General features: G+C 37.2%; 2 protein-coding genes across 4 annotated transcripts; one reads left to right on the forward strand and one right to left on the reverse strand.

Moving 5' to 3' along the window:
• The first annotated feature begins 7,777 nt into the window (after positions 1 to 7,777).
• LOC140800655 (transcription factor bHLH14-like) lies at positions 7,778 to 9,414 on the forward strand. Its single transcript, XM_073155417.1, has one exon. The coding sequence runs from the start codon at positions 7,947 to 7,949 to the stop codon at positions 9,159 to 9,161; it is 1,215 nt and encodes a 404-aa protein (XP_073011518.1). The 5' UTR covers positions 7,778 to 7,946; the 3' UTR covers positions 9,162 to 9,414.
• Positions 9,415 to 22,972: 13,558 nt separating this feature from the next.
• Positions 22,973 to 42,453, reverse strand: LOC140800640 (uncharacterized). 3 transcript variants are annotated; one of them, XM_073155403.1, is made up of 10 exons: positions 42,177 to 42,453; positions 41,888 to 42,032; positions 39,342 to 39,510; positions 38,994 to 39,258; positions 37,580 to 37,668; positions 24,151 to 24,333; positions 23,974 to 24,059; positions 23,814 to 23,898; positions 23,532 to 23,700; positions 22,973 to 23,321 (listed from the first exon to the last, which is right to left on the reverse strand). In XM_073155403.1, exons 1-9 carry the CDS (start codon positions 42,391 to 42,393, stop codon positions 23,566 to 23,568), a joined length of 1,374 nt encoding a protein of 457 aa, XP_073011504.1. In that variant the 5' UTR covers positions 42,394 to 42,453; the 3' UTR covers positions 22,973 to 23,321; positions 23,532 to 23,565. The 3 variants fall into 3 exon arrangements, with proteins under 3 accessions (XP_073011504.1, XP_073011503.1, XP_073011505.1); XM_073155404.1 differs by having other exon boundaries at positions 23,056 to 23,411; XM_073155402.1 differs by having other exon boundaries at positions 22,973 to 23,700.
• Positions 42,454 to 72,089: the final 29,636 nt, after the last annotated feature.

A 72,089-nucleotide genomic window follows, 5' to 3' on the forward strand; every position in this document is an offset into this window, starting at 1 on the left:
AGGTGCGGGCTTATAATCTCGCATTATCCTACATTAGCTCTTTATTTTTTTCTAGTGCATGATTATTTTATATAGAATATGGGCTTATAACCTTGTATACCCCGTAATGTCTATTTATATCATCTAGTGTATGATTATTTTACATAGAGTGCGGGCTTATAACCTATCATTATCCAGCAGTGCTTCCCTATATCAATTAGTGTATGGTTATTTTATATAAAGAGTGTGAGGTTATTTCTGCACAATACAGACTTATAAGTCTACGTTACCCTGTAATGCATGGTTATTTTTTTATAGTGTAGGTATATAGAATATTCTAACTCCACAATTTTAATAAAAAAGTAATATTACTTCAGAAAAATAATATTTACTAGCACTACTTTTAACACATACTCAATAGTATTTTTATCATTTGGTTTAAAACTTCACATATTCCTAATACAATTTCATTATTATTTAATCCTCTAATATCAACTTTACGTCACATTAAATATAATTGTTACTTATTATATTAGTATTGAATTAAATATTAGAATAGCTTATAGTAGTATTAGCTATCTTCTTCTGGCATTAAAAATTAGAATAGTTATGCTTATTCCACAAGTGAATGGGGGCTTATTATTTTTAAATTATTATGAATACTCCCTTGTAGCTTAAAGTTGTTACAAACCAAATCTGGATTAATCCGAATGTAAGAAAATTATAAAAATTTAGGTGATGGTAGCCGCACGATGTAAAATTCTAATAGCTCTAGTTTCATGTCAATTGAATTTCTAGATGAAAAGACATAATTAAAATAATAGAGCAATGTCAAAATATGCAGAACGATAAATATCCGACATTGTGACGGTCATCGGAGGGTGGCGGACGGCCAAGGGTGGTGGTGGACGGCTATATAGTAGGCAGCTACTAAAGGAAGGTAGTGACTAAGGTTTGGGTGCTTGGAAAGATTCTACGATTACGATCTACTCCTATGAAAATAAAGACGATCTAATGACTACAATAAAAATGGTAAATGTGATATTAAGAAAATAACTAAACTCAATTAATTCTCAATACTTGGATACTTGGATGAATATACAAAGAAGTCAGTCACTCTATATATAAAGGTCGAGTACAATGAGTCCTACTCGACTTAGCTCTAAAAACTTATACGACTCAAATTAAAACTTATCTTAGAGACTTACATAACTTAATTGAATTTGCCTTAAAGACTTATATGACTTAGTGGCTTACATAACTTAATTAGACTTGCCTTAAGGGCTTATATAAAATATAAAACATAAATCAATTAAAAGATAAATAGGCTTAATCCATTGAGCCCAATATCCTTATAATTCGATCCGATTAGACCCGAATTGTATAAGAAGTATGCATATTTGAAATTATTTATTTATTTATTTATTTTGTTGTGCCTTGTCCCAGTCCGCATCCTACTTTTTCAAGATTTGTTATATCATGTATTTGTCTATGCTTACAATATTGTGCAAATGTCTTATCCATCAAACATATATAAAATCTAGATATGTTACATGCAGAAAAGTCTATTTGAAATATAATCTGTCAATTAATTACAAGAGTATAAATAACACCTTATACTTTTCTTTAGATGTATCATCAATAAACTATATATTGTATTTATTTCTCATGTCTTGTCCTATTTTTATGATTTAATGTTTTTAAAATTTATCATATCACGGTATCCTTGTCTGTGATCATGTAACGAAAGTAACGTATATGAGAAAGAGTCAAATATGGTAGATCACGAATTATGTGAACCACCATATACATATATGTATATGGTCTTATTCTTTGAAATAGTAAGCAAGACAAGCAAGAATTAAAAGATATATATAGAAGTTTTAATAATCCATTTTGTCTTATCCCAGGTGAACAGTAGCTTGAGTTTTCTACCATCTGCTACCTAAGAACATCTAGAGAATGCGAATATTGCGTGTGCTGCCAATCGACGACAGGGAGGGAGAGATCCATCTCATCGAGATGACGAGGCATGACTACGTAATGAGAATACTAAGGCTCTGGGCGGTGAAAGCATCCAGCGTCACATTTGATGTTTATTTTCACGTGAAATAATAGACCGGTTGGGAATAGGAAGCGATGGCAGTGATTTATGTCCACATGTTTCAAAATCTGCGACTTAATTGTTTTTTATTTTAATTCTTTCTGGATACCAAACATTTCGTCTATTTTAGGCCATTAGCTCTAGCATTTGTCATGATATTTAATTGTTTTTAATATTTTCTTGTCAATCTAATTCTACATGTTTATATTGATGTTCATTTTGAATTTATCTATTCTTACATATTCTTACATCTATAAATATATAATGTGATTTAACCAAGTTATTATTTATAGATCCTAAAGTTATATATGCGGATTACTAAATATTTTTATGAATTCTGGGATATTATTTATGGATTTTGAAATAGATTTTGTAGATTCCGCGATAATATACGTAGATTTCTCAACAATATCTACAAATTCTATGATAATATCTGTCTATTTTATAAATATATAGATTATGAGAATATTATTTTAAGGTGATTAAAGCAAGTCATATTTATATAGATTCTAAAACTATACATACGCATTACTGAAATATTATTTCTGAATTCTGAGATATTATCTTTAGATTCCAGGGTACTATTTGCTGATTTTGTATATACATCTATAGATTATGAAAATGTTATTTATAAATAAAACAATATTATTATGGATTCCATAAATACATCCATGAATTACTATTATATATATTGTAAACTTGCATGTCAAACTATAATTTGAACATACTAGTGTACTTTAATACATAAACTGCAAACTTTTTTTGTTGTCAAATACAACTTGAGTTACACTATTATATATCAAAATATAGATTGTGAACAAACAATAAATAAACTTGGCATTTAAATTATAAAGTTGTATATGAAAATACATATTATACTATAAGCAAATTGGGCAGTGAAAATTTAAATTAAGTTACACTGATGTATCTCAAAATACAGGTAGAATTACACTAATATGTATCAAGTTTTATTGTTCTAAATTATTAAACATTAAATAATGAACTTTTACTGTTCCAAGCTACAGTAAATTACAATATGAATTCTTGAAAAACTTCAATCTTATCATCTTGTCCTTATAATTGTTATTGCTATTCTTCTTCTCTAATTAAGTACTTAAGTCATTAAATAGAGAAACTAATATACTCTATTGATAAGCTAGTAAAATAAGAAAAATAAAAACAAAAACAAAAAAAAATGAGTTCTATCTATTATATCACTTCTATTGGGCTTTAAAGATTAATTTATGATGGAAAAAAATCATAGAGGTTAATAAGGTTAATAATTCGGTCTAAGATTAGATATAGTTTTTAAGCAATGCGAGTTCACCAAATGGGAGAAAGAGCGGGAGATGTTTAGGGTATGAACACACATCTCGTTAGACAAATATACATTATTAGTGTAGAATCTAACATCTTAAATGTTCCAATCAACTAATTTCTATCATCATATATAAAACCCAGATTTTCTGGTGGTCGTAAGTTCAGAACCTGTCAAATTCTGAAATGTCACAATTCTTAGCCTAATGTCAGGTCAATTTCACGACAAAAATGCACATTCAATTAATGAGTCTGACTCGGACTCAGGTCTCATTGGGATAGTTGATCTGATAAAATATAATATAGGCACATATGACTATGTCTGTTAGTAGTTAGTAAATAAATATCATAAGAGTCAAATCAATGCCTTATGCTCAAATTGCAGAGCTTTTAATTATTTTAAATCTGTTCAAAATTTAAATATAAAATTAAAAAATTAAAAAAAATTCTGAATATAAGTCTATGTGACTTTCATAAAAGTCGTCTTTCAGTTCAGCGACTTATATAAAAAAATTTTAAGAAAGTCGTCTTTCAGTTCAGCGACTTATATAAAAAAATTTTAAGAAGTTAAAATAATTTCCGAATCTAAATACGTCTACGTGATTTTTATAAAAGTCGTTGTTCAGTTTAGCGACTTATGTAAAATATTTTACTTTTTAATAAGTTATTTATTTTTGACTTATTTTTAAAATTTTAAGTTAGTCCCTAAATTGGCCCTCAAGTTTTAAAATTCAATTTAGTAATTTTAAACTCATTATATTTAATTTTAAAACATGGTAAGTGTGTTGAAAAGTACTAGAACTCCAAAATGCTGCTGGACAAACTGATTTTGTATTAAAAAGTCAACTCTATCATTCCATCTTAGATGGATCAAACGCTGAAAGCCAACTAGGCATTTAAATTTGTCACACAAACTTTATGTCATGTCAATTTGATGCAATGTGGAACCCCAGATTTAAAAGGAGCAAAGGATAAATTAGCAGGGAAATAAATAACTAGCATTAATAACTCCTAATACTAAATATATCATACAACTGAATATTTAATGAATTATAAGACAAATAAATATATTCGTAGGGTGAGCAGCCAATTGATCATAATCTTTTGTTTTTTGTTTGTATTCTAAATAGTTTCTAACATGTGGTAGCAGAGATCTAGGATATGTATAGATTTAAAATTATTTATATTGCTCATATTTTATCTTTGATTAACTCTCCTAAAAAATTTCTTTGATCATAAAGTATAGATCTAAATTTGTTTAATTGTTTGGCATTAGTTATCAAGCCCTCGTTCAAATCTATTATTTTAGGATGCATATCTTGTTAGAAGCAAAATAATATAATTGGATCCTAATTTAAGAAATTCAATGAACCAGGACAAATGGTTACCAATAAAGTGGTCCAATCATTAAACTTATATATAATTTCTTATGCTTTTATTAGTGGATACTTTGATTTATCACATATAATTATTTACCTAAAGGAAGTGATTGTGAGTTGTAGTTTTGAAGTGGTTATAAGAGTCTAATCATTCAAAAGGGATAAAGTTTTCAAAAAATTTCAAAATTTTAATTGCATTCTTATAAAATAATTCTACGACGATAGGAACTACTTATATTGTATTCTCTACTTGAAAGTTTGATTTTCTAAATAAAAAGTGAAACTTATTTTGTTTAAAGCATATTTTTCACCTAAATATGCGGATATGATGAATTTTTATTGAGTTTATGATTGATTTTAGTTAAAGAAAAAGAAGAGGAAGATGGAAATAATATAGATTTATGTGAATAAAATCCTCCTAAATCTAAGTAATAGTGACTTTGCGCTGAATGAAAACCATGTGAAATGTGAGAAATAGATCAGGCATAATGGTTATCACATATAATTATTTACCCAAAGAAAGCGATTGCAAGTTGTAATTTTGGAGTGGTCCCAAAGTTATGTACTAGTTTATAAGAGTCTAATTTCTCAAAAGTGAGTTTGGAGTGATATAGTGGACTTTCTAAATAAAAATTGAAACTTATTTTATTTAAAGCATATTTTTACCCAAATACATCAGTATGATGAATTTTTCATCTTTTTGCATATTCTCTTTTGTTGTGAATAGCAACACTATCATTGTTGAGTTTCTGATTAGTTTTAGATAAAAAAAAATGAAAATAATACATTGAATTTGCCTTAAGAATTGTTAATATGATATAGATTTAGCTTTGTGTGAATGAAATCTCCATAAATCTAAGTGATAGTGCCCTTGCATCGAATAAAAACTGTGTGACAAATTAAATGGATCAAGCATGATTGCCCTAAGAAGATCTATTTCTAAATACTTTATAGTGAGTAATTTGCTTGTGACCAATAAAGCTAAGGAATTCTTTATTGCTATATGAATTAAATACTGTGTATCTAGTAAGGTTGAAGCTCAAAAACTATTGTATGGTGTAACTAGTATGAAGTATACAAACTGTATTTGGTCGATGAACATATTCTTAAGATTATTTATATCTAACCAAATTTAAGGATTTTGATTGGAGGTGCCAATTTGGTCTGGTTAGCCGAATTTGGGTTGGGTCAAGATAATAACAATATGAAAATAATTTATTTATTAAATAAGTTACACGAGTTATTGGGTAACACAAGATATTATAATTTATATAAGTTATTCTTGTTATAAACATATTTACTTATGTAATAAATATATTTTGTGTGTATTATAAATAGGTTATTCATATCGTAATCAAATTATCATGTCATAAATAGGTTAATGTATCGTAAATATGTTATCATGCCATAAATATATTAAATAGGTTGAGATAATAAACGTGAACACAATCGTTTAATAATTGAGTTAAGCGGGTCAACTTATTTATGACCCAAACTTGATTATAATAAATTCAAACACGTTAAAAGCCTTTTGCTTCGTGTCAGATTATTAAGTCGGGTAAAAGATCGCCATGCCTAATTTTGACGTTGTCAACCGGTGGACTTTGTAGTGTAACATACTCTTAATTAAAATTAGCCAAATTAATACAACATACAAAACCGAAAATGAATTTTGGAGAATTAATGAACTTACATCCAAATACATTTTTTCAATGAAGTACCTATCAACATTACATGATCCTTTCAAGATAGGAATTAAATTTATTGTTGAACCATGTTGTTAAGCAGACACCTTGGAGGGCAGATAATGGAAAATACACATAGTGATGCATCAACTCTTTCATTTCTCACTAGAATTTTCAACCTTTGTTTACATCACTACTCACCGACAAAAGCTATTAAGACACAGAAGTAAGATGTTACTCAAAAGTTAGGTATTTACTCATATTTGTGAGATGTAGGCAGTACTATTTATGGAGTCCTAAAACACCTTCAAATTTGAATATGATATAAAGGGTACTATATAACTAGGTTAAAGGTTGCCACATATTATTCCTCTTATCCCTCTTTTGTGAGAAAAAAAAGAACGTCCTTATCTAAAACCCTACATAAATTCCAACTCTATTAAGGCCCATAAACTTTGTTGTTTAGCATCTATCAACGTCTAACTTTTCTAATAAACTTATTTAATTTGTATTGCTCCTATAAAAAGTGAAAGTGTTTCAAACACAGTTTAAAGATTACAATGGTTGAACAATATAGAAATTGATCGTCATTATCTAACAGCTTAATATGTTAAAATAGTCGGTGAGTTAAAACAGTTAAAAACAGTAACTTTTATATATATATATATATTATATTATATACTATCAAATCCGATAGGTATCTCTTTTACGACCAAGAAAATAGCAGAGAATGGTATAGTAATTACTGCTACCTGGCTCTCCAAATCAAAAGAAAATAAGGTAGAGAAATAGATTCTCCCAACAACCACAAGCGTACTGGACTCCAACCACCTTCCATGAGACTTCTTCCCCCATTGCCGGACTCCGTACTCCGGAAAAGGGAATCCCTCCTCACCCTATGCCCAAACTTAATACCTCGAAACCCACCCCACCCTAACGAGAGAGAGATAGGGGGAGGGAAAATACCAACAAAGCCCAGCACGGCCCAATAGGAAGCCCGCACGAAGTATCGCTACAACTATAATATATATATTTTTTCTTTTAAGTTTAGCTAATTGATGGGGAAAAAAAAGAAGTAATTTGAAGTATAGGTAGTTAGATTTTTAGTGACGATTTTGAAGGTACGAGGACCCAATGCCCAATGGTAGTAGCTAGCTATTGAGCAGGTAATGTTGGAGCTGCAACAATCATTGTACGGGATTTTATAACCCCATGTGCTCCACTCTATTTCTTCTGTCACACTCAATAAAAGCCCTCCCTTCCTTATAAACTTGCACTATTTTTTTAGTATTAACCCCTCCCTCTCTTGGATCTCTTCCATCAGCACGCACGGCACCACACTTGTGCTTTGCCACCTGAAACCCCACGAGGGGCAAAACCCAAATCCGGAAATTAGTATTAATAAAAGATTGTTATCGGATAATAACACCCACTCCTTCTCCCTATATTTATCTACCCATCGTTTCCTCTCACCTTTCCTGTATGGAAGAAATCATCTCCCCTTCCTCTTCCTCTACTGCCATGTCTACTCTCCAGCATAAGATGCAGTATCTCATCCATTCCCGCACCGAGTGGTGGGTCTACGTTATCTTCTGGCGCGGCCCCGCCGCGGCGGATGACGACCCCTGCCTCATCCTCTCATTCGGCGACGGCCACTTCCGGGGTAGCAACAAGGATGCTGATCAGAAGCGCGATGCCAGGGGCTTCGGCGGCGTCGACTTCGTCGACGCCGATGAAGCCGAGTGGTTCTACGTTGTTTCTCTGACCAGGTCCTTCAGCGCCGGAGGGTCCGCCGCGCCGGCTCGCGCCTGCGCGGTGGGGTCGCCGGTCTGGCTGACGGGGTCCGATAGCTGCGAGCGCTCCCGCGAGGCGCGGATGTACGGGATCGAGACGCTGGTGTGCATCCCGGTCGACGGCGGCGTGCTCGAGCTCGGCTCATCGGAGCTGATAACGGAGAATTGGGCGCTCATCCAGCAAGCGAAGACGATTTTTACCATGGACCTCTCCTCTCCCTCAGTCATCTCCCTCCTCCCTCTCCACCCTCCGTTACTGAAAAAGGAAGGCCTCTCCTCGTCCCTCGACTCCGAGCACTCCGACTCCGACGACGGCCTCCACGTAGAGAAGCAAAGGCCGCGGAAGCGCGGGAGGAAACCCGGGACTGCCCGGGAGATGCCGGTGAACCACGTCGAGGCCGAGCGTCAGCGCCGCGAGAGGCTCAACCACCGCTTCTACGCCCTCCGTTCCGTCGTCCCCAACGTCTCCCGCATGGACAAGGCGTCCCTTCTCGCCGACGCCGTCTCCTACATCAAGGAGCTACGAGCCAAGGTCGACAATCTCGAAGCCGACGCGAAGCGAGCCAACAACAAAGCCTACGTCGACGGCTGCCTCCACACCGCAACCAGTACTATCACCACCACCGTCTCATCGTCGTCAGAGAGCCCCCGTGGGGGAATAGAGCTGGACATCCGGATCCTCGGCTCGGACGCCTTGATCCGCGCGCAGTCGGAGAACGCCAATCACCCGCCCGCCCGGCTTATGGCGGCATTCAGAGACTTAGAGCTGGATGTCCATCACGCCACCGTGAGCAGTGTGAAAGAGTTGATGCTCCAAGATGCGGTTGTAAAGGTTCCTTACGGCCTCCAAGAAGAGGATGCCCTTCGCACTGCATTACTTGGAAAGCTTGATAAGAGATGCTGATCCCAGTCTTATCCTTTTGTACATCAATAGTTGTGAAGCATATATATATATAAAACTATATGCTTGAATAAGTGTACTAGCATCGTCAGCAGTGATCACTACTGTGCATGTAAAATGTAAAGGAGGAGAAGATGGTTAGACTACTACTACAGCTGATAGCTTATATTAGTTTCTTCCCCCCAGTTATTTGTTTCTCTTTAATTTTCATTGATTGATTTCAGCTGGAGGAATGAGAAACCTTTATCTAGTTCTATTTCCCTTTGTTCCAAGTTCTTTTTTTCTTGATGAACAGTGTGACTTGCCAAGTAAAGATAGTACTATGAAGTGGAATTATGAAGGGGGGGAGGGGACCAATATTTAAGAACACATATCCTTTTCCCATCCCACCCGATTTGGACATTGTATTGGAGGAACGCAGTACGATTTGAGCCGTTGGGATACTTGCAGTTAAAGTTTTTTTATTCTTACCGTTTTTTACTTAGGATGGAGAATTGTCAACTAACCAATTGAACTAACTGTACGATCCATCAATCCACCAATTCTGAATTCACATCATTAAATATGAAAGCCCAAATACTTCCAAATTTTATTAGAAAATAGATAATATCATACCATCAAAACTTACGTCACCAATTTACACTGTGATAATGAATCGGTTATAGAAAAGGCACAGAGATAAATGTACAATGACAAGTAACAATAATATGTTATATTGTAGCACTGTCAGAACTAATCTCTAATAGAATAATATCTATTTATTATTTCCTATACATTCTTCCTCTATGGCGTCCACTGCTAGATATATTATACTTGATAAAAGACTGCTGCTTCTACTAGCATTTCCTTCTAATTAATCATTAACCGTAATAATTTCAGAAATCATTGAACAGTTTAATTCAATCTGACTTATTGGGAGTTTTACAATTTAATTGCACACAAATTTTTATTTTGGCTGCATATATTTTATATAAACAATGCATATTTTGTTATAATAGAGTGCACATAATTTATATATATAATAAACACTAATATTTATTATTATAATAAAAAATATAATATAACTAAATTATAAAAGTCCCTTTATTTATGCTTAGAATTTGTAAACCTTATTTGCCAGTGTGTCTAAACTCTTAACATAATGCAACTATGAAACTTGGAGCTGTCTCCTTCATTGGTAGGATAATTACTCAGACATCTCAATTTGTACCTATAAAGATTTACTGTTGATGACTTCGATTTGCGAATATTTCAGGTGTAAGATTGTCTCACTGGAAGCTTGTTGGTATTAGCCATGAGGATAAATTTATACTTTAGTCAAACAGTATGTGAATTTCCAATAGAGCTTTGGGTACATGTTAAAAGTCCACCAAACACTGTTCTAGTTATAAGAATAGGCAGGCATGAATGTTTCATCAGTTTAATGGGTTATTTACACCAAAAGCTAAAATAATTTTTTAGCTTAATTTGCACAAAAAAACTAAAATTGCCCAAACCATTCTATCATTAATGGAATCCGTAAATATTAAAATAAAAAGGTTGCGCAAATGGCCCAACTCTCGATATCATTTATGTGTTACGTAAGTTATGAATTAATTGGTGGCATACAAGTCCTTGAGATATGATCATTTCCTCCTAAATTAAAATTTTGATAACTCATTAAGTTTTGATACTATTTTAGGTAATTCTGTTAACGTAAAAATAAAAATAAACTATTAGATAGTAGACTAATAATATAAATTACCGTAGTCGTACTAGATATTTTTGAAACGTTTTGGTGAACAGTTGAGTTTTATTTCAAGTTTAAATTTGTTTGAGGGAATCTAGAAACTTCTTTTAAGAGCTGGAATTGTACGCAGTTACTGTGCATAGCTATTGTTTGTTTAGTGCTCTACGTATTCATATAGTAATCTCTCTCTCTCTCTATATATATATATCTTTCTCGTTTAGACTGCAGGCCAATTTTGACCACACTTCTATTAGTTTATCACCAAAGAAACAAAACCACGAGTTTCACTTTTGTGCCGCTAAAAGACGATAATAGCAAAGAAGTGCCAAATTTTGACGCAGACTTAGTTTGGTCCATTTATCCACACGTAGCTAAACTACATATATGTGTGTGTCTAACTCTAAGATAAGAATCTTATCAAAGAATTAATCAAATAAAAATTGATATCTGAATAGAAATTAGGACATTATATAATTGGAATTTGAAGAGAAAATTAAACATGATTATGTTTGAAACTCATCACAACAAATAAGGCCGTTTAATAGGAATTTTTGCCAAATTCCACTACTTTAACCCTCTCAAAACTAATGATTTTAGGAAATTTTATAAATCATTTTTTATATTTTAAATATTTTGTGATTCACGCATCGTCTTTCAGAATTTATAACTCGACCATTTTTTTTCTCTATAATATAACTCTTATTTAACAACCTGATGTTATTTTGACTAATTGATGTAAACTAAATTACTAACTTATGCCTCCACCACCTCCTTTCATCCTCGTTGTCGCCACCATCTTCCCTTATCTTCCCTCTCCTCCTCCTTCTCATCTTCCTTTTCTTCTTCTTCCTACTCCTCTACCTATCCCTGCTTTGACTAATGGTTTATCAGAGAATATGGAGCTTTTAGTCTTCCTCCTCTACCTCTCTTTAATAATCATCTAATTAGTTCCTGATTGATTCATTGGATGATTATTAAAGCAACGAAGATATAAGAGAAAGAGAGAATAAAGAAGGCAAGAGTAATTTATATTGTTATAAATTATAACAAAATATTTTTTTTTGCTGGTACTATCCAAGTTAACACAATGTGTTAAATGAGAATTATAAAAAAAAGAAATAGAGTTACAAAATTATTAAACAAAGAGATATGAATAATAAAATAGATAAAATATAAGGTGTGATTTATAAATTTTTTATTATATTATAAGTTTTAGAAAGTTAAATTTTGGTCAATATTTTCGGAACGTTTGTTATTCTCGTTTAGGGCTTAAATTCTACTTTCGCCTGTAAATAATTCAGTAAACCTATGGGCGATTTTCTTTTATGATAAATACAACTCAAGATTCTATGCAAATTGTACTGCGTTTTGTCCTTTAAAGGAGTTTGATGCTTTTAAATGTTCGATTCTTTCTCTACCTTTCCCATCAACAGTTAATATTAGTGCGTGATTCTCGAGTTTACAAATTATATTCTATATTTTATCTATTATATAATTCACACGCTGTCCATAAGATTTTTATAATTAGACGCTTATTTTATTCTTATAATTCTTATTTAATATTCTCTATTAATTTAAATGATACCGGTAAGAAAATATTTTATCATAGTATATAAAATAATTTTAAATACTTAAATTATCTATGCCTTCTTTATAAAGGTGCATAGAGATAAAAAAAAATAGTGGTGAATGTATTATTTTAATAATTTGGTTAATATCAATTAGTTGAAATAACGTCAGGGTGTTAAACGAGAATTATAGAAAAAAAAAGAACGGACCGAGTTATAAAATCATCAAAAATATGGTGTGAATTACAAAATAAGTAAAATATATGTATAATTTATAAAATATCTTTTATTTTATCTAATAAAAAACCAATAATATGTATAACGTAAATATTTCATATGTAGCAAATAATAATAATAATAATAATAATAATAATAATAAACATTTATTTTAGCTTTTTGTTTTATTAACTTATATTAATAGCTACAGTAAATTTTTTAAAAAAATATTAAATTTAGGGTGTGGTTCAAAATTAGTCTCGTTTCTTGCGTTAAGAAGTTCTTAAAACCAATTTTTCTTTTAGAAGTCTAAGTCACTTATGGAGATGGAGATAGTGAACTTGACATACTATGATTTAATTTCAATTTTTTCCCATCTAGTCTAGGAAAGCAAAAGCTAAGTAGGTACTCCTAATCAAGGCTACCACCTCCAATGACAATAATAGCTTTTAAAGATGGAGTTAAAATTGAGAATATTGATGTGCCTATCCCAATCACCGATTCCTACCTGCCCAATTAGATTTTGAATTAGAAACGGATGTTTAAGAAAAGTTATGGTTTGAATATAAATTTTTGTGACCACAGTCCAAAATTAAATGGGATTAGCATATTATTTATGATGGATTAATGATGGAATAGAAAAATTTCGAGTAGTACCCTAATGTTGTTGTATATTCGCTTATTTAAATTCATAAAATAGATGTGAATAAAAATTAATAATCATATTACTTATGATGGATTAATGATGGAATAGAAAAATTTCGAGTAGTACTCTAATGTTGTTGTATATTCGCTTATTTAAATTCATAAAATAGATGTGAATAAAAATTAATAATAAGAAAAAAAAGAAATTTAGTAGAATATATAAGTATCAAATTTTACTACACTTTGAATTCTAAGGGATATCTATGTTTTGGGTAAAATAAAAGCTCTGCGACTAAACTCACAAGATGCGATAGGATATCAGTTTATAGTAATTAAGCTTTAGTTTTATCTAGATATATTCTTCGAACTGTTTATGAGAGCAAACCCAACCGAAATAACTAAAGCAACCCTTCTAAGGTTATTTGCTACTATAATTATAATAAGAGTCAGCATTAAAAACATAGAATAAATTTTTTACTCTGTATATTGAGAAAGAGTACGGCAATGTTTTGATTCTATAAGACACTTAAATTTAACATGTCATGAGAGTTATTATATCCCCGGAGACTAATATCCATTTTTATACATTGAGGATAAATTTGTAAGGAAACAATGTTAAACATTAAACTCGACTTATATAGTATTTAATAAATTTTAATATATTCTATTACTGTTATTGACTCGAATTTTATAGTATTGTTTGAATTAGACTATCAATGTTTGTATCTGGCTCAGAATAGCGAGACTACATTCACTCTGACTCCTAAAGAGTTATTTAATATCTCATTCAACAACGATATCACTTTCGTCCTCGTTTTACTTGCACCTCTAGGCTTTCTATATGAAACAGGAGATCGAGAGGAATTCTTGACGGAGATATATCGTAGTGTAGTCAATTAAATTGGAAAATTTTGAAAGATTAAGTTCAAAATTTGCACAAAGATATTACTTGTGGAAATCTTATTCTTCTTTCAATCTCTCTCCCAGTGACTCTTTGATGATGCACATCATCCTCAAGTAGTTGCTGCATTGTAGTCTTGTAGAGCACCTTGTTCTCTTAATGCTGAAGCTGGATCGATCAAGAAAAAAGTATTCAAGATGTTAAAATTAATTCAATTGGGTGCCCAACATTCCATTCAATGTACGAAAAAGAAAGAAAGAAAGAATACTGTAAACTGTGAAGATTGTGAAAGAAACAATGACATATTTCCTTGTCATGTGCATCACCTTCCAATGGCATCCCTTGTTGACTTTAGAGTATGGGAGAGAAATGTTAAACATCTCCTATAGTTGTGTTGAATTTGGAGTGCGGCTACGGTATCAACTAAAAAGAAAAATTGTGCATATACCAAAAATTTTGGGATATATAAGAATTTTTAGATCGACTAGGTTTGGAGATATGAAAAATATAAATCCAGGTCGAATAAGAAAAACTTAGAAATCAAAATAGAATTACTTTTGAAAACCCGAATTCATAGTGGGCTTAGAAAAATAATTTAAAGTTAGAACTTTTAATGTCGAAGCAGGAGATATAAATTTGAATACTACTTAAACTATAAAAAAAACTGAACTCAAGTCAATAAGCAAAAGACTAAGTAATAATAAGAAATAAAATGTGGAGATTGAATGGCAAAAATAAGCAGCCAACCACCGTGGCATTTTTTTTTAACAGAGAAAATATCTCTCATAGGTATAGAGAGGAAAACAAAACCTATAAACCTACCCAAAATTGATTAATCTATTTTACATATCAATAAAAATAAGGTTTACTTATAACCCCTCTCAATATTTTAATATTGTAGTGTTTAAGTATCTTATTGTAGAAAAATCGTTTAACTAACAATTCTTATGAAGTAGAAGATCTCTCTTCGGCATGCACTAGAGCTACAGATCAATCTCAAATACAAGTGTCGATGATGGTGCAAGATGAACAATTTTATCTTCTCCGATGCTTTAGAATCATTCTTTGTTGAACATCGTCACTTTGACATATATGATTGCTCTCCTCACAATAAATATAAATTTTTCTTTATAAATGAGTTAGAGAACCATTCTATGATGATAATAGAATTGCGTAGAGTTCTTTTTCTATTCATAATCCAACAACTTCATCGAAGACTCTAGATTCCTTTTATAAAGTTTCAGAGGAGATATAGAAATATGATCAATTAGAAGGATGAGATATAGAAAGCCAAAAAATAAATTCAAGCAAGGAAAAAAAAAAAGGAAATGCCCTCAAAACGCTGCATGCCTCCTATGTGATGTCATCCTCATGTGAGGTCGGATGGCTAGAAATATATGATCAATGCCGTTTAAGACTAAAATGGTAAAAATAAAAGAGGGGGCATGCAAACCACAATAAATACATCCTTAGTACAACAAAAATAGGTCGAATTTTTGAATATAAGAGTATATGGTGAAAGGAAGAAACAATAAGAAAAAAAATTCATAACATCTTACAAAATAGTATATCATAAACAAATGAAATATACCTAATGCTATCCTAAGTGAGCTGCTACTAATCTTCTATTATGATGGCAGTCAATTTGCAATATATGCCAAACATAGATGAGCTTAACAATCAGCAAATGACGCTAATACTAGTAGAACATAGATAAAAGTATACCCAATAAAAAAAATGCATGAATATATATATGGTTGAATATCATGATAGCAATATGGTATGCACACAAATATTTTAAGTAGCACATCCACTCTAATGCGTGCTAACTCTATTTATCCTCATCATGACTTACTCAAAATGTATGATAGTAGGCCTGCTAGCCATCACATGTACTCATATGACATAAAGACCTACAAGAGAGGGTTGACCCTAGCGGTAGAATATTTTGCCCATTACTCTATAAACAGTCGACTAATTTTTCGTCACCGTAGGCTAAATGCCTCAATTGTAGGCACTTACTATGAGTCAGCATCTGCGTTGATTCTATTCACTTGAGCCCTCGTCTCAATATCATTGCATCGCTTGTGAAAAAATAATGAGCTGCCCTTCAATTTTTGGACGCTACTAGGTCTACATTATATTCTTCAATCTTCAACTTAAATACCTTAAAAGATGATAGTATAATTGTGTCTCTAAGCTTGGTAAACAATATGCTTGATTATCTAGGATCCACAAACCACTAACCAGGGGCCTTGTACAACTTGACTAATTCTCATGAGCTCCCTCCACAATTCCTTCCTGGTCTAGGAAATAGTGTCTTAATTTCAACGATGCGAAGCTGAGCATCTTCTATTCATTGGGATCAAGCTTTTCCTCTGTAGGGGCCTTGTGTAGTAAACCCCCTACGGGCGGTCCTCCGTCATCGTAAAGTAGTTAATGTCCCCACAGCTTTCAAAAAGAGGGGTAGTCTTGTGCGTAAGCATAGCATTTCTTGTCGAACCACAAACTATGACCAAGCGTGGGCCCTATTGTATAATAATATCATATAGTTCTCCCCTTTCTATCCTAGCTAGAAGATGTTAGATACTATTAAGATGTAGAGATCACATCCCTCGTAATAGTGCACATATGCTAGTGGTATGATATATATATATATAGCACAATAAGCATAATGTAAAGTACTATCATCATTGAGTGACGTATTATCTTATATCAGCATGCTAATAAAGGTATGTGGAAATTATAGTAAAGACCATCATATCAACCATCATGCTAAGTCATTATATGCAACTAGATATGCTAACGCTACCATGCCAGATGTGAGATACTCTTGTGTATAACCTAGTACATCATGTCAATTAATAACAATAAGGGAAAATAGTCCACTTACTTAGATACACTAAATTTCTTATTGATAAGAAGGCCCTGATCTAAAGAAAACTTGAGAGTTGCCACCAACTTTCCAATCTATAACAAATAATAAAAATGCTTAAAACGACACATGATGGGCTTAGCTAAGGACACCTACAATTAGTTAGGCCTAGCTCAACTTGCATGGCTCGATCTAGCCCATCTCATAGCCCATCTCGTAGCCCATGTCAGGCTCATGCCACCTTGTAGCCCACATAGGCTTGGGCTAGCCCCCGAGCCCATGTTGGGCTTAGGCCAGCCTAGCACCCACCAATAGGGAAATGAGGGAGGGGAGGAAAATGATTCATCCATCCCCTTCCTCATTCTCACCCAAGCCCCATACAAGGGAAAGGACAATCATTGGCAATGACTCATCATCAATTGGCCACTAGGGCCAGGAGAGTAGGTTGGCTGACAAGGAAGGGAAATGTGGATTATAGAGATCTAGCAAGCACAAGGTTTTCGCTAGTGGGGTGAGAAAGAGTGAGGCCAAGGCCGAGATTGGTTTGCCATCAAGAGTGGAGGAGCAACAAAGAGAGTGGCAGGGCAAGAGCGTAGTTAATAGAGAATGATGAAGGAAGCCACAGTGCGTCATCTAGCAATAGGGCACCCATGACCGACCCTAGCCAAGTCTCACTGAAGATGGAGGAGAGTTCACATGGAACTCCAATCAAAAGGATTAACACATGAAAAGGGAAGAGGGCTTACTAACGACTCTAATGGTAGGGTTGTCACTGGACTACAACCACGATAGTGATGAACCTTGGAGAGAGAGAGAGAGAGAGCTCAATGATAGGGAGCTTAATAGGGAAAACTGATAAGCTATGATACCAATTTGATAGGTTCTCAAACTAAAGATAGGCTATGCAATAATTCCTTCAAGATTTGGATGTACAGGAATTAGTCTACGTGACTGTGGGAAAATATTCGTTAAATATTCTCCAGTAGTCAAAAAATTATGAAACCAATTGGGTTAGATCCGTACTTCCTGATCTACAACTTTCGTATTTACGCTCTTCGTAGATTTAAATTATAGCAGGGACGAAAACACAGAATAACGTGGGTAATGGTGGTGGTGATGGATGGAGTGGATGTTAGAGTTATGGATGGGTATGGAGATGAAGGTGGATGGTGGATGTGATTAAGAGATATAGACAAAGGAAACGAAGTGGTCAAGATCCCAAAAAAAAATGGGTGGCTCAATAGGTCAAAGAGGGCAGAACGGTAAATATTTGACGTTGTGGCGGTCGTCGGAGGGTGGCGGATGGCCAAGGGTGTTGGTGGATGGCTGTATTGTAAGGTGGCTACTGAAGGAAGGAGGTGGCTAAGGTTTAGAAGGTTGGGATGTTTCTAAAGCTATGATCTATTCCTAGGAAGATAAAAGATAACGACGAAAATAATAATAAGCTAAATTTAGATTTCTTCCAATGATAATTATCACATATATCCATCCCTATTTATAGGAATAAAATTCCCTCGCTAAATTTAGATTTCTTCCAATGAATGTTTCCTCTTATAATGCAAACTTAATTAAAATGTCAGAATTATCATTCTCTTATATTAATATATATATATATATATATATTTTTTTTTTAACAAAGTGACACAAATAAGATTTTAGTAAAAATATTCTACATTTAGGCATAATATTTCTCTTATTTATCATCTATTTATGTGCCTAACCAAAATAACATCAACCACCCTTCTAGTAGATTACAAATCTGGGTGTACCTCTTCAATCGAAAACTTGGGGTTTGAAAGCAAAGCAAAAAATATTCCAGTGTGGAGATGAATAAAGAGAGCAGTCAACATCAAAGGCAGACAGTACATTTGGCTAACATCATTATAACAGAGCGGTGGTCCTCTCCAAAGTCCCTGTTAAAAGATATAGACAAGAAGTAAATTAAAAACTAGATTAAAAACTATTCAATTTTGTAGAATGAGAGAAGTGGATGGTAAGACTAAATCCTATGACTTTGGATATTCTCCTTTCTTTTTTGATATGATCATAAGTATCAGGTATATTATACGATAGAATGTGAAGATCTAAATAAGACTATCTTTCAAATTTATTATCAAATAAGATCTAATTTACTGTAGCCCTAATGAAAATGCTAATCAATTCAGTGTTTTTATCGTTAGATAATTATTTTTCTTAACTGCTGAAAAATTAAATTAAAATAATTTATATACATAAAATATTGAATTGATCAGCATTTTAAGACCAGTTTTGCTCAGAGATAAAATACTGATTAGTTTAGTATTTTTATTAAATTTACTGTAAATTAAATTTTATTTAATAATAAATTCAAAGAGTATTTATTTCGATAAAAACAAATTAGAAGTGGTCACCCTGCTACAAAGGAGATTCTTTCTAGATGGGATGACGCCGGGCGACATGACGTAAGAGTCCCCCTCCCCTGCTATTATTATGTTTAACACACACGAGGAATGGATAGGATGCGGTTTGAGGAATTCTGGGTGAAATGGGAGATGCCAACAGCTACAATACGAGTCCTGATGTTCTCCATGGGGAGCCCACTCACCCTTTTAACTCCACACATAAATTGGACAACAGTTAGCAACGCTATCAGCTTGCCCAAATCAGTTATATATATATTTAAGAAGAAAAAAATAATTAGTTTAACTATGAGATTTGACTATTTTCAATTTATCCCTAATGCTTTTTATATGTTTATTTTAAAATTTAAGTATAATATTATATATGTTTAAATACTGAATAAGTCCTTAGGTCAAGGATTTATATAAAAAAATTTGTCTAAGTTTTAAGAAGAAAATGTCTTTGTTAACTAGCATTTAAATAAGCTTGAGTTATGCTTGAATCATGGTTTAGGAAGAAATGTCTGTATAAATAGGAGGATGTATGTGTTTGAATTATGCTTGAATTGAGCTCGAGCTCGGCTTGAGTTTACATTAGGCTTCGTTAGAATTAAGTGAGCCGAGACTGAATAAAATTTTACTATCGTTTTCTAAATATAAATTTTACTATCGTTTTCTAAATGTTAGTAGTTAGTTATTTCCGAGTATTCCAGCATTTGTAAATATTAGTAAACAATAGATGGTGCGACATTTCAGCTTGAAATAGTGGTATTTTTAAAAATATCACTTATTTTTATTTTTATCAACACTTATAAAAATACTGAAAATTATGAAGGGTATACATAGGTAATGCCGATACTACTTAGGTACCACAACACTTAAAGGAAACATCACTCAAACAATATACTTAGTCCTTCGCTCTTTAGGAAATGCCTTCCTGTGAAACAAAGTATTAGTGATATTTTCGTGACCGAACGGAATAGTAAATACCACTGTTGACCAAATTTCTTATTGCATGATATCTCATATTCAAACCACCTTATATTCTTCACACTATTGACTAACAGTGTAGCAGAAAATCCAAAAATAATAAATGTGAACTACATGAAAACAATCCAACTAAAAGAAGAGCTCATTCAAATGACTTGCTTTGCTGGTACTTGTCTTTATGATGTATATCTCTTGTCTCTTCAATTTTTCTTCCCATCCAAGTACAGTAAGTCATCCTAAAATCGTCCCCAAATAACAAACTACTAAATCCTATAAACGACTAAAATTGCACTTTCCTTCAAGCATACAAAATACCCACTCGTTTAAGCAGCAAGGTCATACCCACCTTTGCAGACTTTGCAGTACAAGTATTGCTGCAGTATAATACGATAAATATTATAATAATTATATATTATTCTAGAATATAAATATTATTTATTAAAATTATATCTTATACTCAATTATCAGTTTACTTGGATATTTATCTTATCAATCTATTTTATATTAAATCAAGGAGTATTTATTATATAACAGTTATATTATAGAAAACACAAATATAATTATTTCTAAAATAAAAGTCTTATTTTTGGAATAATAAATAGGAATACTTATTTTAGAATTGACTTTATTCCTGAAGTAAGCGAGAACTTCTGAGGTTAATGTATTGTATAAGTTTAAGAAGAAATCCAAAGAAGAAAGTAGGACAAGCTTAAAAGAATCGAAATAACACTCAAAACCGTCGTTAAACCAGATAATACAGGAATACAATTACGATCAATGGGTTAGGCACACATTCAACGAAGGCTGCCGAACTAAGCTTAAATTATCATCATCCTAAAACTCTCTTCTGAGGTTAATATATTGTATAAGTTTAAGAAGAAACCCAAAGAAGAAAGTAGGACGAGCTCAAAAGAATCATATGGAATCAAAACATCATGCAAAGCCGTCGTCAAACCGGATAATATATTAATACAATTACAATCAATGCATTAGCACATATTCAACGAAGAACTAATTAGTCACATTCTTTTTTCTTCTTTCCCACGTAGAATCACCCCGCGATGATGGAGGAGATTCTAGAGATGGGTGACGCCGGGCCACATGACGTAGAGAGTCCCCCATTTCTTCAAACTCATGAGGTGTGGAAGGAGATTGAGAGAAGAAAAGGGAGATGCCGATGACCACACCGCAAGTCTGGTCTTCCCTTTCCCTTTGGCTACCCCACCGCCCTTAACCTCATACCAAAACAAAAAAATCTCCATTTGAGTTTCTTTGCAAAGTAAGTAGCCCACTTGAAGTGAATCAGAAAAAGAAAAGATAATAATAAAAAAAACTCTCTTTTAGATATATTACTCTTATAATGACTTATCGGGTTCCTTGCCACAGCTTCCTTAATCGTATGTTTGATTGCAATGTCTAGTCTCCTTTATCCCGTACTATATATTCCTGAGCAGAGTAGAATAATATTTGCAAGTTTTCATAGCTGACTGAGTGTAAACTGCAAATGTATGTAACGTAGAAACGTGTCCTTATGATTGTACTTTTTCTTGAAGAAACATACAATATTTCTCCAAGGGGCTGATAGTGTTCTTGACTTGTAACCACTTGGTGATGTAAGTAAACATATGGATGAAAGTGTAATACTTGCACCACTATATATATTGTACCTTCCCTTTATTCCTTTTGTCATTTGAGCCAATGGCAAAAGCAAATGGGGTGGGTCACTCACAGGAGACATATGGAAATGCATGCTGCTCTATGTCAATGTCAAGGAAAACCTCTGTGTTGCTTGACAATATAGGCTATCCTGGGTTTAATATATTACATCAAATCCTCTTGGATCTAGACCTACTACTATCTCTTAGCTCTGATATCATACAGGATTACTAATTTTGCCAAAAGATTAAGTTGATTGGGAATGATGAGCTTAGTCTTTATTGGCCATCATTGCTTATGTAATCATAAAAGAAAAGAGATGGCTTTCAGAGAATTTTTCTGTATAAAAAGTCTACCAGACATTTCTATCACGTGTTTAATTTACCTCGAAATTTAAATACGAGATAACGTTGTAATACACGCATAGTTTTGTATTTAAGTTTTGAAGTGTAATTACTTCTTGCAGTGTTATATGCTCAAGTATTTATCACTTATCCCTCAGATTATTAGTAACCAACAAAATATCAATTCCAAATCCAAACTATTCCATCAACAATAGTTATTTTCCGCTTCTCTCTCCGCATTTAACTCTTCATCTGGGGACCCTTATTCCCCACTCTCTCTTTATATCCATTTTGTACATTCAAACATAATATAATTAGGTTTACCTACTCACACTTAAAAGGAAAATATCATCAAGAAACTTTTTTACTGATTTCTTCTATTCCAATATATTTATTTCTAGTTGTTTGACGATTTGAATCGTTTTGTGACTAATAGAATAGAAATTTCAATGATTTTTGCTCAAGAGTTTCAAACTCAATTGTCTTTTGCTCTGTCCAAAATAATATCCGTGTAGCAAAACTGGATGACATGCTTATTAAATGAACGTAGCTGGAAAATTGAAATGCCACAAAATAATTCAGTAGACAAGAAGGGAAAAAAAAAACTAACACTTTGAACATTTCAACCCAGAGAAAACATTGCCGCCAAATAAGTTAAGAAGATCTACAAAGACTTTTGTGTTTCTATTTGGTACAAGTAATGCTCAACCCTTCAATCGGAGGCCACAATGACAGCAATCCCAATCAATGATCACTTTTGCTGTTGGCACGCCGGAGGACAGCTGAGTTTTCTGTCACTACCTTCCTCTATCAACTATAGCAGCCACAGAATTTTCTAACTGCAGTTTCCTTCTCTGACCCCTACTCAAAACATGGTATCAGGATTATATGGAGATCATTTCACAGCATATAAGATCCCGAAGCAGCTCGAATAATGTCTGATCCAACATACTGTAAGGATTAAGCATATACCTCCTTAAAGTCTTAACCTAAGATGTGTGTTTTCCCTTCTTTTCCAAAATTCTAATATCACATATTAAACGTACATGTAACCTGAGGTCAAAAACTCACCCAGACTCCTCGTGGGTCCAATGTGGGCATAATCCTACAAGTCGTGCCAATTTTGGCGAGGGTGCTTTCTCCACCATCTCAGCATGTGAATACAACCACCAGCAGAAAACAGACCAAAAGCAGCAAGTGCCATGATTGTAGAATTCTCAATCTTTCGATGATAGCCACCCTACAGAGAATAAAATAGTTCAGCGGGTCCGTACTTTAATCATGTCAACATGAGATACCAATAGAAATGAGGAAAACTAACGGAATCATGTAAGTTATAGCAGAGAGCCATACTTCTATTAAAACAAGCAAAATGGCAGAATTTGCTGGTGCTAGAGATAAGCTTATCATTCCACCACGCAGCTCATTCGGCAAGTACCTATAGTGAAAGCAGTAAGTGAAATTAAACTACTTGGAATACTAATAGAATATAAATGATTAATTTTTAACTCACATTGTCCTCAGTCTTGCAAGTGAAGGTAAAATAAAGCCAACACAGGCATGGAAGATGCAGAACACGATCACTAAAACTCCAATCTCCTGCAGAAATCAAATTCCTTGAAATTAGAAAATTCAAAATTGTGAAGCAGAAGTCTAATATAAAATCTGTTTTGGTCATGCAGTTCAGTACCTGATAGTCATAAGCTACAATAGACAAAGCCATGCCAGCAACAATATATGCAATTGTCAAGGTATCCTCATTGTGTACAGGGGACGTCATTCCATAAGACCATGGAAAGCCAGTGCTCCCGAGCATTCTTGAACCAATAAAACAAGGGTATATCTGTGATAGCTGCACTTCCCTCCCATCTGCCTGTGAAAAGGAATGACCTTAGTGCATCAAATTCTGTCAAGATTACCTTTCAGTTGATTCTGCAATATTTTTTATTGTATGACGCAGTCAAATAAAAAGTCGAGAAGGTTTGCTAGAGTTTTACCATGTCGCAGAGACTAACAGATTCAAGACACAAATTGTGAAGTAGCAACATTGATATGATTTAATCATCTTCAGATAGCATAGATTTGACTGTATAGCATGTTTAGAATAATACAGGCAACCGACCATTTTTCTGCTGTGGCACATTACAAGTGCAAATCAAGTTTGTAAAAGCATTTTCCGTTTAATAGCATAGCCGCATAGTAAGATCTGTGCCTCTTTTAATTGTCCATTTATTGATTTTCAGAGTCCATGGAGAGATTTTCGTTGCCAATTTAGTTTGTCAACATTCTTCTGCAAGCTTTTTTGTGTGTGTTGCTTCAAAATGAGATGGAGGATAGTTCGCATAGTGGTAGGATACCTCTAATAATTCATACACTTAGCTTGGGGTTTAACAGCTTTAGATGACCAATTTCATGGGGTATCAATTCCACATATACAAAACAAGTTATCAGATCTACGGTTTTTGTAGACCCCTTGATGGAAAATCTGCACAGATATGATTCAGGACAGCTAATCCAATATATGGGATTCGATAAATAAAACAAAACCTGCAAGTTTACAAATGAATCTGAAAACCTCAAGAAAATTTCAAACTGCAATTAAACCACTAATCTCCAAAGAAGCCCCAAATAGAATTGCATTAAGTATTTGAGGAATCAGCTTTGACACAAGGTTTAGTTGGAACTTGGAACCAATTTAATGATCGACACATAAACAGTCGTGGCAGGTTCATACTGAATCAATATGGATGTTTATATAAACATAGTAAATACGTATTGTAAGTTAAATAGAACTGTTTTTGAACAGGATCTGCCACAAGACTTAATCTTTTCAATCGGTTTACTAGTCCGCATGGTACTACACCTTCTTCGTAAGATAAGGTAAGCTTCAAAATAAAGATAGTATAGATGCCAGAAAAGAAAAAAAAAACTTAATCTTTTCGATCGTTTACTAGTCCTCACGGTACTACACCTTCTTCATAAGATGAGGTAAGCTTCAAAATAAAGGTAGTGTAGATGCCAGAAAAGAAAAAAAAAAGGCTTTAATAAGTTAGAGAAGGCAACCATTGTTTATGAAGTTTTCACTTCCATTTCAATTCACTATCTTTAGATCTCTTTACAACTAGAGTGTTCAAGCTATTTATATAGAGGCAAAAAGAAACTTAGCTATTAAAGCTCCTAAATATCTTCTCTAGGCTAGAGATATAACCAAGTCATCTAAATGTCTCATCTAACTAAATAAGGCCATAAGTGAGGCTTTAATTTCCTCCAAAGTAAACAAAAGTGGCTACCACCAATCTTACTTATTTACTATAGTGTCTCTCGAATCTAGCTTTACTGTGACATCACTTAGGCTTTTGAACATCTCGAGCACTTCGATTTAGACCGAAATTTTGATGGGGCGTCATTTTCTCTGATAAAACTTGTCATGGACTTTACATTTTTTATTAGTTTCTAGTCCGCGCGGCACTCTATCTTCTTCGCAAGATGAGATAAGCCTCAAAGTAAAAGTAATGTAAATGCAAGAAAAGAGAAAGAAGCTTCAATAAATTAGAGAAGACAACTTTTCTTTGCAAAGTTTCCACTACTATTTCAATTCATTATTTTTAGATCCCTTTATAAGTAGAGTGTTTGATCCTTTTATGTAGAGGCAAAAGAAAACTTAGCTTGGTTCCTAACAAATATCAAGAGGCTAGAGATAAGACTAAGACTCTTAAATATCTCCTCTAACTAGATAACGCCACAAATGAGGCTTTAATTTTCCCCAAATTCAATAAAAGTGGCTACCACCTATCCATTTAACAACACAGCAGTGAATAAGTATTAGTCTTGCCTATTTACCGTAACTTTGCTACGACATCGCTTAGGCCTTTGGACATTCGTGATATTTCAGTTTTAATCAAAATTTTAATAGGGTGTCATAAGATGCTTCTTCCAAACTTGGATCAAAGATGTTTATAAGAGTTAATCTCATTCTATGATCTTCAATAAGATCACTGAAGAAGAGCCCGATTGCTCCAAAGAAAAAGATATATGGCTTCACAGTCTAAAATCTAAACAAGTGGAGGTCAAATCCAATCTTATTCCCAAAGCTATCAAATCATTTAGAATTCAGATATTCAGTAAATCTATTAACTTCTGCAAGGAGAAACCCAAAAGAAGGAAACACCAATGAGTTCATAGTCACGAAGAAATTATAACCATCAAATAAAGGTAATACCTATGTACTATTTTTTGCACTTCAAAATTCTGAATACCAGAATGACCTGACAAGTAAGAATTAAATGATAATAAGAGATCTCACTAGTTATAATAGGCTGATTGGCATTTTAATTTGATTCCTAACAAAAACATTGGATCCATATTAACTATCAAGAAGCTGAAAGTAAAAAAATTGGTACCTCATATTCAAACCATCTGATGTTCTTCTTGCAACAAATCATGAATTACTGTATTTTTCATCCCCATAATGTTACAGTAGCATTTTGACTAATTGTAGCAGAAAATCCAGAAACTAAATGTGAACTACATGAGCAATCCAACTAAAAAAGCTCATTCAAATGACTTGCTTGCTAGTAGTTGTCTTTCTGATATATAGTTCCTTTTGTCTCCACAGATCTCTGCCCATCCAAGTACTATAAGTCATCCTAAATCATCACCAAATAACAAAGAATCTTTAAATGATCTCCATGTCTCTTCTTGATCTTCTAAAAATCCACAACATGTCCAACTCATCAAACATCTAATTAGAACCAATTGAGATTGTCGAACAGCTAAAAGAAGATAAAAAGTCTGATGTTTTGAACTCTATGGTGCAACTCTTTAAGATAGTGTAACATTCCTCAAACTCAATTTATTGTTGGTGCCAACTAAATTGCAATTTCCTTAAGTATACAAAGCACTCACTCGCATAAGCACACTTGACTGCCCTTAGTGTAAGCATCAAGGTCATATGCATCTTTGCAAATTTTGCAATACAAGGTATTGCTGTAAGTCTATCATATGTGCCATTGACTACCGTAGAATATCTCAAAAAGATGACTTAGTGATAGATCCTAGAAAGAACTGCAGGAAAAATGACCAGGGCATAGAGTTACATCTTGTTGAGATGGTCAATCACCTAATAGACATAAGTCTCTATGACATCTTAAATTCATTCATTCATTTGAGATATCATGCCAGCAATCTTGCTTAGTGCTTTAATAACAACAGTCATGCAGGAAGAAGGGAAACCTCAGCAATCCTCTGGCAGGGGTTCCACCATTGGAACTAACTAATAGACAATAGCAATTAAGCTTGAAGCCTTGAGTGATCATCCCAAAACTCTCTTTCAAGTTCAATATCTTGTATAGGTTTTATTTGGCCGTGAAAGAAGAAATTCAAAGAAAGAAGTAGGACAGACTCAAGGCTCATAAACTAACCAGAACACTCAAACAGTGTTCAAATGATAGATGGACAATATGCAAATATATCTCTGGTCAGTGTCGAGTCAACTTAAGTTAGACAGTAAGCTTTATCTTATTGTTTTAAATTTTAAATAAATCGGATAAACCGTATATGAATCCAATCCGCCAGAAATTTTACTCCAATAAAAAGGAGTAGATATGTATTGATAATAATCATTGAATGAATATGAGTTTAGCTATATTATTTTTTTCGTTTTTATCTTTTACCGTAGTTGTTAGATCACATTTATTTTTCTAAGAGTAGATCATAGCTGTAAAAATATTCCGATCTTCCAAACCTTAGTCATTTTCTTCCACCAGCAGCCACCCTACCTTATGGCCATCTACCACTACCATTAGCCGTTCGGTACCCTCTGACGACCGCTGTAACGTTGATTATTTACCATTATACCCAATTTGACCTTACTCCACTATTTTATTAATATCTTTTTATGCAGACGATTGATTCTCATAAAACCAGAACCATTGGAACCCCAACTCATGAGGCTATCACCACATAAAATATCACAATTTTCTTATGTCTTGATCGGTCCAGATCTGGTGTGTAACATTGGTATCAGAGCTGACGTTCCTCAGACGATGGTTAACACGCAATCCAAGACGAACAAGAAAGAAGCGATCATGGAGGACTAGGAACTCATCTCCATTCCTGTGAGGGTTTCTCCAACACCACCGCCACCACCAGCAACTACCGACAATGAGCCACCATCTTGGGCTAAGGCTTTGATGGAGTTCGTTGACTCGTTAAGAGAATTATCAAAGAAGAACTCGAAGGAGATCCAAATCGCCCTCAAAGACTCGATCCAGGCCTTGACAGAGGTCCCCACTAGCTGCCCTCCATCGACCTGCACCACTAGCACCGGCGGCCATGGCTGAAACCGGCCCCTACGACGTGAACGATCCAAGCTGTGAAGGAGGGGACGAGCTAGCCCAAGCCGCGACCTCAACCCCTTCTCCAGCCTCAGTGCCCCCCTCCCCCCCACCGTCGTAAAGCCTCCCAAACGTCGCTGCCATGCCTGTTTCGCCTGCAGCAGTGTCGCGAGGTCATTTTCCCCACTCGCTGTGGGAGCTAGGGCCGAAAACCCTAGCTTCTTACCAATGGCGATCTAGCCCCCACCGATGCCGAACTCATGAACTCAACGTCCATCACCTTCCTCGAAAGACCACCAGCGATGGCGATTTATGCTACAGCAAACCCACGGCTGGTGGCGCGGCTTCGACGATTCCACAACCACTGACGGCCACGACTAACTTCCTCGGGCTGACTGCCAGCTAGTGGTAGCCGCCGGTGATCGTCGGGTGGCTAAACCCGATAGCAACCACCGTGGGAAGCTACCCCTACGTCAGGGTAGCTTCGCCATGACTTCCTTGACGGGTCCCTTCTATAGCCGCCGAGGGCTAGGGGACTCATTGGCGGCACGCCATGGCTGCCACTACACCAACTCGACCCCGAGCTCAAGCTCGATGCCACCACCACTAAGGCTATAGCGGCTAGGGCAAGTTCATGAAGATGATGAAGTACACAATTTTCGAGGTAGGCCAGATTTTCGCGAACCGGTTTGACCACGTCATGCAAATCAGTTTGGAACCTATGAACATGACCCAGAGCATAAGTATGAGTCCAAGGACGAATGGTGGAACAACCCGATAGACCTGCGCCATCAAACTGAGCCAAACCCACAGGCGACATGAGCCGAACCTGTGGGCCCATGTCCCATATGACCAGCCTCGGCCGCGAGGTCACTTGGCCTACAGTGACAGGCCACAATTTGAGATCCAAGTTCGGACTGTCAAGCTTGATTTTTCAAAATTCTTTGGAGGAGACCCGTTAAATTGAACCTATCTAGCGGAGCAGTTTTTCACATACCATGGCACGCTCAACCACCATAAGGTCTAGCTAACTTCATTCCACTTGGAGAGCGTGGCGATTAGGTCGTACCAGTCAGCTGAGCGAACTCGACCATTCGAGTCTTGGCAAGACTTTGTGGATGTGATTTGTGCTCGGTTCAGTTCGACCCAATTTGAGGACTGTTAAGCCATGTTGACTAAGCTGACTCAATCAACAACAATTCGAGCTTATCAGGAGGAGTTTGAGTGGATCTACAATTAGGTCACTAACTGGCCTGGCTCGACCCTGAAGAGTACCTTTATTAATGGGCTCAGACCTGACATCCAGACTGAGGTCAAGGCTTTGAGGCCTATTACTTCTGACGAGGCCTTCTCCTTAGCTATTCTAATAGAGACCAAGTTGGATCAGTTGAACCAAATCTACAAGGAGAAAAGAAAGACTACACAAGCCCATCGCCTACTAGAGAATACATCTGCCCCGACTCAATAATGATCTTGCACCGTTTTGTACGTAATGACTTGAAAGAGCATAGAAAGAAAGGCTTGTATTTTTACTGTGATGACTGATTTACCCTCGATCATAAATGCAAGCGTCAGCCGACCCACATCATATTCCTCGGCAGACTCGAGGAAGATGAATCTGAATCCACTGATTAACACGACAAGCTGTATAAGTACAAGAACATGAGAGACTAATCACCTTGAGGACAAGGTGTCGAAAACATGGTGGATTGTGATGATTTAATCACATGGGTTAGGTTAGTTGAGTCGAGTCAACTTGAGTTAGTTATTTGAATTTTAAATAAATCGATTAATCTGTATATAGATCCGATCCACTAGGGTTTTTTACTCCTATAAATTGGAGTGGATATATATTGATAATAATCATTAAATGAATTCGAGTTTAACAACATTATTTTTTTCGTCTTTATCTTTTACCGTAGCCGTTAGATCATTTTTATCTTTCTAGGAGTAGATCATAGCCGTAGAAGTATTTCGATCTTCCAAACTTTAGCCATCTACCTCCACTACCAGCCACCCTACCTTACGATCGTCCACTACCACTCTTGGCCATCAGCCACCCTCCGACGATTGCTGCAATATCGGTTATTTACCTTTCTGCCTATTTGACATTGTTCCACTATTTTATTAATATCTTTTCATCCATGCGATAGATTCTTGTGAAACCAAAACAATTCGAACCCTAACTCATGAGAATATCACTACATAAAATATCACAATTTTTTTACGTTCAGATTGATCCAGATCTGATGCATAATATTGGTATCAGCCTATTCTATGCCAAACAAATGTAGGCTACCTTTTGTCATGATGAATAAAAATGACTAGTTGAATAAAAATCTGTGTAAACATTTGTAATATTTATTTTGATTATCTTTATCCCTTTTTTTTTCTAACTTAAAAACCGTAATTCTACATCCAAACCGTAGCTACCATCTACCTCCACAAGCCACCTATTTATACGGTCCACTTTCATTACCTCACAGCCATCCACCACCCTCGATGACCTGCCAAAATATTAGTTTACCAACTTCTGTCTTGTTTCGATCCTTCTCTACTATTTCTTTCATATATTTTACTCCAATCTTGAAATTACTATGTTCCAAAGCCATTAAGTCCGAGATTCACAAGGCTATCTCCAATAAAAATATAAGATTTTCCTGCAAATAGATCAACCCAAATCTGGTATGCAACAATATGCCCTTCCATATAAATGATGGAAAGGAAAAGACTTGGAAGAGTATTCCCATAGCTGTTTATGTGTGCAAACATCAGGGCTTCGGAATTTTACATATGCAATTTTCACTTTATATGGTTATATATGAAAAGAGGGGACTTCTAGTACAGTGGGAATATCTACTTACAAAAAGGGAAATATGATACGATTCAGACTTTACCAATATCATCTCGAGCATGGATTCACTTTAGGAGTGTCTTTGTTTCTAGTTTTAATGTTTAATTTCCAAAAAAATAAGTTTTTTGTAAGTCGCGTTCGCGGGTGGAGTGAGTTCGAACGCGGTTGTAAACAGGTTGTGAGAGTATGCATTGTGCATTCGAACGCCCCGTTCGAACGCACTGTGAACGCCTGCATCACATTCGCAAATTCAGAGAAGTGGGAAACAGGTGCGTTCGATCACGCATTCGAACACCTGCATCGCGTTCGCAAATCCGAAAAAGAGCGAACTCGGTGGGTTCGAACGTGGTCGGGCCCGTTCGAACGCGGTCAGCGAAATTGTATTGTTTAGGGTTAATTTTGAGTTGTTTGGTTAGCCTCTAAAAAGGATGTGGATGGCAACCAAAAGATTATTATTGAAGAATTGAGTTTTGCCTTGCCTCCTTCATCTTCCTCGCTCTCATTCTCTCAATCCCCGGCGACGCCGCTTCTAACCTCCCTCGATCGGCCAATCACCCTAGACCCTTAGAGACGACCCTCTCCTTCCCCTTCTTCCAATCTATCCAACTCACTTGCCTTAACCTTCCATCAACCATAACCTTTCCATCACCACTTTTCACCGGTGCCAACCCACAAACACTGGTCCACCTCTAACCACCATCATCCTAGGATCTCGTGCCTCCATCCACAGATCCTAAATAGACAACTCTGACGTTCGTCCACTAATCGGACGATATCTCAAGATCCCCACATCTGATTCGCTTGAAATTTGATTTGTTGGAAAGCTCTTTTTGGGGCTACAACCTATCCAAATTTCACGTCGATCCAACGGCGGCATCTTTCGGGATCTTATTTCAAAATTCCGTGCCAGATCTAGTCCAGATTAGAGAATTGGAAGAGATCGAACCTTAGCCGAAGAGGAAATCATATCAAGTTTGGTATTAGAGCCACCGTTCCTCGGACAAGCGCTTCCTATGATGACCACCAGAGCTATGGCTGCACGGCGAGATGATGAAGAAGAGATTCTCCCAATAGAGGAGGGGGAAACGGTTGCGAGGACTTCCACCCGCGGAACCACCCGATCTAATCAGAATATGGAAGAACCTAATGTTCAAGCTGTGTTGGGGTCTCTATCCGAACAAATGGCTATCAACAACTAGATGATGATGGAGATGATGCGGGAATTACGGGCGACAAGGGAAACCATGGCGAACGGGAACGCACCATCGACCCCACGACGTGAGTCCACACCCATGGACCTACCGCCACCGGTTCAGCCTTTGCAACCCCAAGAGCCGCTGCTGCCACCACCCTATGGGCAGAGACAAGCAAGGATGGTTACACCAGGCCCAGTTGCAGGTGAACCCATCCGACGAGCGAACCACTATGGAGACCACCTTGGAGATCAAGATCCGTGATCGGGTCAATATGATCCGGGGTCGGGTCAATACGATCCGGAACCACGGTGAGTTAATCAAAACCGAAGGAGGGATCATCAACCTTTCATGGTGCATCCTCCTCTAGTTAGACAAGGACTTAGACATGATCCGGAACGAGTCAATGGCATCCGTGGACAAATCGTGCGTCTCGAATTCCCCAAGTTCAAAGGTGGCGATCCGATCAATTGGTTGTATAGGGCGGAGCAATTCTTCGCATACCAAGGTAAGGCGGAAGAATACAAGGTGACGCTTGCGAGCTTCCACCTTGAGGATGAGACGCTTAATTGGTTTCGAGTAGCCAATGCCAATGAAGCTATCGATACTTGGACTGAATTTTATGCTGATATCAGACGGCGATTTGGAGCGTCGGGGTATGAAGACTTTGATGCTCTCCTCTCAAAAACGATGCAAAAGACCACGATTAGGGCATACCAAGAAGAATTCGAGAAGATAAGTAACCGATGTCATCCACTATGGAAGGATCAGCAACTTCGCAGCAACTTCATCTCCGAGCTACGAGGAGACATACAAGCCGATGTGAAGGCTTTAAGGCCTAGAACTTTAAAGGAGGCCTTCGAAGATGCGGTGCTTATGGAAAACAAACACAGGGCCATGAAGTTACACCTGAAACAAAGTTGGACGAGCCAAGGAAACTGCAATCAAACTCAACCAACCATAGCAGCAGGAAATATCACCGGAGTACCAAGAATTGCTACTGCAATGGTACCTCCTCGAGCGCCCTTGAAGCTATCCTAAGATGTGAAGTACACACCTAGAGGTCCGGGATGAGCACTCACGCCTGCTCAAGTGGAGGAACGAAAGGCCAAAGGCTTATGCTTTTGCTGTGATGAGAAGTTTGTACTTGAGCATCGCTGCGCTAAACCAATGAGATCGGTGATGCTAATCAATGGATTGGAGGAGGCTGAGGACGAGATTGTAGATGAAGGTGTGGGCATGGTTGGGCAGCAAGGAGTCGCTGAGGAGCGACCTATGGAGGACATGATGGCCGAGATCTCCCTCCACGCCTATTCCGGAACAGCCGCACCAAGGACTTTGAGGGTGAACGGTGTAATCAAGACATCTATAGTGAGAATCTTGATCGACACCGGGTCCACCCACAACTTCATTAATAAGAGGCTCCTTAAGAAGATTAGGCTTGAATCGAAACTCACGGAAGGGTTTGACGTGACAATTGGAGACGGCACCACGTTGCGGGCAGATTTTATTTGTGGAGGTGTGGAGTTGAAGGTGCAAGGCCAGTTCTTTACATTAGACCTTTATCCGTTTGCCTTGCGAGGTGCCGACATTGTTTTGGGGACTCAATGGCTTCGAAGCTTGGGGCCCGTGACATTTGATTTTACAAACCTCACATTGATATTTTGGAGGAATGACCAGAGAGTACTACTGGATGGAAGTCAACTACGGCTTGAACTTCCAAACAAAGGGGACGCAAGGGAGCTCGCTTCTTTCTTGGCACCCACCTTTCCTTTCTTCTTAGATCTACGGAGAGCCAGCACAGAGGATAGTGATCTGGTCCGACTCATGGAGGAGCTGCGAGAGAACCCCTTAAGCCACCTTGAGCACGAGGAGCGCGATGGGTTAGTACTAGATCGCGGGCGGATCAAGGTACCCCAGAACGAAAAGCTACAGAGACTATTGATAGCACATTTCCATGATACTCCTATAGCAGGTCATGAAGGGGTATTACGTACCTACAAGCAGTTGGCCCAAAACTGTACATGGACAGCGATGAAGACGGACGTAAAGAAGTATGTGCATGAATGTCAAATCTGCCAACAAGTCAAATCGGAGGCACTTAAGCCCAGCGGGCTGCTGCAACCACTGCCTATACCGGAGCGTATTTGGGAGGACATCTCCATAGACTTCATCGAGGGGCTGCTAGAGGTTCGAGGACAATCGGTGGTGTTTGTTGTGGTGGATAGACTGAGCAAATATGCTCATTTCATAGCATTGACGCATCCGTTTTCAACGAAAAAGGTTGCTGAAATTTTTGTTCGGAAAGTGGCGCGCTTGCATGGGATGCCTAGGACGATCGTGTCAGATCAGGATCGCATCTTTATCAACGAGTTTTGGTCCGAGTTCTTCATATTGCAAGGGACTCAAATCAACCTTAGTTCAGTGTATCACCCCGAGACGAATGGCCAAACCGAGGTGGTGAATCACGGACTAAAGCAATACTTGCGATGCTTTGTGGTGGATCGACCAAAGGATTGGGTCAAATTTCTTCCATGGGTCGAGTGGTCATACAATACCGCTCATCACTCTAGCATCGGTATGACCCCCTTTGAGGCGTTTTATGGGCACACTCCCCCTGTCTTGCGTGCCTACGATAGACTCGTGGCGGAGGATAGGACCGAGCTTGACTTGGAACTTACTGATCGAGATAAAACCTTGAGGCGGCTCAAGATGCACCTAGCAACCCAAAATCACATGAAGTAGACTCATGACAAAGGCTGGCATGAGCGAGAGTTTGAGGTGGATCAATTGGTGTTTGTTCGAGCTCAACCATACCAGCAATCCACATTGAGGCCAATTTTGAACCAGAAGTTGGGTCACAAGTACTTTGGTCCGTATCGAGTGCTACAACGAATTGGTCCAGTAGCTTATCGGTTGGACCTACCTGAAGGAACCAGGATACATCCGGTCTTCCATGTATCAGCATTGAAGGCCCAGATCGGGCCTAACCATGTGGTGGGTTCGGCCTTACACGAACCAATGGAGGAAGATGGCCCCACTGAACCGGTCCGAGTCATAGGCCGCAAGAGAAGATGCCATGGATCCAAATTGGAGACTGAAGTGCTGATTGAGTGGCTGGGCAAACCTACTGACGAGTCTACATGGGAGCTAGAGTCAGATATCCTGGATCGCTTCCCAAATTTCAAACCTTGAGGACAAGGTTACGGAAGCGTGGTGAATTGATACGATTCACACTTCACCGATGTCGTCTCGAGCATGGATTCACTTTAGGTGTGTCTTTGTTTCTGGTTTTAATGTTTAATTTCCAAGAAAATAAGTTTTCTGTAAGTCGCGTTCGAACGCGGGTGAAGTGAGTTCAAACGCGGGTGGAGTGAGTTCAAACGCGGTTGTGAACGGGTTGTGAGAGTGTGCATTGTGCGTTCGAACGCCCCGTTCGAACGCACTGTGAACACTTGCATCACGTTCACAAATCTAGAGAAGTGGAAAACAAGCGCGTTCGAACGCCTGCATCGCGTTCGAACGGCTGCATCGCGTTCGCAAATCCAGAGAAGAGCAAACTCGGTGCGTTCGAACGCGGTCGGGCGCGTTCGAACGCAGTCGGCGAAATTGTATTGTTTAGGGTTAATTTTGAGTTATTTGGTTAGCCTCTAAAAGGGATGTGGATGGCAACCAAAAGATTATTATTGAAGAATTAAGTTTTGCCTTACCTTCTTCATCTTCCTCGCTCTCGTTCTCTCAATCTCTGGCAACACCGCTTCTAACCTCCCTCGACCCGCCAATCACCCTAGACCCTTAAAGGCGGCCCTCTCCTTCCCTTTCTTCCAATCTATCCAACATTTGCCCTAACCTTCCATCAACCATAACTTTTCCATCACCACTTTTCACCGTGCCACCCCACAAACGCCAGTCCACCTCCAACCACCATCATCCTAGGATCTCATGCCTTCATCCATAGATCCTAAATAGACCACCCTGATGTTTGTCCACTAATCGGACGGTGGCATCTTTCGAGATTTGTTGGAAAGCTCTTTTCCAGGGCTACAACCTATCCAAATTTCACGTCGATCTGACGGTGGCATCTTTTGGGATCTTATTTCAAAATTTCATGCCAAATTCAGTCCAGATCAGAGAATTGGAAAAAATCGAACCTTAGCCGAATGGGAGATCGTATCAAAAAAATTATTTTCAGAGAACAAAATACAAACTTCATATTGCAAAAGTAACAAGATATAGTGAAGGAACATGTGCCTTCAATATGCAAACAACAAATGCCCCAAGAAAATATGATAGACAGGTTTAAGTACTTCATAAGGGGTATTAATCTCAAAATTGCAAAAATCAAATAATAATACATGCATAAATGCTATAAGAAACTCCAAATGAGAAATAATATAACTAATTAAGTTCTTTACATACATGCCACTACATTCTTTGAAATATCATAATTGCCACTAAAATCTTTGAGGCTTTTTAAAAAATGTCATTTTGTTAGTTAAATCTAACTAATAATGATTTAAACTGAACTTAGATTCAAAAGACTATTTTGCCCCTGTATAAATTGTTAAACATAGTTCAAAAGCTATTTGATATTTATCCAATATCATAGTATTCAGTGGACATTGTGATATTTCAAAGAATTATAGTGGCAATTATGATATTTACAAAGGTTTCAGTGGCAATTATGTAAAATTCTGTAACTATTTTGGTAATTCAAAATGTGACATACGGACATACCACTATGGTTGGTGCCCAAAGAAACCAAAAGGCATATAGGGAAAAATGAATGCTTCCTTGAGCCCACGCTAAAGTCCATATTTTCTTGTCTGAAATTCACAATAAAAGCTCATAAGAGAGGAGACAAACTGCTGAGAAGTTGGTGAAAGCACAAATGCCCCATGAATAAGAAGAGCTTGAATAAGAAGATCACAATTAAATTGTAAGGAAATAAAAATGATAAATTTCTACCAATATGAATCTGTCATTTGGTTGATAGATGGGTAACTTAGATAGTATAGTAGAAGACATCTCTCAAACTAAAGTTCACTTGCTGCCAATGTCAATATATTTGCCTACTATTAGATAATATTTGTTTAATATTTACACACTAACTCAGCTGACTCCATAATTCCAGAGCATCCCAGTGCATATGCACCTGCTTGTACAGGTCCAAAGAGGACGAAATTGTCACAGCATGGCCCTATTACCTGAAAAGGCTATTTTCATTAGTAAACAAAATGGGGAGGCTGTTTTTATCAAGGATTTAAATTATGCTCATGCAGGGTAGATTGAAAGGGGAGGAAGAAGATACAAGGGAGCCTTTTGTGTTCAGTTGTAACCCGACCTGGGGGATTTGTTTAGTATGTGGAAATAGCTTGTTTTACTAGATTACAAGTCATTAATTTGTAGGAAAATCCTTAACTTTCTCAGTCCAAAATTTCATCCAAAACAAAACTGACACTATCAGTAGGACCTGGTGCAAGCTAACCGACACTAGCAAAAATGCACGAAGAGCGAAATGAGCCATCTGCATGTCTAGGCAGAAGTTAGTTTTGGCTGAAACTTTGAAACCTATCCTAAACTAGGACTAGTTCTAACTGAAGAAGAAAAGTTTTTGTTACAAATTTCAGACAAAAAGTGTAATTATGTTTTATAAACATAAATTTACTTACAATGGTACAATTTGATACTACAAAGAGAGAGAACCTAGTAGACCCATTCTAAAGAATCGTAAGTTCATAATTATCCATTGATTAAGGGATAGGGTATTAAAACCATCAATTTTCTCACTCACTTAGGAAATAAGGTTTTCTTGTAAAACAGAAGAAGCAGAGAGTGTTCAACTATGTGTCTTTCATAACAAACTACACTTTTTATGACAAATTTACCTCAATCATATTGATGCAATACTGCTTCATCACTTAATATCCCTTACAAGACTATACAAAAGGATTGGTGCTTACTTGTTTATCTCTTTTCCTACACCAAAGAGATTAATTTTATTTCCATGTAACGAATCTTGTCCTTCAAGAGGATCAATTGCTTTAACTTTTTTATAGATTTCAATTAAGATGTCCACCTAGATCACATGAAAAATATAAGTTCCTATTTGCAAGAGCAAATAAACTTTCTTTTTATTTGCACTTCTCACCTTGCAGAACATGAGAAGAAAATGACTTCCTATAACTCCCAATTATTGATGTATGTTGACAACCACTCCATTCTTTCCATTCTTTCCTGATATAGAGAACTCCAATAATTGCCAATAAAGCAGCAGAAGCATAAGGCAGTGAAAATCCCCTGCGAAGATCCTTAACTGATAAGTTTGCAAGTCCTTGGCTTCCAACAAGAGATGCGGACTCACAAAATGTCATCAGCCAAAATGTGTCACCTAGCATATCTTGTTTGTGACCTTGCTGCAAATTTGGAAGAAAGACATGTCTGGATATTCAAATAGGAGAGCAAAAGGACATAAAGAAGAGAGAAAGCAAAGACAAACCTTCTCATGTTCTGTCACCATCCATGTCTCGAAACAGAAAGAGAAAATAGAAGACGCAATAGCCAGGCATACACTAGCAACCCACACATTTGGGAGCCAGCTTACACTCTTCAAGACACCCACAAGAAGATGAAGAATGCAGTATAATGTGCAAGCCTTTCTTGCTCCTCTGCCAATGTTGATATATTAGTCATTCTAATTTTATCTTACATTCTAAGTTTCAAAAGCTGGAAAATAATTAAAGAAAAATTGAACGTTATAATATGTAAAAATGGTATCTGGAAACAGTACAGAATTTCTCGAAGAAAATTGAATTACTAAAAAGGACAGCAAGATGCTATAGCTCCATTAACAGATTAAACATACAGAAATTATAAGTTTTAACACATAAAAGTGTTCAATAAAACAGTGGCCAATGTGATGATTTCGTTAGAAAGATGATTTGAGACTACAATAATAATCATGAATTGCATTAGTGTCTAGGAAAGCTACACCGCTTGTAAAAGGCCTGATTATAAGCAAGTAAAATGGTACTCTACCAGATTGACTTTATGGACCAAAGTAAAATTAATCACTTATCAAAACATGTACATAGTGAAAAATATCCTTAAGATATGTATTTGCGAGCTGCAAGGGTTGCAACTATTTGTATATAGTTAGTAATTAGCCTGTACATTTCCTGAAAAAAGAACTAGAAATTCGACAGTAAAATAGACTAGGTAAATTAGGCAATCACAAAGGAAAAAAAAAACAATTGTAAAAGGAGTAACAGAAAGAAGCTTAACATATTGTTCTGGTGCATAATTTTGGGTAGCAGATGCAAAATCCACTTTCTAACCCAGAATGGCTCTTCATAAGAAGACTAAAAGCATGCTGTATCTAAATTTCAAATTTCCATTTAGGAGGAAAAAGAAAGGAGGAAGTAGGAAAAAGTATAACATACTATTATGTGGCATTATAGCAGTGTAAGGCCAAATGCTGTTAAGTCTCATAGCTCTGAAGAACTATCTTGACTGCAAATTTGAAAACCCACATGACACTACTAAGTAGGGGACTACTTTAATAACTACTTATGCAAACATTTGGTAGCGGTCACCTTGAAAGTCGAAAGAATTTACCTATTTCATTTTATTTCCATGTATATGTCATGAACTACATTGTTCTACAATCAAATACATCATGAAGAGAGAATGAATGATTAATAAGAAAGTACAGAGATATCAAGATGTTGAAAAATTGTGGTCGTCTAACTTCCTATATGCACCACAATCAAGAACCTGTTTTGCCTAAATCTCACATATGTTCTTCATGAAATAATAAGCGGTCCAATTGACCTCAAATTAAAAAGAGATAAGCCAATAATAAGTAGTCCTATTGACCTTAAATTAGAAGAGAGAAAGGTCGTTCTATATTCCAGAATCATCTAGACATCTATACTCCCCTTTGACAGATGTACCTAAGTAGTGAGTGAGTAACAGAAGTTCCTAAATTGGGAGCAAGAACTAGTGCGGGTGCAAATACAACTGCAACAAAGCAGCATTGCTGAAGATATTAAAATAAGTAAACTCTCTCAAAGATGGTGTAAGGCAAGAAAACAATAGGACTTCAACGCCTCAAATGGAAGAATCTTGCTAATATATGATAAGCACATCGTATATAAATTAATATACAATTTCTAAAAGAAACAAAAGACATTAAAATATTTTCTCCCATAAGGTAAAGGAAAGTAAAAGAAAAGTAATTTCCATGATTAGTAGGTTCCTATGAATCATGAAACATGTGCCATGTAATATAAACAAATGTGAAGCATAATGCTTTCATTGATTGAGTAAATGTTTATACATTGTAGGTACCTAAGCAGTGAAGTTGCAAAAGTGGCTAGCGATTGATGCCCAAGGAACTATCCAAATAGAAGAGGTTCCTATGAGGCAGAGTGCGAGGAAATTAAGTGTGTTCCTCAATGAACTATTGAGCATGGATCTGCGTATTGCAATAACTTCCTCCAGGTAAGTAAAATAACCCCATATAACATGCTTCATGATCAGTATGTTCCATAATACCAGAACAGCTGACTGATCAAAATTCACTTCCAACTTTTCTTGCCCATTGAAGAGTAGCTCATTAGGAATTCAAATGACAAAACCAGTGATGCAAGTGTACCATTACAAGCATAGTTACAGTCTAAATACTGCATCATTTTCAAACATTAAAGGAACTACGATTTTTTTCGGCATGCAAAAAGACTTGTGACTACCTTAAGATAATTGTTGCAATATTCACTAAAATGTAATCAACTTATAGCTGGTATTCTTTAGCTAAGTTTTTGCTGATCAACTTATAGTTGGTGCCCTCAAAAACATAGTAACATTTTCTCTAAAATCACTGCAAGTAACATGAAGATTTCCTTCTCTTAAATACTTTCTTAGTTCAAGAATTTTTTTTTCATCAAACTGCACAGGTAATGGACTGAAACATCTATAGAAGCTTCAAAGAGATTAAACATAATAAAGACGCTGCCATAAAAGAAAGTAAAAAAAGAAACTTACATAACATCAGATAGAATTCCCGAGAATGTACCGATAAATAAAGCCGCAGCAGCTCCAGCTGCAAGAACCAAGACCATCTGTTCCCTACTAAGCCCATACTGCACGTATTCATACTCCCCAAATACCGAATGAATCCCTTCAATCACTGATAGAAGAGGAAGAACAATATTAGAAAAGAATAAAATCATGAACCCAATCTCGACCAACAGCATGATACCAAAGCCGTGGACCAAAAAGACAAATGAGCATGCAAAAAATCGGAACTTGGGAGTGCCCCAAGTGGCGAAACCTGAAACTAAGGAATAGAGAAGCAAGAAGCTCCTCTGGAAGCGCAAGAATGGCGCAGTCGGACCGAGATCGAAAGGATACGAGGCAGTGGAGGCTCTGGTAGAGGAGCTCTTGGAGAAGTAAGGGTAGAAAAAGATGGAAGCAAGGCACGACGCGAAGAGGAAGACGTAGACGAGGGGGTTTAGTTCCCACTCCTCCCTCTCGATCACCACTCCCATGAAAGCTCTCTGATTTGAGATCGGGCTTCCACCCGAAACGAGAGGAGAAAACTAGAAGGAATATACATTTACTTCCCGAAAGGATCTAATTATTATATCTATACCCTTATTAAGTGGCAGTTTTACATTTGAATATTTACTCATCTAAATTCCGATTTTGGTGGATATTTTGTAACCATTTACCAACTTAATATAAAATTGCTCCTTTTATCAAAAAAAATCAGGATCTTGTACAAAATACAAATTATCCCACTTTTCTTGTGAAATAATCTGTGTTTAAGGTGACTTCGTAAACTATATTTGGAGGAATACAAGGATCAAAAAATAAATTTGATAAACCACTAAAATTGTATTGTAATGAAAGTCTTGCAAGACTAAAATTGAAAAAATAAAATCCATTCGTCAATCTTTCTTGGAGTGAAGTTGTTTCCTCCGAAAATTAGGTGAAAATCTATGATCGCATTTACTACCCTTTCTCACCTTTATGGGTGACTTCACCAAAGCCTGCTCCTCGACCTCCTGACCCGAAGGGTAAAGAGAACTTGGAGCTTTCTCCAAGCAGTAAAGAGAATGTTTGTTAGGTGTGCTCACTGAGGAAAATGTGCCTTTGGGAAGTTGTGAAATACCTCATAAGCTTAGGTTTTGGCAGATAAGGTGGTCTAATGAGTGCAACAAGGAGGAGGCCTCCAAGGACTTGGGCCCAAGTTGCTCCAGGAAATTGTCCGCAAACCTCAAATACAGGCCCCGACCTCCTCATACAAAACTGAAGCCATACTGGAGATGATCACTCAGGAAGATGAGGACTCAATGGAGATAGAATCAAAGTTGCTGGTTGAGAGCCGCGAGGAGTGGAAATTTGCTCTACATGGTAAGTTCCTTAGTAAGTTAATCCCTATTAAAATTTTGCATAGAATTTTAACAAATATTTGGTTTATAGGCCTTTCTTGGTCTTTGGCCTGATGGACAAGTTTTACTTATTTTGATTAGCATCCAAGGAAGATAAGATAAGTGTCCTAGCGGAAGGTCCCTAGACCATAAGAGGGCAAGTGCTAAATTTAGTTCGGTGGAAGTCGGATTTTCAAGCCTCTCATGAGGTGATTGAAATCTGCTCCTATTTGAATTAGATTTATCGATCTTCCCTAGGAATATTGGAGGCTTAAAATCCTAACCACCATAGCCGCTAAGCAGGGTCACCCCCTAAGAATTGATGAAGTTATGGTATCTAGAGCAAGGTGTTGGTATGCTCACATGTGTATTGACCTTAATCTTGCTAAACCACTAAAGTAGATTTTACGGTAGGCATTGGAATGAAAAAGGTGCATGTAAAACTCTCTTATTAAGACTTGTCAAAATTTTGGTTTGCTTGTGGTAGGATTGGTCATAGGGTCTTGAATTGCCCGAATCCTCTGATGAGGAAAGCACCATATGCTAAGATGCTGAGGCAAGGGATGGATCCCCCTACCTAGGTGGAGGCTACTTACATGACATATTCTAATATGCAGGTGGAGAATACTACTAATTAGGAGGCGAAGGATAAGCTTTTGTTTGGTTCATGGCTCAGAGTTGAGAGGTGGACTGACCGGAGGATCCGTGAGTCAACAAGGGGTGGCCGAGGAGGTCACAGACGCGGTGGACTTGAGATTGACTCGGTGGGCCAGTATAAGGTGGACTTGAGATTACTAAGCCCATATTACAAGAGATAACATATCCCCCGTCCAAATTCTAAATTTTGCCTATCAATTTCATACCAAACATGAGATTATATGGGCCCATGGAATAACTAATCCAATCTCATTTTTATGTTCCTTAAACAAACACACCTTGAGTTTTCTGTGGCAACTCAAGATGGTGGGCCTCTTGGGCATGTGATGATGATGGGTGAGAAAAGGTTTGCATGTGCTCAACAAGTGCAAATGAGACGGGGCCTTACCAAGCTTGTGTGTGATGCTGAGGAAGGAGATCTAGCGAGATCTAATGAGGCCCGAGGAGTGGTTGGCAACTCCTAGAGTAATGCACAGGATGCTTTTGAATTGTCTGGCCGTGCAGCTAAGAATGGTGATGGATTAAATGAGGTCAATCCAATTGCTAGCATTGTGATTGAGATAATCAAGCCTAACATCTTGATTGACTCGTCACAAGGTTTACTAGCCATTATGGATGCCTCAGATACAATGATGATAGACATTAATTGAATGCCTTCTAGGGCACGCAGCGGTCATATTGATGGGAAGGGGTCTATTAATAGTGATGGGCTAGCTGTTTAGAGTACTACCACCCATTTACTTACCAAGGTGAGTGAACTCACTTTGTATAGGGTTCAAGTGGGCAAATTTGAAATTTCTATTACTCCTCTTCATTGATTTGCCCTCACTAAACCCAGGAGGATGAACCCTTCCTTGCAAACTTTGGTAACCAAGGATGGTCAAGAGAGCTTAAAGGATAATCTTGAACCTTTGGTTGTAGATGCTACTATTATAGAGGATCTCCTCTAGTTAAGGAGGAGGTGGATGCTGCAATGGAGGTGGAGGTGTGTCTGGATCCTCATTTGCACGTCACGGCTAGAGCGGTTGCATCTCTAGGAGAAAAATATACCCTGCAACAATGGAACCATGATGTGCTAATCATGGATGCATTTGAGGATAAGTGGGACAAGAAGGAGGAGGAAGAGTTGGAGTCAACCTAGATTGTAAATCGGGGCTCCCAAAGCATATGAGGAGGATTAATTTAGCTAATAACATCTTGGAGGCAGCTCGAAAAGTCATCCAAGAAAAATAGACCCAAGCCCTATGCTAAGGGGAAGGGGCTAGCAAAGCAGTAATCACCTCAGAGGGGGTTGTTCCTACCTAGTTCATGTCAGTCATTGTTTGGAACTATCACAACTCTTCCAAGCTAGACATAGTAAATCGGTGTCATGAGTTAAGTATGTTATACGAACCATTTATGTTCTTTCTTTAGAAACAAGGATAGATGCGACTAAAGGTATAACATTAGCCGGTAGATTGGGTTGAGAATGGAAGGCCGAAGCAATAACAAGAAAAGGGCTATCTGGGGGCATTATTAAGCTATAGAACTAGGAGATGGCAAAAGTAACTCCCTTTTTCCTAAATGCTCAAGCCTTACAAGCAATAGTGATAAGGCCAAGTATGAATCCTTGTATAATTTCAAGAGTATATGCGAGCAATAATCTAATTATTAGACATAAACGATGGGCTAATTTAGGAATTTTAAATTCAATTAATTCTACATGCTATTTTGTAAGGAATTTTAATGTTATTATGAATACTGAGGAGACAAAAAGGGGAAAAAGATTAGCCTCAATCGTAAGGTTAGAGATTTTAGATAATTTTTTTCTCAAAATACGCTAATTGATGTCAGTTTTGTTGGCCCTGCCTTTACTTGGAGGAATAATCGTGAGGGATGGGTCAGGGTTTGGGATACGATGGATTGCGCTTTGGCCAATGAGAAATGGATTAACTCCTTTCCTCATAGTTCGATAAGGCATCTTGAGAGAACTAGATCTGATCATGCCACTTTACTCTGTTACGATTCAGCTAGATATGGCTTGGACTTAACTTTTGTTTTGAAAATAACTTTTGTTCTCAAAGAATCAAAACTTTTGGTAGTCGCATTGTGCCGTTCGAATACCTGCATACGTTTGCAAATACAGAGATCATATTTAGCGTGTACGAACGCGATCGAACGTGTATGAATGCACCAGCATGACCTTATTTGAGGCAATATACGGACGGACGATACCGGCGTTACGTGGGTATGATTGGGTGGCTTCGTCGGAGCGGACTGAGGTTGATATAGCATTGATGGATCACGATGCTATTCTTAGGAGGTTGCAGGTGCATATGAGAGCAGCCCAGAATCAGATGAAGCAAATATATGATCAGCATCATCACGAGGAATTTAGTGTGGATGACATGGTGTTTGTACGAGTCCAGCCCTATCGTCAAGTCACCTTGCGCCCTATTCAGAACTAGAAATTGGCATTCAAATTTTTTGGTCAATTTCGAGTTTGTGAGCATGTTGGACCAATTGCCCACAAGCTTGAGCTACTAGAGGGGACCAGAGTACACCTAGTGTTCCATGTTTCATTGTTGAAAGCGAGGATTAGGCCAAATCAAGTGGCGGAGTTGGTTCTACCCGAACCCGAGGAGGATTTGCATCAGACACAGCCGATACGAGTACTAGCATGATGATGGAGGCAACATGGCTCGAGGCTAGAGACTGAAATCTTGCTTGATGGTTGGGCAAACCATCCGACGAGGCATCATAAGAGCTCGAGTCTGAGATCGTCGATCGATTTCCCGACTTCACACCTTGAGGGCAAGGTGTGAGGAGCAAGGTGGGTTGTTACAATTCAACTAGATATTGCTTGGACCTAACTTTTGTTTTGGAAATAACTTTTGTTTTGGAAGAAAAAAAGATTTCTGGCAATCGCATTCGAATGTCAGAAAGTGGCATTCGAATGTGCCATTCGAATGCCTGCATACGTTCGCAAATACAGAGAACATGTTTAGCACATTCGAACGCACCGTTCGAATGTTTGCATACATTCGCAAAGACAGAGAACGAATTTAGCGCGTTCAAACGCGTTGACCCACATTCGAATGCGATCGACGAGCTGTATTGTCCTAGGGTTATCTTTTGATTATTTTGCTTGTTATGTTAGCCTCTAAATATGTGGAAGGCAACCTAATTGAACATTATTGATGAATTATTAAAGTTTTCCTTCTCGTACCTCTATCTCTTTCCTCCAACAATATCCATCATTGGACGTCGTCTCCTTCCTCCTCCAATCTATTTGTGTCCCCTTGCCTCTCAAGGATCATTTCACTCTCTTCTCCTTCATCTAGCTTAATGCTTCACCCCGCCAATGCTGTCATTGTCTCCCCCAATACCTAACCATTATTTCCTCTTCCATTAATCACGTCCATTACGCCACCACCTGACCAACGGTCAGTATTTCCCTTATAACTTTTGATCTACATATCTGATCGATCTGATTTCGGTTGCGTTGGATCCCTTACTTCTAGGGAAACATCCTGTCAAAGTTTTAGATCTACTAGGTGGCTAAATCATCTACAGTTCTTCTCAAAATTTTTACCCTAGATAGGAACTGGGACTGATCTTCAGTTTTATTTGCAACGTCATTAAGCCGAATCGTAACATACTCCTTTCTCTTGAGCTTCCTCATAGAAACATTAAAAAGGATGCTCAGATTTGAACATTATTGGTTTGAATATAATGAGGTGAATGATATTGTTGCAAATTCTTGGGGGTTGACCCTGCTTACTTTATGACTAATATCTCCCGAAATTTAGATAAAATCAAGTTCAACGTGCTACAGTGGAATAAGCACAGTCTTGGCAAAATTTAGAATGTTATTACTATTGCTTGTAATAAGATTAATTTTTTGGAATCTAAGGACAGTGATGTTGCCTTGAGCCCAAGTGAGTCCCTAGATCTGTAAGTGGCTTATAGGAGACATATTGACCTTTTGAGACAAATGGACTAGAAGTGGAGGCTAAATCTTGAACTAATTAGGTCCAAATAGGGGACCATAATACTGAATACTTTCATATTGCTACTATCATTTGTAGACATCAAAATCACATTGTCTCATTGCTTAGTGATAAGAACATTTATGTTGATCAGTGGAATGGTTTTGTTGACTGTTTTTCTAGTTTCTATGCTAAAATCTGGTCGTATGATAATGATGTTAATACTGATAATGTGTGGTTGGTGTTATCCATTATTGATCCTATGTGCAATGATGAGCTCACAGAACTCTTTACGTGTCCTGAAATTTGTAAGACCCTTTGGTCGATGGTGGCAGGGAAGGCCTCTAAGCCTGATAGTTATCATGGGGAGTTTTATAAAAATTACTAGAATATTATGGGGAAGGATATTTGTGAGGTTTTTCCGTATTTTCAAATTTTAGGTCCTTTGTCCAGTGAGTGGGGCAGAATGCATGTGGCTCTTATTCCAAAAATCCTTAATCCTGTGGCTATGAATGATCTTATGCCAGTTTATTTATATAATGTGTTGTATAGATATTTCGAATCAGATCTTGACCAATTTGGACGTAAGAAAATTATGATATTTTATACGGTGGTCGCGCCTCATGAGTTAGGATTCCAACATCGGGATGAGAAGATAAAAAAAACTTGTACATAGATCAGAAAGAGACAAATTGGTATTCCGATGTTACAGCGGTCATCGGAGTATGGTAGATGACCAAGGGTGGTGGTGTACGACCGTAGGGTAGGGTGGCTCATGGTAAAAGATGATAGCTAGGGTTTGGAAGGTTGGAAGGGTTGCATAGTATGATCTACTCTTAGAAAGATAAGGATAATATAACGGCTATTATAAAAGATAAAGATGAGATAATAAAAATAACTTAACTCAATAATCATTCCATCATGATAATCAATACATGTCCACTCTTATTTATAAGAGTATAAATTCTAGCAAATCAGATCCACATACGGTTTATCCGCTTTATTTGAAATTTAAAGTAATAAGATAAATATAACTAATTTAATTTGACTCAACTTAACGCGTGGTCGAATCGTAAGAATCCACCACGCTTCTAATAACATCCTCAAGGCAACTAGCCTCTCATGTCCTTGTACTTATACATCTTGTTGTGCCAATTAGTGTATTCAAATTCATCCTTTTCGAGTCTGCCTAGGAACATGACATAGGCTGGTTGGCTCTTGCATTTATGACCGGGGGTAAATCGGTCATCATAGTGAAAAAAACAAGCCTTTCCTTCTACACTAGCTCCTCCAAGTCATTGGGTACAAAGCGACGCAAGATAATCTATCGGTTAGGCTATGCAGACTGAGTCAGCGTAGGTATAGTCTCTAGTGAGCCATGAGCTTGGGCCGTCTTCTTTTTCTTCTCTTTGCAGATCTAGTTTAAGTGATCCAACTTGGACTCCATTAGAACAGCTAACGAGAAGGCATCATTAGAAGTAATGGGCCTAAAAGCCTTGACCTTAGCCTAAATGTCAAGCCTGAGCATATTAATGAAGGTACACTTTAGGGTCAAGTCAGACCAGTTAGTAACCCTATTGCAAATTCACTTGAACTCCTCCCAGTAAGTTCAAACTATTGTTGACTGAGTCAGCTTAGTCAATATGACCTAAAAGTCATCATACAAGATCAGACCGAACTAAGCATAAATTGCATCCGTAAAGACCTGCCAAGACTTGAATAGTTGAGCTTGCTCAGCCGACCAGTGCCATCTAGTCGCCACGCACTCCAAGTGGAATGAATCTATCTAGACCTTCTAGTGGTCGAGCATAACATGGTACATAAAAAACTATTTCACTAGATAGGTCAATCCAATATATGTTCTCTAGAGAATTTTGGAAAATCAAGCTTGATGATCCAAACTTGGATCCCAAAATGTGGCCGATCATTGTGGGCAAGTGACTTCGTGGTCAAGGCTAATCATGTGGATCATATGCCTACGAGCTTGGCTCATATCGTGCCTGGGCTGCATCCGGGTTCGGCTCAGTTTGATGGCTTGAGCCCACCGAGTCGTTCCACCATTCATCTTTAGGCTTATACTCGTGCTTAGGGTCATGTTCATATTCTAAACTGGTTCACACGAGATGGTCAAATCGGTTCCCAAAAATATAGCTTGCCTTAAAAATCATGCACTTTATCACCTTCATGCACTTGCCCTAGCCCTAACCCTTGGGCTAAAATTGGATTTCAACCTAAGGGCGCCACCATAAGCCGTTGTAGCCCTAGTGGCGGCTGGACAGGGTAGGTGGCCGAGTAGTCACCATCTAGTGGGTCCATGGTCGGAGAAGTGACGACGAGTATGATGGAAGGCCGAACTCGAGTTTGGGCTCGAGTTAGTGTAGCGACTACCATGGCACGTCGCTAGCCCCCAACGACTATGGAAGAGACCCTTAGTCCCACTACTAGTGAGTCGCAGCGGTGGAAAGCACCAGTGAGGCCATCCCAACAAAGGGATAGCCCCTCGTTGTGGTAGCTGTCGAGTTCGACCACCCCATGGTTGTCAATGACTATGGCAGCCACCATTGGCTGGCAGTCGGCTCGATAAAGCTAACCGTGGCTGCTGATGATCGTGGAAGCACTGAACCCGTAGCCACCAGCTACGGGTTTGCTGCTGCGTAAACCACCGTCCTCGATGGTCTTCCGACATGTGTTGGAGCAAACGACGATCGTGTCTCATGGTTGGTCCGGGGAAGTGAGTGGATGTGGCGATTGGGGTCGATGGAGGCTAGATCACCACGGGTGGGGAAGATGATCTCACAACCATTGCTTGTGGCTACTTCAACGCTATAGGGGCTATATGGATGATCTGCGGTGTTAGGGTGGGGGGGTTGGGCTCCATCGTGGCCGGAGGAAAGGTCAAAGCCGCATTTTGGGTTGGCTTGTCCCCTCCCTCACGGCTTAGGTTTGCTCGTCGTAGGGGTGCATACAACCATGGCCAGCGACACAGGTAGTACAAGGCAGTGGAGGGAGGCTAGTATGGCCTCTGTCTAGACCTGAATTGAATCCTTGAGGGAGGTTTGTATCTCCTTCAAATTCTCCTTTGATGATTCTCTCAATGAGTCGACAAACTCTATCAATGCCTTCACAAATGCGGGTGGCTTGTTGCTGACAATTTCTAGTGGTGGCGGTGGCATCGAGGAAACACCCATTGGTACAAAGATGAGTTCCTGGTTCTCCATAGTTGCTCCCCTCTTGTTTGTCTTGAATCACATGTTAATCATCATCCAAAGAACGTCGGCTCTGATACTAGTGTTACGAAATCTGGACTAATTTGAATGTAAAAAAATTATGATATCTTTTATGGCGATAGCCTTATGAGTTCAGATTTTAATGGTTCTAGTTTTATGTGAATCCAACGTTGGGATAAAAAGATAAAAAAAAAATAATAGGTGTAGGTTAGAAAGGGACAGATTGGTAAATATCTAATATTGTGGTGGTCATCGGAGTGTGGCGGACGACCAAGAGTGCCGATGGATGGCCATAGAATAGGGTGTCTCGTGGAAGAAGATGGTGGCTATGGTCTAAAAGCTTGGAAGGGTTCTATGGTACGATCTACTCTTAAAAAGATAAGGACGATATAACGACTCTGGTAAAAGATAAAGACGAGATAATAAAAATAAATTAACTCAATGATCATTCCATCATGATAATCAACACATGTCCACTTCTATTTATAAGAGTAAACATTTTAGCAAATCAGATCCACATACATTTATCCACTTTATTTGAAATTAAAGCAATAAGATAAATTTAACTAACTAACTCAATTTGGCTCAACTTAACCTGTGTAATATCGTAACAATAGGTTTTTGGCTAAAGTGCTACCAAGATGAAACCTTGGCTTTCTGTTTAGTGAGCCCTAAGCAATCCGCCTTCATGGTGAGTAGTTTGATAGTGGATAATACTGTTTTAGCTTAGGAGCTTGTGCACTCTATCTACTATGGAAAAAGGGATGATCTGTATATGATAATTAAACTAGATATGAAAAAGGCTTATGATAGGTAAAGCAGAAATGCAACTTTTGAAGTTTTGAATATTATGAGTTTTGATAGTAATTGGATTAATTTAATCAGAGCATGCATTGATTCTCCTATGTTTGCTTTTTTTTTTTATGGATGGATCTGTTTCCCCCTAGGTGAAAAGTTCATGTGGACTAAGACAAGGAGATCCAATGTCATCTTATCTGGTACGAATCAGATCAGATCAAATCACATCAAAGGGAGATTAGGCTCAATAGATTGAATCTAATTATCTTATTTGGTTATTTAGTTTAGTTAGAGTCTTTGTGACACCCAAACTCTAAACACGTGCATGGCACGAGCCCACACGACATGTGCATAGCACCTAACCATTCGGTTAGATACTAACAATCAAATAAACCTGTAGTAACATCATGATTTTATCCACAACATTTAAACTAAGAATAACTCAAGTCTAACTGTCAACAGTATACAAATAACCCTACATGGGCCCCACACATGCCACAACACATCATCAAAGAGTTTTTCACAACTACATATACACAACAGTGGTATATACATAATTATACAAGTACAATGTCACCTGCTAAAATATAAGACAATGATACAGACATACTTGGAGGATGTCCACTAATATATCAAATAAGAGAACTCATCTAGCGCAAAACACTAACCACACACTACTCTTCACCCACTCGCAAGGTCTCTAAGGGAGTATCCTGCTCCACTCGCTCACTTGGGTTTTTGGAAAGGAGAAAACAAAGAAAGTCATGAGCTAAAGGCTCAGTGATTAGACCTTACCCTGAATCAGTGATGCCAAACAGAGAGTAAATCATGTACTGTATAATATGAATCAGAAAGTAGCATGATGCCATATATGAACATGTATATATGTATCCTCAATGACATATATATGAATGAAATTAATTCTCATGAATGAGCATATTATATCCTCAACTAAAAATATATCACATGATGAAATTATCATATAACATCACCGAATATAGACATATCATGTATAACAATAATGAAACTGGTAACATCAATGATGATGCATGATGCATGCCAACCACTAGATAATCGTATATGTCAAAGCCAGATATAATCTACATATCTCTCACTATCACAATCAACCGTCTCAACTCTGAATATCATCCACCGTGCTGGACTACAGTACCCGGCCCCAAACTCGATACACATCATGCCACAAGCTCAGAGCATACCCTGTCATACGCTAAGAGTATCTCTATAAATGAATCATACCCTGCCATACGCTAAGGGTATCTCTGTAAATAAATCATACCCTGCCATACGCTAAGGGTATCTCAGAAGAAAGTAATCATACCCTATCATACGCTAAGGGTATATCAATGATAGTTGTACCCTGTCATACGCTAAGAGTACAACCATTAGTCATTACCATACTCTGCCATACGCTAAGAGTATGTCTAGTACCAGTCCGGACCAGATACTGTTTCAGCCATCACATCATCTCACATCACATCACATACACATGTACTTTTATGATTTTCTATACATGATAAATCATATGCATATATCCAGTACGACAACAGATCATGCAACTTAGGAATTTAGGTGGTAAAGAAGCCAAGAGAAAAATTATGCAATGCCGACTCTAACCATGTATCTAACACATGTATACTTTTGCTAGTCTATCACATGCATACTCATGATAAAGATCATCGCGACATAAAAATCATAACAGTATAATCATCTCTATATATCACCAATGTACTCATATCTCAGATCAGCCTAATTAAATACATGATAAAATATGCTTGACTGAAATCATCTCTAGATAAAATCATATAATCATGCTGGAGGCCAAAACATGTGTGTACATAAGATATAATATATCCTAATTTGAGAAAGGCATCTAGGGGATAAGACTACTCACACCACTGCAAATACCAAACCACCACTCGTTCACGTTGCTACGATAACGATCAAGCCTCGATAGCTAGGTCCATAGGGTCTTGAACAGGGGGGTCGGGATCTAAAATTATTTATAACAAATATGTCAGTCTTTCTATTAATTAAAATTAACCCGACAAAAGGATAGTTTCTTGTTGTAATTATGTACTCTTCATTTCTATATTTGTTTTTATTATTTATTAATCATAATTATATTATTTAATAGTGTATTTAAAATATATTTTATCTATCTATTATTCTCTTTAATAATTAAGAAAATAAGAATTAACTTACTGCAATTAATTACGTAAGAATATACGTACATAACCCTAATAATTTCTATTACCTACTTGGGATTAAAATAGTAATTTATATTGTAGGTATTTTGCTAAACATGATATAATTAGAACTATATACTAACTATGATATAATTATATTTAATTTGTATAACCTAAATACATTAAATTAACTAAGCTAAACTAATTGCGCATATAAATATATATAATTATATATAGTGCTGGGCTTAGCCCAGCACCATGCACACCAAGGCGCTGGGCCGAGCCCAGCACCCCTTGCAGGGTGCAGCCAGGAAGAGAAGGGAAGAAGGAGGAGGAGAGGAAGAAGAAAGAGAAGAAGAAGAAGAAGGAGAAGAAGAAGAAGAAGAAGGAGAAGAAGAAGAAGAAAGAAGAAGAATAAGGTTGGGCCATGGGAGAGGGGTGCGGTCGTTGGTGGCCACTCAGCGGCCGACCTCTCGCCGACGGCTCAATCCTCCGGTGGTCCGAGAGAAAGCCAACAAAGAGAGAAAGAGAGATAGAGAGAGAGAGGTAGAAAGAGAGAGAGAGAGAGAGAAAGAGAGAGAGAGAGAGAGAGAAGTGGTGGGGAGGGGGGTTGTGGCGACGGCGGCAGGGGCCCACCACGCCAGCTGGCTCGGCTAGGTTGGCCGGGTCGGCGCTTGGGGCGCGTGGTGCCCATCTCCGCTGCCACTGCATGGCACGAGCTGTCGTGCCATGCAGTGCAGAAATTTTTTTTTAGTTTTTTAACCTTGGGTTATTACAGTCTTAGTAGGTTAGGATTTTATTTAATTAGCTAAATCTAACTCTGCACAGTTTTGGGAAAATATTTACAGAATATTCTACGCATATCCAAATAATATCAAACAAGTTGGATAAGGTCTCTAACATCTAGATCTACAACTTTGATATTTACAACTTCTCCAGATTTCTTAATCTGAAAAGATAAGGAAGGCTAGTTTAGTTGGTTTGTTAGGGTTTTAATTTAGTTGTTGATTGTTAGAATTTGTTAGAGTTGTTTAATTTAGTTGATGAGTCCCTCGGGTGAGCCTCTATATATATGTGAAGAAAATCCTAATTGAAGAAAATCCTAATTGGAGTCTGATGAAGAATGCTATTGGATTATTGATTTCTTACCTCCTTTCATCTCTCTAAACTCTCTCCTTCCTCTCTCTTCACCATCCTTCCACCTCTACCATTGGCAAGGTTTTGGAGTATGATGAAGAATGCTATTGGATTATTGATTTCTTACCTCCTATCATCTCTCTAAGCTCTCTCCTTCCTCTCTCTTCACCATCCTTCCACCTCTACCATTGGAAAAGTTTTTCCTAACTTCTAATATCTCTTGACTGTCGAGCCACCCCTATTCTTTGGGATCTCGACCACTTCATTTCCTTCGTCTATATCTCTTGATCATATCCACTATCCACCTTTACCTCCATAACCATCCATAACCCTAACATCCACTCCACTCATCACCACCATCATCACCCAAGTTATTCCGTGTTTTCGTCCCTGATACATTTTGAATCTGTGAAGGGCATAAATATTAAAGTTGTAGATCAGTAAGTTATGGATTTAACCCAATTAGTTTCATAATTTTCTGACTATTGAAAGAATATCTTATGAATATTTTCCCATGGTTGCGCGGACTAATTTCTGTAATATATCCAGATCTTGAAAGAATCGTTGCGTAGCCTATCTTTCATCATACTCCAATTAGGGTTTCCTTTATATATAGAGAGAGGTTCACCTTAGCTACTCATCAACTAAATTAAACAACTCTAACAAATCCTAACAAATCAACAACTAAGTTAAAACCCTAACAAACCAACTAAACTAGTTTTCCTTATCTTCTTAGATTAAGCTTTTATTTTGTTGTAGATAGATTCCGAATCTGGAGAAGTCATGAATATCAAAGTAGATCTAGAGGTTGGAGAATTTATCCAACTATTTGATATTATCTGGATATGTGTAGAATATTCTACGAATATTTTTCCAAAACTGCGCAAAGTTAAATTTAGTTAATTAAATAAAATCCTAACCTACTAAGACTCTATCTAAACCAAATAACCAAATAATATAATTAGACTCAATCCATTGAGCCTAATCTCCATTTGATGTGATCCAATCTGATCCGGTTCGTATCATTATCTCTATATATTGTGTGCAAAAATTCTTTCTAGTCTTTTGAATATTGCTATGAATGAGGACTATTTGGATGGATTTCAAATTATGGATGATTTGAAAATTTGTCGCCTTATTATTGTAGACTAAAACAAATATTTTAAATTGTGAGGTTTTACATGAAATTTTAGGCAAGTAGTTTATTCTAACCAATCAAAAGGTTAATTAGAGCAAATGAGCTTTCTAGTTTCCTACTTGGGCCAGTTCCACCCTTGGTCAGTCAATCTATGGCTAGATATCTGAATATTAGTTAGGGTGGCTATCCTTTTTCTTATTTGGGTGTTACTATTCAGGCTACTATCCTAAGATTAAGCATTTTAAGCATATTATATCTAAGGTTAAGAGTAAACATAATGGGTGGAGGCTCGCAACCCTAAGCTAGGAAGGGCGAGCTACTCATATCAAGTCTACAATTCTTACAATTCCTACTTATGCAATGTGTAGCACGACTGTGCCTCTCTTAGTGCTTGACAAAGTGGATAAGGAAGCTAGATCCTAGGTGTATATATCACATTGGGTGGGATAAGTGTCATCGGGTGCATGATGAGAGTGGTCTAGGCATTAGGCATCTTCAGGATGCTAAGATCACTCTTATCGGGTCTCATGCTATGGATTTGCTTCAACTGAGTTATAAGACTTGGGTTAGGCTCAAGGTTTAGAAATATGTCTGTATTAATCCTTAGATGAAGTTAAGAGGGAGGGCCCCTAAGTCTGTGGTCTTTAAACACATATTTGATGCACTTCATTCTATCAAGTTGGGTCTCTACAAGATCGTTCGGACTAGTAACGAAACTAAAATTATGGATAATCCTTGGGTGTCTAATATCGTTTTAAATGATTGGCCGACCTTTGTTAATATGAATATTAGGCTGCACGGTAAAGGTGGATTGGTTAATCACTAATCAACAATGAAATAGGAGTCGAATTGTTAAGTGTTTCGGTCAGGTCCTTGGAAGTACTGTGTCTTAAGATGCTTCCTTAGTTTATGGTTAAGGATGCTAGGGTTTGGACTCCTAATCTTATTGGCAAACCGACTTCGGCGTCCATTTCTAAGTTCATTAGAGATTCTAGATCTAAGCTAATAATTACTAGGGTTGATTGGAAAATTCTTTGGAGGATTCTTTTTTCTCTGAAAATTAAAATATTTCTATAAAATGTTTTATGGAATAGAGTCCCCACAAATTCTAGACTCCATGAACTTTTGATGCGACCTAACAACCTATGCTTGTTGTGCTAGAAATTTGAAGAACCCAAAAAGCACCTACTGGTGGAGTGTGCTAGGGCCAAAAGCCTATGGTAGGCTTTGAAACAACACTTGGGTTTAAAATTTCAAGTTGATCAATGACTGGATGGATGGAACTTGGATGAAAGAAGGAGAGAACTTGCCAAAGGATGTTGCTTCATTTTTTAAGTGTTTGATTGTGTGTGGCATGTGGTCTATTTGGAAAGCTCGCAGTGAAGAATTGTTCTAGCATAAAACTACTAGTCAACAATTCATGTTTAGAACTCTAACCATAACCTTGGAGATTATGCAACACAACAAAAGCACTATTGATTCTGTGACGGTTAATACTGAACCAAAGAGGTGGACGCCTCCACCTACTAGGCTACTAAAGTTTAACATGGATGGTTCTTTTCAAAGGAGAATGGATCATCTGGATTGGGTTTCATATTCAAAAATTCAATTGGATCCTCAATCCTATTTGACGCACTAAGAGCAAATGCAAAAGACTCGTCGCTTCTCCCTCTTCCCTCTAGCGACCAACCATACCTGAAAGCTCCCTTCTCCCACCTCATCTAGTCCCAAGCACTAATCCATTCACTATATCCATAATCATCTCCCATAACCCTAACCACATATTCCATGTCTATCCCGCTATTTCCTGATCTTCAGTCATTATTTTTTTACTTAACTTTCAATCTACTCATCTGATTGATAAGATTCCAAAATTTAGATCAATCCAACGGTTGGATAGATTCCAGTTATCTTTGCAAGTTCTGTGCTGAGTTCTATCTAGATTATTAAATCGGATAGAAAATCATCTTCACCAATGGCGATCCTAACACTTATCTAAAATTCTTTTCTTCTCCTCCATTTCTTCTCATTTTATTTCTCTTCCTTATTCTGCTCTCTTCTTCTCCTCCTCCTCTATTTTCTTCTTCTCTTTCTCCTCCTATATCTTCTTCTTCGCCTCCTTCTCCATCTTCTTCTCCTCCTATATCTTCTTTTATATCTTCTTTTTGTCCTCCTCCATCTTCTTCTTCTGCTCTATCATCTTCTCTCCCTATATCTTCTTCTCCCCCTCCATGTTCTTCTCCTTCTCCTCCTTTATCATCTTCTCCTCTTATATCTTTTTCTTTTTCTTTCTTTCTCTTCCATCTCCTCCTTCTCCTCTATCTCTTTCTCCTTCTCCTTATCCTCCTCTATCTTCTTCATCTTACTATCTTTCTCTTCTTAAGCAAGTTCTCCTTTATCTTCCCTTCTTACGCAAGCCCTCCTTTATCTTCCTCTATCTTTCTCCTTTATCTTCGTCCGCATTGCATCACTTATGCGAAAAATATAAGCTACTGCTCAAGGATATGCTGATCCTATGTCATCAAGTACCATTAGGTCTATAAACCTGACCTCTCAATTATATTTTCTAAGATCATCTAGTGTCTAGTCTCAGCACTTAATAGTATTACATATGCTCAAACCAGCGCATGTAGTGTCTGATGGTCCCCTCCTAACCTCACAACATCATGCATTGATCGATATAAAGTAGGTATTATATGCACTCTGCATCCTAACCCTAAGCTAAGTGAATAAACGAGCACTATCGAAATGAGACTTAACTACATGATGATACATGCAAGTGGTGCAGTGATTGACATCATCAATCAAAAGACATGCACATCAAAGTTATCATACCTTAAGAATGGATCAATTATCCATGCATAATTATGAAGTAGTAAAACATGCATGACATGAATGCAATGAAACTATAAAGTAAAACATCATTTTAGTATTACATTACTCCTAGACTACAGAGGATTTATTTGTCTGACACTGCTTCCAAGTTAACTAGTTTCAACTGTGCCAAAGGATCATCCTCACATAATATTGAATCTACCACAATAATAATAGTAATAAAAACATAAGTTTTTAAGAGTAATTAAATAATCCTACAGACAACCGCTATAGGTTTGGGTACGTCCCCCTAAAAATTCTTACATTAATTATTCAAGTAGAATTGGTATGACAATAATAACAGTCTGGCATGTTATTAAAAGTAATTAATAGAATTATCATCAAATTTATCATTTCACTAATTATTGGCCATTTAAAAAAACTAAAATAGACAATAATTAATTAACTTACTTTATTGAATATTAAAGCATATTTAATATGATCATCAAACTCTAATTAAAACTAATTCCCAATTGAGAGCAATTAGTTGAGGTATTTCATACCACAATCGAGAACGAAAGGCAGAGATGAACGCCAAGATTTTAACGTGGAAAAACCTAAACGAGAAAAAACCACGGATCCAAACTCGGATCAAAACCAATCACTAGAATACTAGCAGTTATAAGACTGACTCACAAAACAACCCGTCGATCCAAACGACTTTGTTCCTCTCAGTCTTGCTCGCTAGAACCCACGATTCACTGCTTCTCGTGATTGAAGTCCAACTTCAGTAACTCTCGAGATTGATCTTTCGTCTAGATAGCCCTTAAGATGAAAGATTAACTTTTGTAGATGAGTGGAACCTTGTTAGTTGAAGAACCGATGTAGCCTCAAGAAGTCTCCTTCAATAATCCTTCTTCAACCCCCTAGAGATAGGGCATCACAATCCTTATATATGATCTCCAAGATAGAGCCAAATTCAAGTCTTATCCGTACTCACGAAAGTCCAAATTTTATCAAACTTTGTTGGTGCGTTCGAACGCGGTCCGGGTGCGTTCGAATGGCATGACTTGATTTCAGGTGCGTTCGAACGGGCCCGAGTGCGTTCGAACACGACAACTTGAATTCTTCAGGTTGCGTTCGAACGCGTTTGTGAACGCAGCTCTCGGTCTGTGTGAACGTAGTACCCGCGTTCGAACGCGTTTGTGAACGCAGTGTGAACCTAACAACTTTTCTCCAATAATTTTGCAATTCTTCAAACCAGAGATATTCTAGACTTGTATAAAACTCATATACATGTAAAAATATACTTAGCATATTTTGTACATAATTGCCAATAATTAAAAACCTAACAATCTCCCCCTTTGGCAATTTGTGACAAAACATCTAGTTTACAAGATATTACAAAGAAATCAAATATGAGCATTCAACAAGTCTAGTACTTTTAGCACATTAATCCCTGCAAATAAAAATATACCAAACCAAGATCAAGTGAAAATAACTTGAAATGAATAACAATCCAAACACAAATTATCAAGTAAGCAGTTCACAAGTACTCAAGCAAACAAAGTTCACAAGTATTCACGCAAAGGTATTTAAGCAGTAAACAGAACCTAGTAAACTCCCCCTATGCCATTACTCCCCCTACACCAGTAAACTCCTAAACTCCAACACACATCTAAACTCACACTCACTCTCCCCCTTTTTGACACAAATGCCAAAGACTAAGAACTCAGAGAGAACTGACGATGAAGAATCGACAAGACAAAGTCGAGAACGGTCCCCTGACGTGCTTGCTCAGCTCGTAAATCATTCACGACCGAATAGAGGTCCTGCACCTGAGTTCTAGGTATTCTTGAGAAAGAAACAAGATGCAAGATTCAATACATGCCCAAAGCAAACAAAAAGATAGCAAGAAAAAAAATTCAAGAAACCATGAAGGCCCTAAATGAAATCCATCATCCACTTGAAAATGCTAAGATATCACGTTCAATCACACAAGAAACATCAAGATAGTAACTTTAACGTGATCAAAACTCGAAAACGCATGAAATCAATCAAGATCAAGAGACTTAATTGAATAAAAAATAGAAAAATTGATGGATGATCATACCTCGCAAAAGTAAAGAAAAACTAAGAAATTTGGCCGAAAGATGCTAGATCCGGAGGAGAACGACCCTTTAAAAGGGTTTGTAGTGAGAAATTTAATAAAAAAGACCAAGATCTTGAAGATTTGAGAGGGAGAAAATAAAAAGTTTCTAGGGTTTGGAAGATGGAAGATGAAAATCCTTGGGTTCGGACGCAATATATAAAGAATTATCGAGTGCATTCGAACACGCTAGTCACCGCATTTGAACTCAAAAATTTGCGTTCGAACGGCCTTTTTTTTTAAAGTAAAAAATCTTTTTGGAGATGCACTTCTAGAAATTCAAAATATATTCAAGACATAGAATATGACAATCGAATGAAATAAGTCATACATAGATCAAATAAATCATCAAAAGCATATGATAATCAATTCTAATGCATCACTCAAAATTAAATTAATCTTAATTAATCATAACAATATACATATGCAAGGTGAGCATAGATAACATGAAACATTCTTCTTAAATAAACTTTCCTATTTAAACAATGATACAACACAGTAGTCAAACCGACTTAGTATTTAAATATGCACTTTTTGACTTATTCTCCATAACCGAACAGGAATTTTTCCTGTATTATTATTATTATTTTTTTATACATAAACCATATAGGTGCAATGATGACTTTCACACATGAGTAGGTAGCCCTTTTCTTGTAGTACATATTAAACAATGTGCAAGAAGATATTCACAAACATCAAAAAAATTTATTTAATTTGCAAGCAACGTACTGAGTCAAAATAGACTCTAAACAAGATGGCTTTCACACAAACTCATTGTAGCCCTTTTCATTGATCTTTTATGAACGCATTTGTGATGACTAAGCATGAGGTCAAACTGTGCAAATCAACGTCAATAGTGAGCTATTTAAAAAAAAAGTTATGATGTCATGCTCACTCAAGAATATACACATATTATGAGTGCATTAAATTTAGTTTAATTATCATAGAAGTCGAGAGAGTGAACAAATCAGAAATGATACAATATACTGCAACATGACAAAATTGACTATCATAACTCATAATCAAGAGAAAAATCATATTTATATGTCAAGAGTATATTATTGAATCTAGGAGTGCATCAATTTTTTTTTTATAACAAAAACTCTTGACAAATCTGAAACTAAAACTAAAGAAAAGTTCAGAGTAAATAGATCACCCAACTGTTTCTCCGTCTCAACATGTTCTAGTGTTATTGTTTTGTCTTCAACTAACTCGCGTATAAAATGATGTCGGATATCAATATGTTTTGTACGCGAGTGTTGAACAGGATTTTTCGATATATTAATAGCACTCATGTTGTCATAATAAAGCACCATAGTATCTTGTTCAATGCCGTAATCTTTGACTATTTGTTTCATCCATAGTAACTGAGAACAACAACTTCCCGCTGCAATGTACTCGGCCTCCGCAGTAGATAAAGATATCGAGTTTTGTTTCTTACTGTGCCAAGCAACCAAATTGTTTCCAATATAAAAATATCCACCTGAGGTACTTTTTCTATCATCACATGAACCTGCCCAATCAGAATTCGTGTATCCAGATATGATAGCTCCTGAGTCATACATAAACCAGATACCTAAGTCAACTGTGCCACCGACATATTTTATAATACGTTTCACAGCAAACAAATGTGTCTCCTTAGGTTCAGACTGAAACCTAGCACACACACCGACACTAAATGCAATGTCTAGTCTACTAGTAGTTAAGTACAAAAGACTACCAATAATGCTCCCATACAGTGTCTGATCAACACTTTTTCCTGAAATATCCTTACTTAGTTTGGTAGTTGTATTCATAGGAGTTCTAGCATATTTTGCATTTTCTAAACCGAATCTAGTCACAAGATCCTTAGTATACTTAGTTTGAGCGATAAATATCCCTCTTTCCAATTGAGTAATTTGAAGTCCCAAAAAGAACTTTAGCTCACCCATCATGCTCATCTCAAAATGACTATGCATAAGATCTGCAAACTCCTTAGCTAATGATTGACTCGTTGCCCCGAAGACAATGTCATCCACATATATTTGTGCCACAACTAAACACTTGTTCGACCGTCTAATGAACAATGTCTTGTCCACTCCCCCTCGAGTGAACCTCGCATCCACTAAAAAAGTGGTCAACTTCTCATACCAAATTTTTGATCTTCGAACCCTTTCGGTTATTCCACATAAACATCTTCATTCAGAGTACCATTCAAGAAAGCACTTTTAACATCCATTTGAAACAATTTAAATTTTAAGTGACAAACAATAGCAAGCAGTATACGAATAGATTGTAATCTATTCAACAGGAGCAAATGTCTCATCAAAATCTATACCCTCAACCTGAGTATATCCATGTGCTACGAGTCTAATTTTATTTCAAACTATATTGCCATGTTCATCACTTTTATTCTTGTAAATCCATTTTGTTCCAATGACGTTCACATTCTTAGGTCTAGGAACTAAATACCAAACATCATTCCTAGAAAATTGCTCTACTTCCTCATGCATAGCATTAACCTAAGAATCGTCTAACAATGCTTCCTTCACATTTTTAGGTTCAAAAGAAGATGTATAACAAGTAAATGATACCTCACTTTGGATTTGTCGTCTTGTCTTAATTAGTTTATTCACGTCTCCGATCACTTATGACAATGGATGAATTAATTTCACTCTGGCAGATGGTTCTGGTACGTTGCAGTCATCTTTGTTAATTTCAACTTTGTCCTCCTCCTGATTCTCAATTTCCAGATCAAGCTCCTTTCCTATTTCTTCGTCATATGTATCTGCAGAAATAAAAATCGGAGTAGCTTCAGTTATATCAGTCATGGATTCATCTATCATAACATTAGCATATTCCATAACAGTAGAAGTGTTAAGATTAAATATTCGTAGGCTTCTGCTATTATTCGAATACCCTAAGAAGATGCCTTCGCTACTTCTACTATCAAATTTAGTCAAATATTCTCGATCATGCAAGATATAACATTTACTACCAAAAACTCGAAAATATTTAACACTAGGTTTCTTACCTTCCCAGATTTCATAAGCAGTCATTTTTGTACCTAGTCTTAGATAAACACGATTTATCACATGTACCACTGTATTGACCGCCTCTGCCCAAAACCTTTGAGTAACTTTTTTAGCGTGAAGCATAACCCTAGCCATTTTCTACACAACTCGGTTCTTTCTTTCCACAATCCCGTTCTGTTGTGGAGTTATAGGAGCTGAAAACTCATGTTGAATACCAAGAGAATCGCAAAATATAGAAAAAATTTCATTTTCAAATTCTCTACCATGATCAGAACGAATCCTAACTAGGGTTGTAGATTTTTTATTCTGCAATTTTAAGCATAGTGATCTAAAAACTTCAAAGGTTTCAGACTTCTCACGTAGAAAGACAACCCAGGTATATCTGGAGTAATTATCGACCATTAAGAATATATAGCGTTTACCTCCAAGACTTTCCGTTTTTGTTAGACCCATCAAGTCCATGTGAACTAATTGAAGCACACGGTCGGTGGTAGCTGCATTTACCTTCTTGTGTGAGATCCAAATTTGTTTTTCAATTTGACACGAACCGCATACTCTTTTTAACATTTCTTTTATCTTTGGTATTCCTCTTACCACTTCTTGTTTGGACAGAGTAAATAATTCCTTGTGATTCACATGTCTAAGACGTTGATGCCAAAGATCTGCAATGTCGAAAGAGGCACTGTTACATTTCAGTTTATGTGGCGTTCCAACAACATAGCAATTATCAAATGTTCTAGATCCATAACATATAACATTACCACCATGATCTAGAATAGTACAATCATTTTTGGAAAATTTTACCTCATAATCTTCATCACAAAATTGTCTAATGCTCAGAAGATTTGCTTTCAAGCCCTTAACATAAAGAACATTTTCAAGAATAAGAACCCCCGGAGAACTTACCTTTTCTTTACCTATTACCTTGGATGAATTACCATCTCCGAATGTCACAACTCCCCCTTCATGTTTTTCAAGATTAGAAAATAACAACTTGTCACCCGACATATGTCTTGAATGACCTTGGATGAATTACCATCTCTGAGCCTTTAGAATCTCGTCAAGTTTGTTCTTCCCTTTTAGAAATGTCACTTCCTTATTTAGTCACTCTAGTTCAATTTCATCAGCCTTCATTTTATTTTTTGCATTGTCAAGTTGTTTAGAAAGATCTTTGACACGTTCAAGTTCCAATTTGTACTTCTCCTCAAATTGAATTCTTTCTAGTTCGATTACCTTGAGTCGTTGAAGTAGTCTAAGATTGCTTTTCTTGAGTTTAAACGACTCCAGGTACAGGTCATTATATGCCTTTTGAATTTCAGATTCATCTTCCTCAGCTGGTAACATATCCTGATCATCTGTACTATCAGTAACAAAAACAGAATCGATATTAAATAGAGAAGAGGCAAAAGCAACAAAGTTTTCTTCGTCTTTTCCAGAATCATCATTAGATTCATCTGAGTCATCCCAAGTAACTTTCATAGTTTTACCCTTCTTCTTAAGGCGATTAGGGCATTTTTGTGCTATGTGACCAAAACCAGAACATTCAAAACATCGAACTTTATTCTCAGAATTCTTATTTTTATATTTGACACTATTGTTGCTCACACCTATATTCGAACTCGCAATATTCTTCTTTTTCACAAAAGCTTTGCTTTTCTCAAGTTTTTCAGCATTCAACTTGTTTGGCTTCCAAAAGAATTTATTAAACTTTTTGACGAACATGGCCAACATCTCAACATGTAAATCACCTTCATCATCAGACTCCTCTATAATTTCTTCAACTGTGGATAGAGCAATCCCTTTGGACTTCCTCGGTTTTAAAAGACTAGACTCAAATGTTTGTAGATTTCCTACCAACTGTTCAACTTTCATAGAATCGATATCCTTACTTTCCTCAATAGCTGTAACTTTCGCCTAAAACCTCTCTAGAAGAGACCTAAGGATCTTATGGACAATTCTATTTTCAGGAATTTTCTTTCCTAGGTTGAAACTGGAGTTGACTATATTGCTCAGTTTTGCATAGAACTCATCAAATGTCTCATTCTCCTCTATACGTAGAGTTTCAAAACTAGTAGTCAACCTCTGAAGTTTAGAAAGTTTTACAGCCATAGTTCCTTCGTGAGTAGTTTCTAAGATCGTCCAAGCTTATTTTGCTATCTCACAAGTAAAAATTCTTCTAAATTCTTCCGAGGAAACACAACTAAAAATTGTATTTATTGTCTTGCTATTCCATCCAACTTTTTCATAGTCTGACCTATCCCATGACTCTATTGGTTTATCAGCAAGTTTATCATCCACCATGTACATTGGTGGACTCCAACCGTTCACAACGGCAAACCATACTCGTTCATCTATAGACTTCAAGTAGGCTTTTATCCTATCTTTCCAATATCCATAATTTGATCCATCTAGGATAGGAGGTCTAATAGATGATGGTCCATCTCTATGAAAATCCATGCCTATCTGATCTCTCTCAAAGAGTGAGAGAACCCGCTCTGATACCAATTGAAAAACCCCTAGACACAAGTATGTATCTAAATACTAGGCAATAATATCACTCGTTCGCTTAAATAAAAGTCCGTAGAAATATTAAGAACGAAAGCAGAGATGAACGCCAAGATTTTAACGTAGAAAAACCCAAACGAGAAAAAACCACGGATCCAAACTCGGATCAAAACCAATCACTAGAATAGTAGCAGTTACAAGACTGACTCACAAAACAACCCGTCGATCCAAAAGACTTTGTTCCTCTCAGTCTTGCTCGCTAGAACCCACGATTCACTGCTTCTCGTGATTGAAGTCCAACCTCAGTAACCCTCGAGATTGATCTTTCGTCTAGATAGCCCTTAAGATGAAAGATTAACTTTTGTAGATGAGTGGAACCTTGTTAGTTGAAGAACCGATGTAGCCTCAAGAAGTCTCCTTCAATAATCCTTCTTCAATCCCCCTAGAGATAGGGTATCACAATCCTTATATATGATCTCCAAGATAAAGCCAAATCCAAGTCTTATCCGTACTCACGAAAGTTCAAATTTTATCAAACTTTGTTGGTGCGTTCGAACGCGGCCCGGGTGCGTTCGAACGGCATGACTTGATCTCAGGTGCGTTCGAACGGGCCCGAGTGCGTTCGAACGCGACAACTTGAATTCTTCAGGTTGTGTTCGAACGCGTTTGTGAACGTAGCTCTCGGTCTGTGTGAACGCAGTACCCGCATTCGAACGTGTTTGTGAACGCAACTCTCGGTCTATGTGAACGCAAGCACCCGCGTTCGAACGCGTTTGTGAACGCACTGCGTTTGAACGCGTTTGTGAACGCGGTGTGAACTCAACAGCTTTTCTCCAATAATTTTGCAATTCTTCAAACCAGAGATATTCTAGACTTGTATAAAGCTCATATACATGTAAAAATACACTTAGCATATTTTGTACACAATTGCTAATAAATATTATGGAAAACATAGATACCCTCTAAAGATGATTAATATTTAATGTTCAACTTGTCAAAGATAATTAAATAACAAGAATAACATAAATTAACACAATTTTGAGGATAACTAATCCATTTGGAGCATGAGGCCCACAACAATAGCCTAGTGTTACGAACTAGATATGGAACTATCTATTCGTAGAAAAATTATGATTTTTTTATGAGCGATAGGCTCACATGTTAGGGTTCTTTTGGGTCTAGTTTGAGTGGATTTATTGATGTTGTGGCGGTCGTCAGAGGGTGGTTGACAGCCGTGGGATGGTGAAAGTTGGTTATATGATAAAATGGCTCATGAGAGGAGGAGCGGATTAAGATTTGGTAGCTTGGTAGGGTTTCTAAAGTTAAGATCCACTCTTAGAATAATAGATGGCTACGATTAAAAGATAAAAGTAAGATAAATAAATTAGCTAAACTTGATATTCATTCAACGATGATAATTAACTCATGACTTCTCCTATATATAAGTATAGAGTCATAGTGATTAAAGTTTGATTTGCTGTATTTTGCTTACATCCGTGGATTATCCACTTTAATTTAAATATAAAAGCAATCGATAAAATCAACTAACCAGACTCAACTCGACTTAACCTAATTGATTTGATTTGGGCCGCAACCAACTTGGGCTGGCCTACAGCCCAACCCACCAATTAGGTTGGGCCACCAACCAAGCCCAACAATCCAAGCCGAAGCTGGGCTAGCCTAGCCCATCCCATTCTTCTCCTTCTTCTCCTTGATAGAATACCAGCCAAGAGAGAAGAAAAGAGGTGGTTGTCGGTAGTCACCACAACTAGCAGCTAAGGTCAACTAACCAAAACTCTCGTGGGCCAAGGAGGAAGGCATGAGGCACGACTTGATCAAAGGTGAAATAGGGGTTCACCTCGATGAGAAAAGGCTTGACGACAAAGGGAAGAGCAAATCGGCAAACCATTAGGGAGATCCACATAAAAACTAAACTAAAAGGACGAGGAGGTCGAGAGGAGTGCGTAAAGCCCAAAGCTTGGCCGACTAGGGTGGCTGAAGGCAAGGGGATACCTTCTCCATGACTGGGCCATGAGAGGCCTAAGGGGTGACACAAAATGCTTCATCCCAAGAAGGGGAAGGTTCCAACTAGATATCAAGAGGAGATGCCAATGGAGAAGCCAAAAATATGCTTATAAGTCAGCAATGAGAGGCTACAAGATGTAGGCTCCACCAAATGCCTCGGGTACCTAAGAAGGGTATACAAGGAAAGAGGATGCCAAGAGAAAACTTCTCAGACCAGTGGGAGAGGCATGGGGTTGCTGGTCTACCGATTTCCTAACAAGGTCAGAACATTAAAGAAAAGGGGAAACAAATTAACCACGCTACTAAACTAAAACTAATTTGAAAGAAAGGTAAAGGACTCACCAGCAATTCGAACCATAGGGTGGCGGGCCCTAATGGTGCTTGGCAGCAACAAAGGTGTGGCAAGAAAGAAAAGGGAGAAAAGAAGACCGTGAATAGGGGAGGAAATAAAAGAGAGAAAAAAATGAGGGGATAAGGCAGCGCACATATGCTCAACTTTGATTTTTTTTTCTCAGGATGTCACAGCAACCTCTCTATTGGAGTTGCCAGTGAGCCATCTTCCTTTCTTGCGTGTTAACCCTTCAGTTTGGAGTTTGAAGTTCAATGAACTTCCTAGTCTAGAAGCTCTAGCAGGGGTATTGGGCTTCATCTTGGAGCCTTCCCTATATGGTGAGGCCTGATTTAGGCCATCTATGGGTGTTCTATTAGCAGTCGGTTAACCTATAGTGGCTTCTCCATCATCCTCTATGGACCATGACAACCTCCGACGACTTTTCCTTTTTGACTCCACTCTCACCTTATCACTTATAGTGTCATTTTTTCTCTCTTCGACGCCAAATCCATCTTAACCTCGGCCTTTCTCACTCCCGTTGATAGCCACCTCATGCTTGCTGATTCAAGCCACTTTTTTCTTCTTTGTTAGCCAACCTTTCACTTGACCCTAGTCGTCGGCCATTTATTGGTATTCATCGGCGATCATCCTCTCCATTATGGGGCCTTGGGTGCGAGCGAGGAAGGGGAAGGGGATGAATCCTTTCTTCCTTCCCTCATTTCCCTATTTTGATTGCTAGAAGCCTAGCGTGGGTTGCGAGCTAGGCTAGACTGACCTCATGAGAGTTGCAGGCTGGCCTGAGCCCAGTGTGGAGTGTGAGCTTGGCTAGCCCAAGCGCATGCAGGTTATGCCTAGTCCCTTTTTGGCCTAAGCCTATCCTATTTCTGAGTGGGTCTTTGCTAAGTCTGTCGTGGGTGGTCTTAGCATTTTTATTATTTATTATAAATTGGGAGAAGTTGGTGGAAACTCAGCTTTTGTCATAGACCTTCCTAGGACCAGCGCGAACCTAGTTAGAGTGATGTCACTAGGGAATTTAACGTATTTAGGCAAGTGAACTCCTTTTTTGTTGTTATGAATTGATAGATTGTATGCTAGAACAATTTACATATGATATGGTAGCTTTAGCATTAATAGTTGCACATATTGATTTAGCATGATGATAATATTTTCCATTATACTTGTTGTTTGGCATGTTAATTCTTTGCTTATATATCATTTATAATACAACACCTAATTATCCTATGATGATGATGTTCTCGATTATGCTTGTCGATGTATTGATATTCGGCTTACATGATAGCATGACACTTTCACATGTGCACTATCTTGAGAAGTGTGACCTATACATTGGTAGTACTCGATACTTTCTCAACTATGATAAAGGGTGAAAAAAATTATACTATTAGTATTATATAGTAGGGTATAAGTTTGAGGTCTCAATTTGTAGAATCCCAGATAATTAGACATGTCATTCGCTAAATGATGAGAGATTATATTGTTGATTGGTGAAGGTAAAAAACCCTGGGTATTAAAGCAAAATGAGGGTGGGATGGTGTGGACCTAGCGGTGATGCAGGGTTAGAGCTTCTATAAGTAGCAGCTCATGACTTCCGCATAGAGTGGATAGCATCGATGCATGATATTGACTTATGGTGATACGGCCTACAACTAAGTTCTTTAGTCTACAATGATGATCAATCAGATTGCGATGATGAATAATCATTGAACTATTCACTGGGTATAGGCAAACGATTCTACCACCAAGGTTACCCTCCGTCTTGGAGGCGTTATTGTTAGGTCAAGTACGTGTATTAGTTGGTCGACCTGTTATTGGATAAGTACAAATGTCAACCAAAGGGCCTAATGTTGGGTGGATGATGTGAATTTATTATTATAGTAAAAGTTAGCATGCAGGGGAGTCAAAACAATGCTAGCTAATATAGTTTGATGCATACCTTATGTTTTAAAATATGAGTTGATATTTATGTATTTGTAGTTGTCATGTTGGGTGATAATCTATAAATATTATCGTGTTATGCACTCTTTATGCTTTACTGCTACTAGTGATAGTGTCACTTACTTAGCATTAGGCTCATCTATATTTGGTATATAATCCAAACTGATCATGGTCATGGCAGAAGCTTTTGTAACAATCCTTTTTGTGAGGCATTAGGCCTCCTTTATCACTTATTTTTCTTATAACATTATAAAAATGTATTTTTTCCCCTTGTTATAGATTAAATCTTGCATGCACTCTTATATTTTAGGGCTCCACCCATCTTTGTATTATTGATAGACTTGATATGGCCTACAAGCTGGTGATGGTGTATTCATTGTTAACTCTTTCAGCATATATGTAGGTCTCACGTGAGGGCAACCTCACGTGAGAGACACGTCGAAGGTTTAGGGTGTTTTATCTAGTGTGATGGCAACTTTAGATGGCCCCTTATCTGGGGTGACGACAATTTCAAAGGGCCTCTCTTCTATTCAAGGTTATTTTCGCTCTTCCACTTTGATCTCCCAACACGTTAATGAAATCTTTGGCCTTCAAGTTTAATATAAATTAACTTTGGTAATATATTACGGGCTTCTTTTATACATTACCACCACTTCACCCGTTGGATAATGAGAAAGGCACTCGTTAGCGGCCAGAACTTGAAATGCTCCATATACCAAGCCTGTGTGACAAAGATCATGGATGAACTTCGATGATCTAAAAAATTATGCTAACAATACGGATTATTGAACAATACTTATAGTAAGCACTAGAGAGCATCAAGAGATATATATTTCAGTTGGTTCTATCCTCTATTATTTTCTGCAACTTGGTTATAGTGGT

The sequence above is a fragment of the Typha latifolia genome, chromosome 14, assembly GCF_019914945.1.
Source record: "Typha latifolia isolate L0001 chromosome 14, TyphaL0001v2, whole genome shotgun sequence".
Lineage (NCBI taxonomy): Eukaryota > Viridiplantae > Streptophyta > Magnoliopsida > Poales > Typhaceae > Typha > Typha latifolia.

Coding starts and splice junctions, on each gene's coding strand:
- LOC140800640 (XM_073155403.1), bottom strand. CDS start 42,393: ATGGGAGTGGTGATCGAGAGGGAGGAGTGGGAACTAAACCCCCTCGTC. Junction 39,511..41,887: donor GGAATTCTATCTGATGTTAT/GTAAGTTTCTTT, acceptor CAACATTGGCAG/AGGAGCAAGAAAGGCTTGCA. Junction 37,669..38,993: donor TTCTTCTCATGTTCTGCAAG/GTGAGAAGTGCA, acceptor TGTGAATTTCAG/ACAAGAAAATATGGACTTTA.
- LOC140800655 (XM_073155417.1), top strand. CDS start 7,947: ATGGAAGAAATCATCTCCCCTTCCTCTTCCTCTACTGCCATGTCTACT.